General features: G+C 47.6%; 1 protein-coding gene across 2 annotated transcripts; it reads left to right on the plus strand.

The window, feature by feature from the left end:
* The first annotated feature begins 10,447 nt into the window (after positions 1-10,447).
* KCNC4 (potassium voltage-gated channel subfamily C member 4) lies at positions 10,448-59,637 on the plus strand. 2 transcript variants are annotated; one of them, XM_067531705.1, is made up of 4 exons: positions 10,448-12,009; positions 24,602-25,532; positions 29,491-29,676; positions 58,581-59,637. In XM_067531705.1, the coding sequence occupies exons 1-4, from the start codon at positions 11,359-11,361 to the stop codon at positions 58,640-58,642; spliced, it is 1,830 nt and encodes a 609-aa protein (XP_067387806.1). In that variant the 5' UTR covers positions 10,448-11,358; the 3' UTR covers positions 58,643-59,637. The 2 variants fall into 2 exon arrangements, with proteins under 2 accessions (XP_067387806.1, XP_067387807.1); XM_067531706.1 differs by having other exon boundaries at positions 58,779-59,637.
* The last annotated feature ends 11,974 nt before the right edge of the window (positions 59,638-71,611 follow it).

Genomic DNA, 71,611 nt, shown 5'->3' on the forward strand with positions numbered 1-71,611 from the left:
AGTAGTTGTGGGGCAGGACAAAGTCACAAAGTTCAGCTACCAGGTGTGACATATCATCATCAGGGGAAATGTTCCTGATGGCTTGTAGTCCATCTTTGTGTGGAATGTTGGTGTAGAGAACTTCTACATCCATAGGGGCTAGGATGGTGTTTTCTGGGAGATGACCGATGGATTGTAGTTTTCTCAGGACGTCAGTGGTATCACAAAGATAGCTAGGAGTGCTGGTGGCATAGGGCCTGAGGAGAGAGTCCACATAGTCTGATAGTCCTGCTGTGAGAGTGCCAATGCCTGAGATGATGGGACGTCCAGGATTCCCAGGTCTGTGGATCTTGGGTAGCAGATAGAATAACCCTGGTTGGGGCTAAGGGGGTGTGTCTGTGTAGATTTATTCCTGTTTTTCTTTAGGGAGTTTCTTAAGTAGATGTTGTAGTTTCTTTTGGTGTTCTTCAGTGGGATCGGACAGTAGTGGCTTGTAGAATGTGGTGTTGGAGAGTTGTCTGGCAGCCTCCTGTTCGTAATCCAACCTATTCATGATGACTACGGCACCTCCTTTGTCTGCCTCTTTGATTACAATGTCAGAGTTGTTATTGAGGCTGTGGATGGCGTTGTGTTCTGCATGGCTGAGGTTATGGGGCAAGCGATGTTGCTTGTCTACAATCTCAGCTTGTGCACCTCGGCGGAAACACTCGATGTGAAAGTCTAGTCTGTTGTTTCGACCGTCAGGGGGAGTCCATGCAGAATGCTTCTTCTTGTAGCATTGGTTGGAAAGTATCTGTGGGTTAGTGTGTTGTTCGGTGGTGTGGTGGAAATATTCCTTGAGTCGGAAATGACGAAAGTAGGATTCCAGATCACCGCAGAATTGTATCGTGTGTTGTGGGGCAGAAGGAGAGTCCCCGAGATAAGACAGACTCTTCTGCTGGGTTAAGTGTATAGCTGGATAGATTTACAATATTGTTAGATGAGTCAAAGGTATCACAGTTGTGGTCTCTTGTGGCCTGTAGGAGTTTAGATAGTTTAGAGTCCTTTTTCCTCTGTAGAGAAGCAAAGTGAGTGTTGTACATGGCCCGTCTTGTTTTTTTAAAGATCAACCACCTAAATACCTTATCAAATTCTAGACCTTCATTCCTACATGATACCAGAGCACTTTATCAAAGTATCTGCAAATTACAGGCCACATCCTCAGCGGGTGTAAATCACCACCACTTCATCCTTGGTGGGGCTATGCTGGTTTATGCCAATTGAGGCTATGGTCCTGTATACATACAGGCATCAAAATGCAGCCACTTCTAGGGTGAAGCATGGCTTCAGCTTTACAGCGCACAGCAACATGACAAAGGACAGGAAGACTATTGCATCCATTTGAAACTGCAGGCAGAATTTAGATCAACAATGTATTTCACATGGGTGGAATTTGGCCTGGACACCAGGTCTAGCACTAATATTTGCTCCTGGGACAAGCTCCATGGGCTGTTTAGTGCCCCAAAATACAACACCAGCAGTATAGTAGCCCTGGCAATAGGACATTGTAATAGAACCATGGATTTATTTGGAGTTGGAAAGGCCAACCAGTAAAACAGTGAGGGCCTGATTCCCTCTTTACTTACTCCTATGTAAAACTGGTGTAAAGCCTGCAGCTTCCCTAGAGTTACTCCTGATTTCCCCCATCATGCCAAAGAAGAGAATCACTCCCTATCTGTCATGGGAAGATGATTCAATGAGGAAGAAAGACTAGATACAAAGGGCCAGATCCACAAGGGGTTATACATTGGGTACATTGCAATGGAGCTTCAGTGAGCTACAGCAGTTCAGAATCTAGCCCAACATGCTTCAGGACAAGCACTGTATTTGAGCTGTAAGGATTTGGGGTAGAATCCCCAAAAGACCAACGAAACACAGCCACTTCTGGAGTGGAAGGCGGTCACCTGGTAGACAAGCAGCTCAGTGCAAACCGATGGGAAGTTTTGGACAAGGCCACTTGGATAAACTCCATCTTCTCACTCTTGAGTATAGGTGGACCAAATCCTCAGCTGGTGCCAATCAGCACAGCTCCACAAAATTCAGGGGAGTCAGTCCTGATTTATAGCAGCATACATAATGTCATTCAGACCCTAGTCCTCGGAGGTGCATAGAACCCACCCTAAGCTTGGTCAGTGGAGGCACAGACCCAATGGATGCTGCTAGCCCTGCCTGAAAAGAGGTCCAGAACAGGCCAAGCTGAAGAACAAACTACCATTTATTGAGACTTCTTAGCACCTGATTAGAGAAAACCCTCTATAAAAATGTCCCATGGAGCTATACATTTAATGGGCGGCACAGGCAGGAACACCCTAGAGCTGCACCACCCCACAATGCCACAGAGACACTCCCAGATGTACAGTTCGCTCCCTGGCTTCCTCTCTGCTCCAGGAAATGGTCATTGGTGCTGGTCTGCACCTGTAGCAAATTATCACTCACTAACTCAGCTGTGCTGTCTAGTGAGTGGGAGGGGGCTTGGTCCTTTTGTAAGCCAGCGGGGCCAACTCATTGGCCAGTGTGTTAAATAACTCCCAACAGCTGCAGTATCCACCTTCCTTCTGTTGGGGGGAGGTAAGATTTATTTCTCTAACACCAAAGAGTTCAACATGAGTCCCTGTCTCCTTTCTGTGTCCTGCAGCACCCTCGCTGCTCCCTGCAGCTCTTGCTCCCTGGGGGATTGCTTGTTGGCTTTTGTTCTTAGCACTTTGGTCTTTGAGTTGTCATCTGGCTGGTGGCCTCATCACGGGGGGGGGAGTGGGAGAGACTGATAATTAGTCACAAGTGGGGCCATCCCAGCTGGGGATTCTGCCCATTTCCAAGCCCTGCTCGAGACCCTGGAAGCACGAGTGACTCACTGAAATCTTCTGAGGCTGAGGATGGAGCAACCTTTCTCAACCACCACTGCGTTCCCCACGGCCCGTCTCCTCGCTGATTCAGGTTAGTCCAACCAGCAGTGGCAAGTGGCTTCTAAGGCTGTAATTGAGTGAGGCGATAAAAAGCTGCCCTGACCTCTGTGGCAGACATAGCTGAGAGAGGCTCTATTATCAGAGGCTTGAGTTCAAGGGGACTGGTAAAGGGAAGCAATTAAATTAGCAGCACAGGAATTGGAAATGGGGCTGCTGCAGTGTTTAACAGATGCCGCCGCCCTGCATGGCCAGCCATGGACTCTGCCAGCATAGGACCCTCATGATATTATTTGCATTAGAGGAGCACCACAGACAGGAATCTTATTGTGCTAGGTGCTGTACACACAGCAGTGAGAAACAGCCTCTGTCCCAAAGAGCTCCCAGTCTATCTAGAAAAGATGGGGGAGGAAGGATTATTCTCCCTATTGTACAGATAGGGGATTGAAATATGGAGAGAGGAAGTGACTTTCCCAAGGCCAGTCATACAAGGCCATCTTTGCACAATGCTGTTCTTGGGAAGCTGGGCCTTTTGGAAATGCACCTGCAGTATTTGCAGGGAGCTGGCATGCATCCTGTGCTGTTACATATGTTACATCCCTCCGGCCGGTTGGCTTTGCACTTGTAGCCTCCAGCACCAACAGCAGTGCCCTCTGCCCCTTGAACTACAGAAGCAGCTCCCCCAGCTGCAGTAGTGTCTGATTCTCTATATGGACCTGAAACATGCTGGGGATATGATGCACGTGGGCTGTGTGTTGCACACCCGGATCTCGTAGAGGGTATTTTCAGAAGCCCTTTGGGATGCTGGCCCTGGGCTGGCGCAATGATTTATTAGCCCTGCTGACTCAGAGGTGAGTGGACGATTCAGGAGCCCGATTAAGTCAAGCTTGAATTTGCTACTCTGAAACTGCAGGGCGAAGTGGTGCGTGTGTGTGAGAGAGAGAGATGGCATTGCTCCTGATGCCAGCCAAGAAGAGCCGTGCATTCCAGGGGCCCATTCCTCAGAGCAGGCAGCGCCTCAGCCCACGGAGCCCTGCTTCCACCAGCCCACCTGTCATGACATGACGATGCTCATGGCATGCTGGCATGATGCTGTGGCAACATAAGCACCCTTCTACTCTGTATAGGTTTATATTGCTCTGCAGCGTCTCTGCAGTATCTGCCATGAAGCCATTCTGGCTCAGAGGCAAGCTTCTCCAGTGGCCTGGGGTCCCTTTGTGGGGACGAAGGCAGGTGTGGGGAGAACGCTCACTGACTCCAAGGAGAAGAGGGCATAGAATTTGGTGATTCATGAGTGAGCAGCGAATATCTGAGTGCTGTCCTCTTCCTGAGCCCTGGAGTTATCCAGGAAGAGGAGGAAAGTGCTTTGGGCCCACTGCGTTCTGCTGTCTGTTGGCATAGCAAAGTGTGTTCTGTATTCCTCAATTGGCCAGTCCATACAGAGGATAACAGCCTACTACTTCTGCCAACTAATGGAATCACTGCTTTAGCTCAAGTTCTTTGGAGCAGGTCATGGTTTCTGTCCCTGCTGATACTACAATGCAAAGGTGCTAAGCAGCTTCTCCTGGAGAAGAAGAACTTTCAGATCCTCGCAAACCCACCAGAGGGCAGAGTGCTCCTATACAGCTCCTCACCTCTAATCCCCTGCTTCTGCTGTTTAACCCCTGCGTTTTCTGCCTCAGGCATGGTCTCCTCCTCCTCCCCACTGTCCTTCCTCAGCTCAGCCCTGCCTCTCTCGATTCCTCCCCACCCCATCTGTGCTTCTTTCACGTTCTTCTTTCTCGGCTTCTCTCACCTCCTGCACACGCACTGCTCCCTGCTCTGTCCATGCTGCAGCTCTGCTTTTCATCCTTCCACCGTCCACCCAGCCTTCCCTTCCTGCTCCTCTTCCTCACCCTATTCCACTCACTCCCTTTCCTATCTGTTCCTCATCTCCTTGCCCCTTCGTTCCTTCCTTTCCTTCTGCTCCAAATTCAGTCTTGTTTTATTCCCCTTCACCGCCCCATGCATAGGGCCTCTGGACAGCTGCGTTCTGTTCCCTTCGCTGTTTCTCTGACCTTGGATTTCCCATCCCATCCACTCTCTTCTATTTAGATTGCTCTTTGCGGTGGGCACTGTCTCTTAGTACGATACCTAGCACAATAATAATACTTAGCTCTTACATGGTGCTTTGCATCAGGTCTCAAACTGCTTTACAAAGGAGGACAGCATCACTAAAGATGGTACCGAAAGGAGACGTGACTTGCCCAATGGCACACAGTGACAAATCAAGGATTAAAACCAAGGTCTTCTGAAATCCCAGTTCAGTGCTCTATCCACTAGGAAATACTACCTCCTGGCTCTCAGGAGGTACTAGCTACTACCCTAATCCACATTCTTGGTTAATTCCATTATGGGGTTGTAATAAGGATGGAAACGCACAGAAGTGCTGATAAAAGATGAATCTTTCTTGCCGGACCCCAGCTTTCACAGGGGTTAGGGTTACATGCCAGGGGTCGGTGTCCCTCACTCCAGTGGTTTCTATTACAAAAACCATTTGCAAAAACTTGGCTCTGGATGCATGGTTGGCTTTTAAATACTTCAGAGGGATTGGATCTGGGGTTTCCAACCAGCCCCTTATAAAGATAAAGACTATTTGCAAACCTTAGATATGGAACTGAGCTTGGATTTCACAATGATCCCAAAGTTCAGATACTGGAACAAATTCCCAGCTGGTGTAGGTTGGTGTAGCTCCATTGCTGAGATGCTGACCCATAGCTTCATAGATATTCAGGGTTGAAGCCGGCAATGTGGCAAGCTCCCGCGATTTTATGGCAAGTCTCGTCATATTTGATGTGTTTATTTAAACCACAGCTCCCACGGACAAGTGATTTGTGTGAAAAATCTTGTCTTTCCTTAAAAGACACAAGTACATATCTAGCTCTCATGGTGATGGAAAACACCCTGAAAATATGATCTGAGTGTGATGTAAAGGCTCAGAACCCAGAAGGCAAAGAAAAAGGATCCAAAATGTATTATTTTTAAGCCAATCTCTTGATTTTTTTTTAAGACAATCTTGTGCTTTTTTAATACTTTGTGGTGACCTGGCATGCTTTTTGAATTTGTGGGGATGGTGATACTGGATATTTAACTCTCAGGGGTGTTAATTTATGGTAAAACACTAACTCTCAGGGACACATCCTTGTCAGGTGGGACAAATGCTCTGGACTTGTCAACAGGAACCTGTAGTAGCCACTTGTTGCAGAAGATGAAGGGCATTTCCAGCAGTCCTGAAGGCATTTCCTGGGTTTCTGCCGCTGTGCTGTGCAGTTTACCCTCCTCTAAAAGCAGACACTCAATTCACCCTCCTGGGGCACTCCTTTGGGTGGGAGCTTCCAGAATGCAGCTGAAATGTGTGGATTGAAGGAAGTGACAGAAGGGTCCACAGGGGGAAGTCATAAGCCAGTGGAAAGCTAAATTCAGGTGAAAGAGAGACAGCTCAGGATGAAATGTTCTCAACTCCAAAATGTCTAAATCCTGGCTGTTCCTTCAGTTTGGGAAGCACCCAGCTCATAATGGATGCAACTGCTACCACTAATTATACCTGGTTCTTACCTATAACTCCATTAGTAGAGCTCAAAGTACTTTACAAAGGAGATCAGTCTCGATATCCCCATTTTCCAGGTGGGGAACCTGAGGCAGAGTGAGGGAACACAACTTGCCCATGGTCACTCAGCAGAGCTGGGAATAGAACCCAGGTCTCTGCTTTCACAGTCTATTCTCAAAGAGACAGAGAGTCCTTGCTTTCTGTGAAATGCTATTATTTAACTTTTACATCCAGGCTATGAGGATGGAACCACATTCAGTGTCTTACTCTGAGAACCTCTAAATTGTCTGTCTCCATGATTCTCTCAGCCCTACTTCTTGTTAAATACCTGCAGGCTTCACAAGATAGTCCTGTCACAACAACATCAATGCCCTCTGCTGCGCCATAGCAGGTATCCGCACCCTCCAGTTCAAAGTTTCTCTCTTTGGAGGAGAAATCAATGATATGGAGACCAGATATTTCCTTTTGCAACTTGTTTATTTACACTAAATACACTAGTCCTGGAACAGAGGTGGTCACAAAGCAGCATTCAAGCAATCCCCTCTTTCAAGAAACTCAGCCCAAACATTGATCCCCAGTTCCCAGGGAGTAACTCAGCTCTGATAACTGACTCTAGTTAGAGAGATTCAGACAGCCAACTTTCCTGCAGCTTGCAACGACTGCCCTGAGGCAAAACTACATCACAAAAACTAATAGCAATAGAGCATGTCTTCAAAGACTGTACATTTGCTCCTACACTGAAGGGGGGGGGGAAACTTATAAGACGTATGTAACAAGGCCGCCGAGTTTCTCCTGCAATAACAGTTGTTTCTGAAAGGCAGAATAATCCACCCCGCTGCAACTGCAGGGGAAATTGAGGAGAGAAGAATGTAAATCCATCATCTTGAATTTAAACAGGACAGTGGGGTTAACACACCTCTCCTCCTTTATGGGATCTTTAATAACTAAGTGGTCCAGACCTCAGTTTTACTTCTCATCTGAAAGATGAATGAGTCTCCTTCCTTCATCCTTCTGAAGTAGATAAAGTGAATTCTATGCAGGTAGGGGCACCTCTTGGGGGAAATCATATATACTCACTGTCTTTCTGCATGCACATTAAAGATCTGATGGCATTTTTGGACAGACTACAGGTTGGCGCAGGTGTCCTTGGCCAAAAGTTCGCTTCCTCCCCCTGACGTGAGCCAGTTATCTGGCTGGCTGCTTCCCTGCACCCCAGAGGTGGCTGCAATCCAGTAGTGCTGCATGAGTTTGGATTTCTCAGTGCATTAAGATCTGTTGGGATGACAGGCACTGTATAAATGTAAAATATTGTCATTTTGGGACCTGTCCCACAGCTTTCAGTCCTACTTCTTTCTGGCCAAATGTCTATTAAGGATGGCAGGGTATAGCCTGTTATGACAGATTTATTGTGCATACAAAGGAGAGAGAGTTTGCTTTTTCCATAGCAGCATTCCCATTCAAAGCAGCTCACGGTCAAAGCCTCAGCTGGTGAAAATCAGAGTGGTTCCATTGACTGTTATGATGTTATGCTGATTTACACCAGCTGAGGATCTGGCCCCTAAAAATCAGTGGATAGTGTGTGTGTGGGGGGGAGAGGGGGGTGCTTTGGATCTAGTACTTCCATTGATTTTTATACCTGATCCATAATTGAACATCTTTCTCTCAAGCCTAAGGGCCAAATTATGCCTGTCCTTCTGTGGATGCGCAAAGAGGGACTCCAGGTGACTTCCACCCCACACAGAAGGTAGCTGTAATTGGGCTGCAGATGCTAAAAAGAGCAAAGGAGGGAGGGGCCAATGCTGCCTGCAGCAAAGAACTGGTAGGGAGCTGTATCCGGGACCATGGGCCATTCCCTCCCCCCCACACACACACCCCAGCCAGGGGCCTCCGGGGAACAGGAAGTGAGTGTAGTTTGCATTGTATCGCATGACACTCCCTTCCTCCTCAGCTCACATGCGATGACCCCTGGCTGGGTTCTCAGCAGGGATTGAACTGAGGAATTCTGGAGATAAAAGCACCACGCGTGGGGTTCATCATGTCCCTGCAGGGGTAGAAGAATCATGTGGACCTTCCTGGATCTCCCCTCTGGCTGGGCCGGATCCCAAAGCCCCATTACACTCCAGGGAAAGACTTCACTCCCTGAGCTCTGGTTGGGGCCTTTAGTGAGCAAGAGGATTACCCCTAGCCCTGCTCCAGGGAGCCTCCAGCAAGCCCCAGCCTCCCCAGCGTGTCAGCACCATATTGGGGTTTGAGCTCCGGCAGGCTGCAGTGGGCTTCCCACAGACATGGTTGCACATGCCCAGAGATGACAATGTAGGTAACCGGAGGACCAGTAAGACACTGATTTGTGGGGGCTGATTGCAGAGAGGCTGAGCAATTAGCCTCGAGAAATTGGGCACCGGCCTTGACGAGGGAGTTGTCCACTATTCGCTTTCCAAAAAAAGGCCTGGGATTTTTAGCTTCCACCTGGACAGTCACTAGAACCCAGCCCAAGGAAGGTTGGGAGGAGAGGTCCCACCTGAGCCCATCTAACAGCACAGCTTTCCACTAGGGGAACGTTTTCAGAGGGAAGTGCCTGGTGGTGGATTTCCCAACAGGGGGACCCCCACCACACAAACACCCCAATTCTGGCCGGTGGGCAGCTCAGACACCTTCTGAAACCTCCTTGAACTTTCCCTCGCAGGGCATGGACGCTTGAAAAAGACCCGGGGAGGGGGAAGCAGCCCTTTGCATAACAGGGTGCAGCTAGCTGGGAGGGAACGGAGTGCAAACAGACAGGGGTTGGCACGTCCCATGCCAGCTGTCCGTGGCAGCAGAGGGCATGGGGGAAAACGGGAGAAAATCTGCTACCTGCCTTCTGAGAAGGCCATGGGGGCTATGTAGATTTACACCCTGCTGAGGATTTAGCCCATTATATCTGCTGGTGGCATCTCTTTCTTGGTCTCTCTGGGGGTAGGGGTGGGGGGTGTGTGGGGCGGGGGGAAGTCATTAGGTCTGTGTTTTAGGCCAGCCTCTGGAAGTAACTGACTCGAATACGCCTGGCCACGCCGCCCCAGTGCCCAGTCGTGCAGGGGGCAGGGGGACCCTCCTGTTCCCACACCCTCCTGCCGTGGGGCGAGCTTTAATTCGTTGTTGGGAAAGTGCTTGGAGATCAACAGCGGGTGCTGGGGGCGAATACCTCGGCAGGTGGAGAGACGGGCGTCAGGAGGGTGGGGATGGGGAGGGATCAATGCAAACACATCAGCCGGCGAGCTGGAAGGCGGTGCGGGCAGGGTTAATCGGCTCGGAGGACAGGAGCGAGGGGCTGAGCCGCCGCTCGCTGCTGGGAAGGCAGGAGCCGCGTATAAAAGCAACAAGCAGCGGAGGCATTTCCTCCAAGCAGCCCCAAAATATGGCTGTGCCGCTGCCTTCCCCCTGGAGCAGCCCTGCGGGTCTCTGATCCCCCCCACCCCCCCTCGCCCAGCTGCCACCCGCAGCACCCCCTCGCCGGCTCCCTGCCTGGGAAGGTGAAGAGCAAAGAGGAGAAGCAACAGATTCCCCCGTGCCCCAGCCCCGGCCAGCCAGCGCCTGCTGGGTGATGCAAGAGGATACTTTGGGCGTCAGGAAGCTGCAGCTGCCACAGCCCCGACCAGCCCCCGGGCTCGCTTCTTTCTTCCCCTTCCTCTCTTCTGCCGAGACAAAAAAAGTGAGCGTGAGTTGGCAGCGAGCGATAAACAAGCGGCGCTTGGATTGGAAGCCACCCATCCCTGCCAGCGGAGAGCGCCTCGGCGCTGAAACCGAGCCCTGCGTCAGAGCGAGAGAGAGGACCAGCCTCGAACAAGTGTCTGCATCCCCTCCGCCTGCAACTGACCCGGCTCCCCCGTCCTAGGCGCTCCTCTCTCTCTCCGAGGCGCACCTGGAGGGGAAATCCATCCATCCACCCACCCGAGTTGTGGGACCGTCTGCTTCTTCCTTAACATCCAGCCAGGAGCCCGATGCAGCCGGTGCTCGCTGCTGGGAAGCGGACTGAAGGCAGGTGAAGGTGGACTAGAAGAAACCAAAGCCAGCCCCTCTTGATCCTGGTGGAATTTCGCTTCTCAGGTCGATGCGGTCAGCAAAGAGTCACTCTTCCAGGGGGGCTGGCGTTCAGCTGCCCTAAATCCTTGTTGTTTCTTAAGCCCGTCTCGGAGGGAAGTCTAACACCAAGAAGCAAACCTTCTAAATATAGACAGGACCAGGTACCTACTTATCCTGTGTCTGAGACAGAGACAGACAGATATTCCCGGAGCGCGGATCTGAATCGCTTTCCTTAGGGCTCGTCCAAAGTTTAAGATCTATTTGCAACCAGAGCAAAGATCTCCCACCTTCTCCGAAAGACTCTGGGGTTTGGATTGATTTCTTTTTGCCATCGCCAGAGAAGAGAGGGAGACGGACACTTTCTGCTGCTATCCACATCTTATTTTTTCGGTCCTCAGATTTATTTTTGTGGCTTGCCCTCCCAGATTCAATATCCACGTATATTTATTCCCCTAATCGAAGTGCCTTTGCCATTAGTTTCCAGCCTGCCTCACACGAGCTTCTGTGACTGTTCTTCTTCTCTTGCTAGTGGGGATTTACTTGTTGCTGCTTCCTGGTGTGTGGAGCAAGGCAGTCGGGCCTTTATATTGTCCTCTACCTTCCCTCCAGGGCAACCACCTGTGCCCAGTCCCCTCCTGCTGAGAGAGATCGATGAGGCAGCCAAAGGGCAGAGCTGTCTGAGGTTGGGGAGAGAGAAATCTGAGCTCCCCCACCCAGGTCTCCCCCTACAGCCCTTCCCTCCCAGCTCCTCGCCAGAGGAAGGGTGTTTAGAGGGCATTTTCCCATCCACCTAAATCTATGATCAGCTCGGTGTGTGTCTCATCCTACCGGGGGCGCAAGTCTGGGAACAAACCACCCTCCAAAACATGCCTGAAGGAAGAGATGGGCAAAGGGGAAGAGTCGGACAAGATCACCATCAATGTAGGGGGCACCAGACATGAGACCTACAAAAGCACCTTGCGGACTTTGCCTGGCACCCGTCTGGCTTGGCTGGCCGACCCCGATGCCCAGAGCAACTTTGACTTTGACGGCAAGAGCAATGAGTTCTTCTTTGACCGCCACCCGGGCATCTTCTCCTACGTGCTCAACTACTACCGCACGGGCAAGCTGCACTGCCCTGCTGACATCTGCGGGCCCCTCTTCGAGGAGGAGCTGACCTACTGGGGCATCGACGAGACCGACGTGGAGCCCTGCTGCTGGATGACCTACCGGCAGCACCGAGACGCCGAGGAAGCGCTGGACATCTTCGAGAACCCCGAGCCTGGCGGAGGGGCAGAGGGAGAGGAGGCCACGGAGGAAGGGGGCCGGGAGATGGCCCTTCAGCGCCTGGGCATGGACGACCGGCCGCCGGGGTCGGCCGGGGTCACAGGAGGGGGAGTATGCTGCCGCAACTGGCAGCCCAAGATGTGGGCACTCTTCGAGGATCCCTATTCGTCCAGGGCAGCGAGGGTGAGTTTGCAAGTGACAACCTGGGGGGCGGGGATTGGAACAGGTGCAGGGTCATTGACATGCATTGGTTCCCCCCCCCCCCCCTCATTCAACAGCTCCATGGGCGCATTGGTTCCCTCAGTGATTCTTCTGCCACACCCCCATGGGCATAGTGGTTCTCCCTCATTCATCGCCCCCATCCCAGCCCACCTGGGCTGCATTGCTGCCCTCTCCACGTTTCCCCCCATGAGAGGTGCTGAGTCTTACTCCTGCCCCCCACCCAGGCTCCCATCTAACTTCCTCTGTGCCAATACTCCTGCCATGCACCGGGGGGGGGGGGGGGGGGGGGGGGGTGGTTGGTTTCAGCCATAGATTGATCATCAGCCCTTCCTCTGCTAGCCCCTGACACCAGGGCCAGCCCACGTCCCCCGGCTGCCACCGCAGAGCCAGTGGGGACTGAGTGATTGTCAGGGAGAGTCCTCGCCAGCCCTGAGTCCCGGCAGAATTGCAGGAGGCTCCAGAGGGATCAGGATTACCCAGTTCCTCGTGTTGTTCTCTGCGTATCTACCTGCTGAGAACAGTGTCTAATGTCACAGGGTTACAGCAGGAAGTCCTGGACTGGAGTGCTCTCACACGCACACTCGCGCCCACCGATGTGGACAGACACACAACACACCCACACAAAGCCTGTCTCACACACAAACATCTGTGCACGTTAAGGGTACTCATGCAAACGCACCCACCCACACCCATCTGTACATATTAAAATACATAGAACATACCCATACAAACTCTCCTGCCTGTTCCCTCATTCGCACACACCCCCATCCGTACTCATCAACACACACATCCATCCACACTGACACAGACACCCCCCCGCAGGTGTTAACACGGACACACTCAATGGACACACATCCGTGTGCATTAACAGCAACATAGATACACACACACACACACTACTCTATACACATCAACATAGACACACACAGTATATCCCTACGCAATCCCACAGAAATTCATCCACACGCATCTTCACATTCACACACGTCAGCACCTGCCTGTTGTCACACACTCATCCCTTAGCCCACATACCACTAACTCACATAAACATGCACGCACGTGCCGCCACACACATCCGCATCTACCAGCGTCCCCTCATCCACCCCCCTGGTCGCGCATCTCTTCCCCGAGTCACACCCGGCTCGGAAATACCAACAGAATGGCACTCTTGGGATCTAAAAGAGTTTTTGACAGTTTGGAGGTGCAAAAAGAAACAACAAAAAATAGACTTTCATCTCAAGCCTGGTCCTGGCAGGAACCACGCTCAAATTCAGAGAGTGAGAACGGGAGATGCTAGTCAAGAGTGTTTCCTTTCAGCTAAAGAGAAACCCAACAAACATCTGAGTAAAATGCTTAGGCAGCGAAAGCCTTTCCAGAGAGACTCGCTCTAAAGATGGAACCGAACCCCTTTCTCATCTCTGGCTTTGAGTTCTGCCCTCAATGGGGTGAGGCTCCAAAATAGACTCGCCTGAAAACAATTGACTAGCTTGTTTTGTTTGCACTGCTTTTCCTTCACACTGAGCTCCTGTTTCCCCCCACCACCACCACCCGGGAGCCTCTGGGATATCTCATTGGAAGCAGAGGTTGATGTCATTGGTGTGGTGACTGGGAGGTTAAAGAGCAGCGAGTTAGACAAGTGGCTATAAAAATGGCTCCTTCTTACGCCTTACAATAGAAAGATCCTATTTAGTATATAGCTGCAATGATCTCAGGCCTATTTTTGTAATGCTTTCCAGCCTATTATCTGTAAGCATTTTGCAAAAGTTTGAGATGGCAAATGGTACTTTTGCAGGTGGGGAAACTGAGGCACAGAGCAGCGAAATCACTCCAGGTCACACTCCGTGGAGCCAGAAACAGAATGCGGGTCCCCTGATTCTTAAGTCAGTGATTAATTCCCTGGACCACAGTCTCATTGGGGCATAGTGAATAAAGTAGGTAGCAATGGTGGGTGGTTAAAGGACTGTAAGTAAAAAGGATTGGGGACATATGGCATAAATGGTGTAGTTCTAAAGGGCCACCCTGGAATTTGGGGGTGCTTGAACTTGGGCTTTGTTTCCAAGCCATCTTTAGCTCTCATAGTCACCTTTTCAGCTACTGAGGTAGGTCAGTGTAATGAAGTCCATGGAGCTCTGCTGGTTTACACAAGCTGAACTCTCTTTGTAACCTGACAGGCTGGGAGCTAGAAGAGCATTTAAACACTTGGGGAAATCTGAATGAGTTCTAAAGACTTCCTTGGGATATGCCTTAGTATTCCACCAGATGGATTATAAACAAATGCTTCTGACTAATGGATTCTGTGCTTGGGGGAGAAGGAATGAGAGAGTGTGACCATTGGGTCCCCTCTGCCATCGGTGTTGTCCTGGCAATGAGCTTTGCAATCCTATGCTCCTTGTTGTGGAAGGAATTGTCAGTGCTGGCCTGAGTCTCCTATCACTCACCCGAGTGGAAATCAGGAGTAAGTCAGCTGAAGTCAGTGGCATTATGCCATGATGGCACAAGTGTAGAGGAGAATTGGTTCTGTTAATTAATGCTCATCTCACTCCTGTGGGGAAGGTAAGTATTATTGCCATTGCAATGATGGGGGAAACTGAGGCACAGTGACTAGCTTGAGGCCATGTTGTGAATCACTGGAAGAGCTGAGAGAAGCAGTCAGCATCTCCTGGTTTCCCATTCTGTGCTCAGTCTGCAACTCCTCTCTATTTATGTAGCACCTTTCATTCTGAAGGATCCCAAAGAATCTCACAAACATTTTGATTGAATTCTGCTTTACTTACACCAGTGTAAATGCAAAATAATCACATTGAAACCACTGGAGTTGTTTCAGATTTCTAGTGGTGTACCTGAGAAGAATTTGGCCCTTTATAGAAAATGTCACCCACCACCAAAATGCAGCCACCTCTAAGGTAGAGCATGGCAGCTGCTTACCAGCATGTAGTAACGCTCCCTGAAAGATGGGAACAGGAAGCATCCAATATGAACATGAAGCATCAGGGAGAATTTCAGTGTTGCATTTGTCTTATGGTAGAGCCTGGAGGACTAATGGAGCAGGAAACTGTACAAATACAGTAAGACCATCCCTCCTGAAGAGTTTATAATCTAAGCAGACAAAACAAGTAAAGGAAGGATTGCTGTTGCCATTGTAAAGGAGCTGAGGTACAGGGAGATTAAGTGATTTGCCTAAGGTCACACAGGGAGTCAGTGGCAAAGCCAGTAAGCAAGCCCCGATGTTTTGAGTTGCAGGCTAGTGCCTTAGAGAGGAAGGATGATCCAATGGTTAGAGTGCCAGGTTGGCAGACCTGGGTTCAAGTCACTGCTCTGCCACAGATTTAGCTTCTCTCTGTCTCAATCCCTCTTCTGTACAAGGGGAATAATAGCCCGGCCCAACCTCTCAAAGGTATAAATACAGTAAACATTGTGAGCTGCTCAGACACTACGGTAACAGGGGCCATACATATAAATACGATAGATGGCTAATCATGTGGATGTCCTTCCCCGTGGGGATCTAATGACCCAGCCTGTACTGGGGCTGTCATTCCCCCTGTCGGGTAAAAGGGAATGGCACATTTCCGAAGTGACAGAGTGGGTACAAGAATGCTCTCATGTGAGCTGAACCCTGAGTAAATCTAGTGCATTTCGGGGGCTGGTGGGGAAGTGATAGACGCTTGGTCAGAGTAGCTTGAATAATGCATCCCAATGGCCTGTAGCCCTCCTCAGACAGCACCAGAGCATTCAGACACCCTGAATTTGAGAGCTAGATTGCTCTGACAGAAGCAAAGCAAAAAGTAAACAGGGTGGAGGGAGGGGGGGGGAATGGAGCTGATTAGAACTGCCTGTTGCCTAGTTACAGGGCCTGTCGCCTGCTTACTCAAGTCCTGTTGCACCAGTTTCACCAGAGGCACAAAGTTCAGGGTGGCTGTCCGGGTTTGTGAGCTAGTTGATGGCTTTAGTCTCCCACACTGTTTGTGGCACTGGTACCCTCTGTCAGCCTCTTGCAGAGCAGCACACTGCTATTGCCGCGCGGTGTCAGAGCTTTGCCTGGTTACCTCTGTGCACGGCACAGTTTCTCCATTGTTAGACTGTAGTTTAGGTCCCTCCGACTGTTGTTGTATTGCCTCCTGCTGTTGCATGGGCAGGCGTGTCTGCAGGCTGCTTTATTTCAGCCCGTGTCTAATAAATGTCAAATTTATTAGATTTCATTCGTCAATTTAACCAATAATTTAGGATCAGCTGGAAAAAATTATCCTTTGGATTTCTGTCAAAGCACACGAGTGAATGGAGAGCACATCTGCCCTTCTACCAGCTGCCTCTGCTGATGGCAGGGCAGAAACCAGTTATTTAATTCATCTGGGAGCTTGATCCTTTCTTTTCCAACAGCAGTTCTTTTCTGGATGTTTTCAATGGGTGAGAACAGCTGTGATATTTTCCCAGAGCAGTTCAAAGGAAGCAGAGCGAGGCTCCCTGATCATGGAAGCCATTGTTTTGGGAGACAAGGGTACTGCCCAGGTCCTGGTTGGAGGCATCTGTGCTGCTATTTGAAATGAGGATGCTGTTCCAGAGCCAATGTGGCTAGGAGGTGTCTGAGTCTTCTCTCTCTCACCTCAGTGTAAAACAGAAGTAACTCCACCGGGCCTGATTGCTCCCTCACTGACCCCAATGTGAGTCAATTGTTACTCCACTGACACAACAGAATCTCACCAGTGTAAAATTAGTGCAAGTGAGAGGAGACTCAGGGCCTGTCTACCCTACAAACTTGAGTCGACCTATGGCAGGTCGCCTTACAGCCATCGCAGTATTTACTGTGGTGCTTCATGTTCGCACCGCTCTCCTGTCGGTGGAGTGCATCCTGACCAGGAGCTCTTCCACCGACCGAAGAGGGGCAATATGTGTGTGTAGGGAGATGGGGGGGCTGAGAGCCCAGGCTGTCAGTTCTGCATGCAACTCCCCATCGACAGCTGCTCCCCCACCCACCCTGGGGCTCGCGGCTCCCCAAATTCTGGGCATGGAGTTCCCTGCCAGGAGCCCCAGAGGCTGCCGAGCTCCCAGCGGCGAGTGGATGGCCGGGAGCCTCCATGCAGCTGGGCTTCCCCATGGGGAGCTGGGACCCAGAGGAGCAGCCCGGCTTGGAGCGGGGAGCTGGGCAGGTACAGCCAGGCTCGAAGCAGGCAGCTGGGACCCAGGGGAGCAGCCAGGCTCTATCTGAAGTCCCTCACCCATTCAGGGATGACAGCCCGGCTTTCTTGTCAATGGCATGCCTCCAGCTTGGAGCCAACTACAGCGAGATAACTACACCTCTGGTGGAGGCAGAGTTATGCTGTTGGTGTAGCAGGGCACGTCCAGCGGCGGGAGCAAGGCTGTAGTGTGTACGCTGACGTAATTAGGTCGATGTGAGCTAATCTCCCTAACTCTGTAGTGTAGACCAGGTCTTAGGCCTAAGAGTGTTAACCCTTCCTAGCTGTGGAGTATAAAGTCCCCTTTGGACTTCAAGTGTAGTAGAAGGAGGGAATAGAAACTCTTCCAAGCACAGTCACAGCTGTTGTGAAGTACCATGACTGAAGTGTTAAGAGCAGATGGGCTCTCCCACTCCTTGTCCCAGGATCTCCCTCCTAACAAACCCTTTCACTGAGGGTTACTTTTGGAAACAAATAACACTCTTCAGGGGCTGGATGGCTCAGGGGACTGGCAGTGGCTTCAAGAGGCCTGATTAAAAGGTCACTGAAGTCAACAGAAAGCCCAGGGTGGGCTTCAGATCAGGCCCTAGAAGCCTTTTTTCCTCCTAGATCACCAGTTCAAGTCCAGCCCAAAGTGGCGGTGATCAGAAGCTGCTGCCAGGGGATGGTTGTTTGACGGCCAAGGAGAAATGAGTTGACAGTATGCTGGTGTCACACAGCCAATCACTGCTGTTAGCCCTCCCTGCGTCCCTGGGCAGCAGTAACTGAATGGCCCTTGGATCCTGAAATCCCCTCTTAGTTCTCTCCAGGATAGAATCCTCCTGCTGAGCTTGCCCATCTCTGTGGCTGAGTCCTCAGAGCTGCCCACCTGATGTCTTTCACGGACATTAAATCACTGAAGTGACTGAGGATTTAATCCGTTTTGTTGCTATCTGACTTGCGCTCGTGTGTCCTGCTCTAGAAGTCTCCGATCGGCTTGTCTCCAGATTCTTCACCGGCATGTACTATTTTCACAAGTGAAGCGAGGGAAAGAGAAGGGTAGCAAGACACAGAACTGACTGCTTCCTTAGAGATGGAGATTAGACGGCAGCCTAGCCTCTTGTTGTTTAACCTTCTGCTAGGTGCTCTGCATTATCTCTGCCGTTAGTCTGATAGCAAGAAAGGCTGATGGGAATGAACCTGGCTAAATTGCTGGAGCAGTCAAACAGCATGCAGCAATTTCCCCCCCAGCCTGGAGATTGAGAGAGACAATGGAGCCCCTTTTGGAGAAAGCAGACCTGTCTAGTCCAGCTAAATTGTAGCCCAGGGTCACTTTGCATGGAGCAGTGGCTGGTTTTGCTCTGCACATACTTGTGGGCTGGGTTTTTTTATTGGCATTTCATTCTCCCTGCACCCATGGAGCTTGGCAACTGGATCAGCATCTGCTGACAAGGTCCCCCTGTGCATTTAACCTCTCTCCCCTGTGGTACAATGGCAGCATCACTGCCACAGGCTCATAGACCCATAGCTCATTTAGTACAATTTCCCTGGCACTGGTGCAAGATTGGTCCCTAGTTTATTTTCTGACCTCCCTCTGCCCTCCCCACCCCCAGCCTGCCTTCTGTGGAGAGAGCTTGATCCTTAGCCGAGTATAACTTTAGCACAGCAGACACCTTGTTTCTAGTATTGTATTCTAGACTGCGGTCAGCTGGGGTGGGTTGGAGGGAGAAGTATTGGTACACTTCCAAGCTCCACTCACAAAATAAGCCTTGCCCACTTTAAAAGGACAAGATGCCACTCACAGTAAAGCATGTAGATGTTTTAAATACGATCTGATGTGTTCTGTCGGGGGGGGGGGGAGGAGCCCTACGGGGCTCTGCTAGGCTTCTTGCGCTTGATGCCTTCTTGAGTATGGGGGGAAATAAGTGGTGGAAATCTCTCCCAAGTGCCACCCACTTGTGGCACCAGAATGAGTGGTCATTGGCATCTAATATGTCCACTTCCTAATACACTCCTTCCCCCGCCTTTCCTCCCTGCTTCAGTCAGCAGTGAGGTGTTTTCACAATGTTGGCAGCTAAATGGTCATTGGTGGGCATCTGAGTCAACATCCCAGTGAGGGGAACATGGCAGATCACTCCACGTTGAGATAGCGTCCCAGGCTCTCTGCAGACAAAGAGCTTGTCTGGATTGTGAGAGTCAGTGGGAACCGGACACTTAGCTCCGACAGGCCCATTGAAGAAGTGCCAGCCTTACGCCTTGAAATCACAATGAGCTATTTTGCGGTCTGGAATTGTCCTGTGACGTGATCTCCCCTTGCTCACGCTAGGTCCTTCTAAACACAGGCTAAAAAAAGAAAACAAAACCAAAACATGCTTTGACTTGCTACTAGACAAAGGTCAGATCCAAGGTAAAGATTTTGGGCCAGATCCTCAGCTGCTGTAAAATTGGATTTCAGTAGAACTATGCCAGTTCACACCAGCTGAGGATCTGACCCTTCTATTTTTAGAGGATGGTTATACTCTGCAGTCCTGATTTTGATCTCCCTTGCGTTGGATCCAAAACTAATGTAGCTCCCTTGTCTTAAGTCGAGTCACTCCAGATTTACACTGGTGCAAGACAGAGCAAAATCAGGTTTGTTCTTTCTTTCCCATGGGTTGTTGGGCTTTATTCAGATCTGAATTACACTGGTGTAAATCTGGAATCAGTGCTTTTGAAGTCAGTAATCCTGGCCTGGATCCTGTGTAACACCTATTGACAACAATACATCTACATCAGTTTTCACCAGCTGAAGACTTACATTGGGGGCACGGTCAGATCAGAATGAGGTCCTTTGTCTTGCTACCTTCTCCATCTCTCTGTCTCATTCACTCTATCTTCTTCTCCTTCTGTGTGCTGTGGGTCAGGATCTTTCCCTTCAGTGGTTCTGTGCACTGAACACACAATATGATATGATGCCATTAAAAATGAATGACTCTTTTCCTTAGGGAGGCCAGGATGGGGCTCCCAAATACCGATCCTCTCAGCCTCCCCCAGCCCTTAGGTCTTGGTGTTCAGGACCAGACCCTCCGCCGGTATGAATTGACGTAACTCTATGGAAGTTGAGGCTGATTCATTCCAGCCGAGGATCTGACCTATAATTTTTAACTGTCTTGCAGTGCCATGGTCTGATGCAACAAGGGCCATCAAGTGAAGGTCTGATGCAACAAGAGTCCAGTTTCCCTTGAACAGAAGAGACTGGGCCCAATCCTGCTCCTGCTCCTGTTGCAGCCAATGGGAGTTTTGCTCTCAACTGCAATGGGAGCAGAATCGGGCTTGTGAGAAATGCTCTAGGATGCCGCCTGTCACTTCAGTGCAGATCAGGTCCATGCAAAGCTGAAAGCCTGTATGTGCTCTTAGCAGAGGAACTGAAGAAGATTCAGCAAGCGTCCCCGGCTGGGGCTTTTCTGCTCAGAGGCTTTTCAGGTGCTTTTGGAAACAGATGCTCTGGATAATGGACTCATCATGAGCACATCCTGTCAGGAAGGAGGTCTGAACATGGCTGATTGGGGAATAAAAACCATTTCTTCCGCAGAGCATTTCATTTCCATCTTATTATTTTGGGCCCATTTGCAGTTGCCTGTGTTTTAGATGAATGAGAAGCCTGACTGCTGTCTCTGTTAGCAGAGGTGCTTTGCTAAGCGCTTGAAGCCAGCAGCTGAAGGGTTAAAGGTCTGTGTCTAACCAGCACGGGGGTGAGAGGAAAGCCAGATTCCTCCTGTGGTCCGATTGTCTTCGGGTGCTTGCTGCACTGCCCCAAGACTCCAGATCACACCAGAGCTGGAATTGCTCTGGAACGATTGTAATTTGCAACTGTTCTATAGTAGTAGAAAATGAATACCCCAGTCCCAGTGCCAGCTCAGCTCTGCCAGCAGGTACATAGGAACCCCCCGACCTGCCCTTCCCCATCTCGCCCTATCTCCCAATTCAGAATGAGGTGGGATGGAGATGTTAATGGTGAGCAGCAGGCATGCTGCCTGGACACAAGGGCCAGGTAGTCTGCTCAGCTGGTCTAAACTGCTGTTGGAGCAACACCGATTTGCACCAGCTGAAAATCGGGGCCCTCCCACTTCAATTGGGTCTGACAAATTTCAGGAGATTCTTCACTAGAGTTACAACCCCGCCCGGGAGGGGGAAGTAAAACTAATTTCTCTATTCTAATGGAAAGCCAGACAGATCCTAAACTCTGGAGCTGTGAATAGCAACAGCAAGCTACAGCAAGAGATGTGGCATCTGCATGCATAGCAATAGAAGGCTTTTAATTGGTGCTGTTACACCAGCCTTTCATGTGAATTCATAATGGATACTTAAAACAAATCTGTTACTAGAGGAGTGTCATTTAGAATCTCCATCTATTAATTCCAGCAGCTGCTGCAGCTTGACACACCTCACGGTCACATTGGATTGTAGCTCTTGTAAACGGTTCTGGCCTGACAGCCCTGGAGACCAGCGTCCACAGCTTAATCACAGGACAGGTACCGTATGGGCACGGCAAGCTTCCCAGCGCACGATCCTCGGAGCTCACCCGGGACCCAGTTCTAGCAGTGGGAGAGGAGCAGGGTTTAAGGTTTAGCTGGAGCTGCACGAATTCAATGGAGCCATGCTGATTTTCATCGGCTAAGGAGCTGGCCTATGATCCCTTCTATACCTATTCAGCGCTACCTTTTTTAACTGAGGGTGTTACCCAAATAACAAATATTACAGGATCTTATTAGGGGATAAGGCAACAAGCCACGTTTATTGTGAACACAGAAACTTCTGTAGATAGTATCAAAGAAAAGAAAAGTATTAACACTGCAATAATATCAATATTGTGCTTTACCAATGAAATAGCATTACTAATAATGTAAACACTAGGAAAACAGTATTAACATTATATCAATACTACAAATTACAGAGACACATGTTTCAATTGATGCTTTCATTCACATTCACACACACTGACAGGCACACACAGACAGAGACAGACAAACATACATAGGGATCTTCCAGATGTCATAGTTACCAGCTTCTTGGTGCTCATGATAGTCACTGGCCAGGTGACTAGAGCATGAGGATGAGGAGCAAGGTTCTGCCGATGCGCATCAGTACTCCTGGCTGATGTGATGTTGTAGACCCGAACCTCCAGCCTTCATCTTCTTGTCCCATTTTATAGGGAAAGGACCCCATGTAACTCTATGGGTTTTGCTCTGTCATGCTGCAACTGCCCTTGGTGTGATTTTCAATCACCCACATTGTTGCAAGCCTGATTAGATTTTGTCCTTTGAAATGGGCTGGCTCCAAAGTCATTGGGGTGGGTTCCTCTTCGGCCATTTGATCATCTTTGCTTCTTTCTTCTTCCCTCAAGCGTTTTAGGTGAGGCTGGTGTTTTCTTCATGTCTGTTTCGATATCCCTTACTCAGACCAATTGTTCAATCACTCTTTTTGTCTACACCCAACTCAATTGCTCGGCCATTCACACTTCAGCCACTCAGGGCCAACTCCTAGCTGAAGAACTTACGTATTATTTTTAGAGCAAACCTTATTTCATTTTTGATAGTGTCTTTCACAATTAGATAGATACATTACATTGCACAGTGTGGCTTTTGTACTTAGGATAGGATTTTTACAAATATATTGGAAGCAGGTAAAATTAACAGATAAACTGGCCAGTGGACATGGTACAGACATTTACAAACCATCTTAAAATTATACAAAATGCAGACAGACTTGAATTAACATTTAAAAGGGTAGAACAGTAAGAGTCAGTTTGAGGTTTTAGCTTTTGATTCAGACTGATGTGCCTTTTGGTAGGAGGGGGTGTGTGTTGTGGCTCTGTTCTTACATATATTTCAAAAACAAGATTTTGGCCAACAAGGGTTCCAATTGTGGTGTGTACATACGCCTGCTAGGGCCGCTTTGTGTGCATGCAGGCTAGTGGATAATGCCCTTGCTAGTCAAGAGGGTTGCGTTCTAGTTTTGGCTCCGAGCTGATGGCGGATCTTTAGCAAGTTGCTTCCTCTCTTGGTGCCTCAGTTTTCCCATCTGTAAAATGTGGACAATGATACTGCTCTCCCTTGGTAGAGGGTTCTGATGTGTGGGTATTGTTATTACTAGTGGGAATGATACACTCATTTCACCTAGGCCACCACACAGCCCCCAGGGGACTTATATACCCGAGTCTCTTTGGGCTTGTGTCAAATTCATCCTTGGGATGCTCCCATAAGCTTCCATGGAGATTTGGCTCCAGGCTGGGTTTGAACAAGTGCCTAGAGATAGAGGCCAAATCCTCTGTGGGGCTAGAATTTCAAACATCCTCTGCTCAAGTCAGACACCTGGATGAAGTGGCCCGATTTTCAACTGAGTTCAGGACCCAGCACCTCCCATTGTTCTCAGTGGTGGGGAGAAGGAGTCGTTATCACATCACACCATCACCCATTGCAATTTGCGGGGGGGGGGGTAGTGGGGAGCCTAATGATCTAATAATGGCATCATTAATTTTAATTTCTCATGTGGAGCTGTGAGCTAAGGTGAAGGAGCACATGGACTGAGAGAGATACCTGGGCTATCTCAACTGAGGAACCCTAGGTGTGGGGTCAGGGTCTTGTTTTTTATTTGTAGTGCCAGGGGAAGGTGACAGGCTGACATTTTGAAAGCTCTTGAGGCGACATCACGTACCCAGCAGAAGTGCAAGCTCCCCATGGCCCATTCAGTCCATTACCTCTCCTCAATGAACAGGGTCCGGTAGTGGGGGCTTTGTGACGTATTGACCTGTTCCCTGGGAAATGGACTAAGAGGCACTGGGAGATGCCCGATCTGATATGAAGAGATGATCTAGAAGTGACTGGCTCTGTAGCTATATCATCTTCCTGGCCCTTGTAGTCTTGATCTTCGACACCATGGTCTGTTATGAAGAGTAGATCAGTGCCAACTCATTTGGCTCCAGCAGTGGTGACCACGCTGACTTTTTGAACATTGCCACCAGGTTCTGGAGGGCAGTGGTCGCAATGACAATGCTGGGCTCTGGTGACAGGCACCCAGTGCTAGTCTCCCGTGTGTCACTGGAGGGGTGGTGTCCTCTCCTTGTCTGTGAAGTCTAGCAGGGCAAGCCCCTGGGCTCTGCTTTGATGGGGAACTGAAGGAGATAAGAGCAAGGCTTGGGTCAGAGGGGGTGTCCAAAATACATATGACACCAGGAATGTCCTGTAGTTCAATCTCTCCCCTCAGATTTGGACACAGCGCGCATCTTTTCTCCTACCTTCCTTGTGGTGATTGATAAGAAGGGGAAGGAGGTCTATTTTAAAGTTGCTGTCTTCCCCTTTTCTGACCCCCAACCCTCCATGTCTTCCCTGGGTTGTTCCCCTAACCACTGAGTTCGTTTCCTCTCGCAGGTAGTTGCCTTCGCCTCTCTCTTCTTCATCCTGGTCTCCATCACAACGTTCTGCCTGGAGACACACGAGGCCTTTAATATAAACGTCAACGTGACGGAGACGCGGGTGGTTGGCAACGTCACGATGTTCCTGCTGACAAAGAAGTTGGAGACGGAGCCCGTCCTCACCTACATTGAAGGGGTGTGCGTCATGTGGTTCACTTTGGAGTTCCTGGTGCGCATCCTTTGCTGCCCAGATAAGCTGCTCTTCATCAAGAACATGCTCAACATCATCGACTTTGTGGCCATCTTGCCCTTCTACCTGGAGGTAGGCCTCAGTGGTCTGTCCTCCAAGGCTGCCCGGGATGTGCTTGGCTTCCTGAGGGTGGTCCGTTTCGTCCGGATCCTCCGGATCTTCAAGCTGACGCGGCATTTTGTGGGGCTTCGGGTGCTAGGCCACACGCTCCGGGCCAGCACCAATGAGTTCCTGCTCCTTATTATCTTCCTGGCCTTGGGGGTCTTGATCTTCGCCACCATGATCTACTATGCTGAGCGGTTTGGGGCCAAGCCGTCCGACCCCAACGGCCAAACTCACTTTAAGAACATCCCCATTGGGTTCTGGTGGGCGGTGGTCACCATGACGACGCTGGGCTATGGTGACATGTACCCCAAGACCTGGTCGGGCATGCTGGTGGGGGCACTGTGTGCCCTGGCCGGGGTGCTGACTATTGCCATGCCGGTGCCTGTTATCGTCAACAACTTTGGAATGTACTACTCACTGGCTATGGCGAAGCAGAAGCTGCCAAAGAAGAAGAAAAAGCATATACCCCGTCCAGCCCCGCTGGACTCCCCCACCTACTGCAAGTCCGAGGACAACTCACCCCGTAACAGCACGCAGAGCGACACCTGCCCCCTGGCAGCAGAGGAGGTGGTGGTGGAGAGAAAGCGATCAGGTGAGATGCAAAAGCCTAGGCTAAATAAGAGCTGGAGGGGGAGGAAAGAGTACCAGGTACGTAAATCCGTCCAACACCTAATGGAGACTCTAGGGCAGAGTCCGCTCCCACTGGTGTGTTTGGCTGACTGCTGTGGTTCATCAGGGTCACTCCAGATTCACACTGGAGTGAGAGCAGAATCTGGCCCGATGCCATCACCTCAAGGTGATGCTGTCACCAGAAAGGCTAGTGGCACTCAGGTGACTGGTTTGCCACGTGTGAATTGATTTTTTGGTTGAGGGATGCCAGAGGCAGCAGTCTCAGGTGAGCTCAACGTTATGGAAGCAGAGTCCCTGGAAAGCAACTAGGAACTGTGCCGAATGGACCTGATCTGCTCTCACACTGGCCTAGATCAGGAGTAAGTCAGTGGAGCCTAATTCCCCTCTCGCTCACCCTGGTGTAAACCAGGAGTAACTCCACTAAAGGAGTGACTGATTTAAAATCCCCCGTGAGATCAGAAGTAGCCACCATGTGTTAACCATTTTACTTAACCAGAAGGTGAAGATAGCAGTGATGAGTTTTATTCAGTGCTGCTTTCTGTCTGTGGCTGGCATTTTTGTCAGTGGCTAGCATGCACCATTGCTAATCCCGTTGCTAATGGCTAGCTAACAGAACTGCCGATGGTTTTCTGCAACGCCTCTAAGTGTGCCTCTGTGCTAGCATTAGCCTGAGAATGTCCACTACTAGCAAGCATTGGGTCTCAGTGTCTTTTTTGCTAGCCGGGCCGGTGTGTTGCCCTGACACCTAAGCTGGCCTGGCCTGTGTGGTATCTAGCAGCTACCTTGGCCCATGCAGAGCTCCTGTGTCCTGGTAGCTAGCCCAGCTCGCATTGTGCCAGATGATTTGCCTGAGCTGCTCCAATGACCTGGTGTTTTCATCTGGAACAGGACAGGAAATGGAATTTCCATGCCATGGGAAATTCTGACATTTCAAAATTTTGTTTTTGTTTCAAATTGGAACAAAAAGCAAAAATTTTGAAATCTCCCAAGAATGAAAATTCTGGAATCACAGAATTGGTTGGTTTCAATGAGATGAAAATGTTTCCTTTCAGTAATGTTACAACATCACAATATACAATCGCACCAATGCAGCGTGAGATTAACATTGGTATTGGCATACACAAATCGAAACACAGTTCATCAGAATGAGAACGTCAAAGCACAATGGTTTCACCTTATTGAAACAAAAGTCAAAATGATTCATTCTAACATTTTCCAGTTTAAAACTTTGCCGGATTTTTGACAGTGATCCATTTTGATTTTGCCAAAACTGCATTTTCTCATGGGAAAATTGTTGTGTCGAAAATTTTCCCACTTGCAGCTAGCTGAGCCATTTGACCCTCCGTGCTGCTTCCTCCAGGCTCGCTCATACTACATAAAGCTGCCAGCACTGAGTGTTCACGTGTCTCTGGTATGCCAAGGTCAGCAGCCAGCCCCGAATGGAATGGATTACAGAGTAATAGATGGAAATCACTGCTGGGATGTCTTCAGAGCATGGACTGTCATCTGAGCACAGGAGCTGCTGTGTACCCCTCATTTGTGCTGTAGCTCCTAGTGCCAGCGCTTGACAGTCGTTAAGCTCTATGCGGCTACTGCCTGGCATTTGTCTCTTTGGGGTTTTTTGCTACAGGCTCCTGGCTGGCAGAGAACGGCTCTCTGAGGCCTGCATGGAGAGCCTGACAGCGCAACTCTGCTCGTGACAGAGAAGCGATTCTGATTCCTTTTGTTTTTCCAGAAACAAAGCCAACCATTCTTCTTAAAGAGCCTCCTTTCCACCCTCCCAGCAATGGCTCCCACAGAGCCCCATGGGGCTTTGCTGCCAACAGGATGGGCCAGATCCTTAGCTGGTGCAAATCGGAGCAGCGCTATTGACTTCACTTCAGCTGCGACAAGCTACACCAGCTGAGCCCGGGCCCCTGATGTTTGTCTCCAGTTTTGAATCACAAACAAAAGATACATGTAAATTGCAGGAAAGGTTTGGCTTGTAGCCAAGGAATCCTGAGCCAAAGCTCAAAAGCCCTCCTTAACTTGGCCTGTTGGAGCCTTCAAGGTCACTGGCTCAAATCTATCCAGCTCAGTTCTGGCTGTGAGGGGCCTTAGGGACAGCAGATCAAAGCAGCAAATAGATACAATAGCAAGCTGATGATGATGACCAGCAGCTGGTGGCCTGGGTGACAGTGAGTTGGCTGGGTCTTAATCCAGTTCCCAGTGAAGAGAGGTTTTCATCACAAAGCTGATGTCTACACTGCCAAGTGAAGGAGTGATGGTAGCACAGGTATCAATAGCAGTGTAGACGTGGGTCGTATGGGCTCAGGGCCAGCCCTAGATCAAATGGCACCCCAGGCAAGAAGCATCTTTGGTGCCCCCCCCCCCCCCCATTTGTTAAACATTTGAATACCTTACTTTTTATTGCATTTCCAGCCCATTTCCCAGCTTAGATGCACGATTTGCATCATCCTGATTTATCCCTGTCATATAAGATGATAGATTTGCACACTAGGCTCTGTAAATCTGTTTTTATTCATGCACAATGCCCTGAGACTGGTGACCACCCCAAGTCTGGCACCCCAGGTGCTGGGTCGCTTGCCCCTAAATCCAGCCTGCATGGGCTTGCTCACAGACTAGCAACCAGTGTATGTACCCAGGATCTCCAGTGGGCTTGGGCTCTGGTTGCTAGGCAATGCCACCATGTCTCCCCAGCTATTGCTACCTAGGCCAGCTGGATCCAAGCTAACTTGGGTATGCGACCGATGCTACCATCACCCCTTTGCTTGCAGTGTAGACTTACAGTTTATGTGAACTGGAACCAAAAGGCCACCTTGTTGGCAGTCTCAGCCGAGAAAACAAGGACTGAATGGGCTCTGCAGACTGAACTGCCCTCTGGCCCCAGGAGTTGGTGCCTTCAGGTGGTATTTGAGACACGTTTGTGAGGGAACCTGGCCCTGCTACTGCCCACAATGTACTTCCCCTACCAGGGAGTCTCCACCCTCTGGGACTGTTAATCTCATGTCTTTCTCCAGCACTAAATTCACACCATGTACAGGGCCAGATCATCAGCTGGCGCCAACTGCAGTGGTGCCGCTGAAGTCGAAAGGGCTACGCTGAATTACACCGGCTGAGGATCTGGCCCTGCTCACATCCTCTCAAGGGTACATAGTAGGGCCTGCTACATTCCTGTGTTTTATATTCAATCAGCACAGGACCTGAGCACCTCAGTTCAAGTTGTGGGTGTTTTCCTTTATAACCGCTTGTTTCTACATGCTCATGAAACGTTTGCCTTCTGAACTGCAACTTTCCATCCATAGGACACAGCCCTCAGTCAAAATCCACTGGGTGCAGGTTGGGGCAGTTGTAAAGAAGCTGGGAAGCTCAAGCTTCCTTTCAATCCTGCAGATGGTTATTTGACCCCTGGCGTAATTTAGAGCAGCCTCAGGATTGATATGAGGATTGAGCCCAGAGAGCCAAATACTCAGCTGATATAAACTGGCACAACTCCATTGGAGTTAATAAATCCACTGGGATCCTCAACTGGGATAAACTGACATAGGTCCAATGAAATCAATAGAGCTTCTCCAGTTTACACCTGCTGGACTGTGGCCTCTGTCTCTGCCTAATGGTGGATTCTTGTCTCTTGGAAGGTCTGAACAAAACCCCTCTAGTTACTCTTGAGTTACGGGAGAGCGGAATTAAATTATTTGGGGAATGGGCCATCAACCCCACTGCAGTCTCAGTTCCACTCTTACCCCTAGGGGCGGTACCTACCATCAGGGTTGAGGCAGATCAACTTGGGTCACAGGTGGGGGAAGCTTATCCTACCATTTCCTGTGCCAGTAGCACGAGCAGACCAGTGTCTTGGCTTGTCAGTTTCTCTTGAAAATTGATATTTTTTTCATACCTTTTCCTCCCCGTCCTGCCCGAAGACTCCAAGCAGAATGGCGATGCCAACACAGTGCTGTCAGACGAGGAGCAGCCCCTCTCGTCATCGCACGAGGAGAAGAGGCCCATGAGGTGCTCCAGCACCAGGGACAAAACCAAGAAAGCGGCCACCTGCTTTCTGCTGAATGCTGGCGATTTCTCCTGCACGGCTGACGGCGGCATCCGGAAAGGTATGGGCGAGACCCAGAGGCATTTGGTGGACGGAGTGAAAGCGCAGGCAGGGGAGGTGGAGGACCGAGGGACAAGTACGGACACATGAGGCTGATTTCTCACAGGGGAACGTTTCCCAGTCACTTCCCCATTAGCCCTCCCCATAGCAGTCCCCTTGAGAAGCACAATGCTTCTTTTCTCAGGATGCTGTGTTTCTTGCCCTTCCCCTGCCTGCACTGTCCCGGAGCGCCCCGCACCCGTACCTGCACACATGCTGCGTCCCGTCAGGGAAACACCCCAACCATAGCCTGAGAACAGCTGTTTAGAAGCGAATGCCGGAGGTCACCCACCAAGTGCCATCTTGCCCTGAGCTTTGGCTCTGTCAGGCTCATCCCTTCACCCTGCCCCGCAGGCGTGCGCTGTCCTTACAAAGGGCTTGCCCAATGCACTGTGTGATCCCTTTCTCCGTTTCCATTGTCCTAGGTGACTTTTTTCCTTTTTCACTTCCTCCATCTACACCCTAGGATTATTTCCTTCATGTCTATTCCATCCCTCTCTATCTTTGTCTTTCTGTGCTATTTGGAATCCCCTTTGGGCTTCTCTTTCCTGTACATCCCCACCTATATTCTCAGGGTTCTCCTTCTCCATCCACTCAGCTGCTTCACTAGCCACAGCATTACCTAGAACCACTGGGTCTGGTTCTCCCCTGCGCCTTGTCTAATCATTTATGCCTGTGCAAAGTGTGTGAAATAAGCTGCCAGTTCAGCGTGGTAGTGCTTTACACTCATTTTGCACAGAGAATCAGGTCTGCTGTATCTACCTGCCTCCCATCCAGCTAGACTACCTGCCTGTAAATCTACCTTGCCACCAGTATCTTCTCTTCTCTTTGCAGCTGCTGACTTTTGTGCTAGCTTACTTGCCCTCCAACTCTGCTCGTCCACTTCCTGACAGGGCAGTCTAATGCCACTCACCTAGCTAGCTGCTCAGCTGGTGTAATTCAGAGAAACTCCACTGAAGTTCATTGGGTTTCAACTGGAGCAGGTTGAAATGTTTCCACTGAAATGTTTTCTAGCATAAAAAACAGGGTTTGTTTGGAATGTTCAGGTTTTGAGATTGAAACACCAGAAATCCAAAACAGAACAATTTTTGGTGAAAATATTTGGTTTTCTATATGCATTTCGAGATTATGAAACCTTTGAAATCTTTACCAAGAATGGCTTCTGGGAGCTGAAATTTCAATTTTTCAATGAAAAAACAAAAAGTTTTCATGAGAAATTTTGAAACTTTTAAATTTCCAGCAAAAAATAGTTGGCCTGTTCCAACTAGCTCCAATTACACTAATTTATACCAGCCAAGGATCTGGCCAGTGGAGTTGCTGGGAGATCTGACCGAGTAGCCCAAAAGGACTGATCCTGGTAGGTTCATGCAAGTCTGACGGTTTTGCTCCTCCAGTCCATCCAATGACCACTTTGTACATTGTTTCATAAACAAATTCTATGAAGACCTTAACTGCAAACTGGAAAAATAAATCAAATCAGGGTTTTTCTCTTTCCTATGTAACCTGTTCCAGTTTTCCTTGTAGTATTTGCAGTCTAACCTATGCAAAACTGAAGGCCCATCCCTTCAGATAAGGGGGAAGGCGGGGGGAGATGCTAAGCCCAAGCTCCAACTCAGTGTGTGGGACAGTGAAGGAAAGAACAGGAACGGGAGCGAGGTCAAAGGTTGAAAATCAAGGAACCAAAAGGAGACATTGAGTAGAGAACCCCAGACAGCACCCATTGCTCCTTAGAGGCCTCTAGGGAGTCAGTGGGCACTGCCAAAAAGATCTCTGCCCAGAGGGGTGATATTGAACTAGGGAACAGAAATAGGCTCCACTGTTGCAGAGCAGCTTCCTCCTCCTGCAGTGATAGATGGACATTTTGGCCAGCACCAGGAGGAGATTGATGAGGAGGTCCCATGACTTTGTGCATGGATCAGGAAGTGCAGGGAAAAGTGCAGCCAGAACTTCAGTACAAGTTTCTGGAAGAGTCGGAAGAGGGGCTGCAACCTGATGCACCCTATTCCAGTTTCCCTTGTAGTGTCAATGGCTGATCCAGTGTTGAGGAGCTTTCCCGTGGTCAATGCGGATCCAGTACTGTGTCGCTATGCCAGGTCCAGTCTCTCTCTGGCAACACAGAGAGCTCTGAGTAGCTTTGTCAATTCCATCCTCATTTTGCCATCATACCTACTGGTTAAATCCATCACTATCAGCCCGTTGCTGTGGTGTGGCAGGACGCAACATTTCTAAAACCAAAATTCTCTAGCTCCTGCAGCAGAGGCTTGAGCTGGAGACTTCTGTGTGACTCTGCTATGGAAGGGCCCTGATTTATTCTTCACTAAAGTAGAGATTAGGAGCCAGATCCAAAGGCCACTGAAGTCCACTGATTTCACTGGGCTTTGGATCAGGTTTCTGGTGTGCTAGGAAACTGGCACAACGTAGAGGAGATGGAATTTATAACAAAAGAAGCTTTTGGGCTTTATCAGATGAAAGAAGGAATTAGAAACTCTGAGATATTAGGATTTTCAGATTTTTGGCAGAGCTGGAAGAAAAATGTCAAGTATTTTTCATGGGAAACTTTGAAATGTTTTTATTATTTAAAAAAAAAGAACGTCCTGCTTTTATTTTTATGAAAAAGCAAAACCAAAAAGTGTTTGGTTTTTTTTTAGTGTTCAAAAATCATTTTTGGTTTTAAAAAAATTGACTTTTGTAAGCCAAAAATACCCAACAATTTTTATTAGGACCAAATAAAATTATGTTTTGATTAAAAAATAAAATTTGGGGAGTTTGGTAAAAATTTTCACACACAAATATTGTTTTTGAGGATTTTTGACCCAAATGAAAAATTTCTGCAAAATTTAATTTTGGACCTGAAGCCATACTTTTCCATTCAAACATATTTTGATGAGAAAATTTCAAACAGCTCAGATTCCTATGCTTCCAAAACAGATGGGGAAACAGGTTGGGGAAAACAAGGGAGAATTAACACTGGGATTTCCCCATTTCAAGAAAACCTCTTTAGATAGAGCCTCCTCTGGTGTAAACTGGAACTAGACCAGCTGATGATCTCACCTGTTCTCTTTAAAACTGCACCACTCAATTGTAGAGGGTGGAGTGGAATTTGGACAGGCAGTTTCAGTGCGTGTTAGAATGGGCTCTGGAGCTCTCTTTTATAAAGTTATGATTGGTGATTTGATTATCTGGTTCCTGTTGCAAACACAAAGGTCTTTACAAATGTATGAATTATATGCATGTGGGTAACTTGCCATCATCCCTCCTCCCCCCCCCCCCCGTTTGAAATGCCTCCACCTCTGGAGTGGGGTGTGGCATTATAATAGCCTGAGCAACACTCCAAGAGTGCTGTACAACAGAAAGATTATCATGGCTATATGGAGCAACCGGAAAATGTAGATAGACAGGATGCAATTACCCACATTAGCCAGGACACTGAGGTTGGCACAGCTTCTCTGATGAAAACTTCCATGGAATCTTTCATGATGACATGTGGTCAGGGCATCTGTTTTACATCTCATCCAGCACAGCACAGCAACTCCTAACACCATGCTGGGGCACTAGTTCACTAATAAATCCAAGCAAAGAGCACCCACTCTACTGGATTACCAGTACTATTTCCTATAGCATTTCTCGCCAGAGATCTCTTATCCAAGAGCTGACCCAGCCTGGCCCTGCTTAGCTCTGAGAATCGATGTAACCACACAGTAGTGGTGCATGAAAAGAAACATACCAGCATATTCCTTTAACGTCCCCCAAGTCATCTAGACTTCCTGGTTGAAGTTCAGTCAGAACTTGGTATCAGATGACTTGGGTTGGGAACTGCAGAAGACACTCATTTGGAGATGCTACTTCTATTTACTGCATGATGTGATAAATGACAGGTCTCTGAGGGGTGAGATGGACGGTTCTCAGCATGCTTCATGAAACACATTTAGCCTGGAGACTAGTGATTGCTTCTATTAACTGCAGCCTTTGTTTCATGCATTCTTATTTAAAGTGGTTTCTTCAGATGGCAGGAGAGAAAGAAAGGCTTAGATATGCTTAGGAGGATCCTTTATATCCAAATATTACAACCTTCCAGCTCAATTGTCAGTGGTGTTGGGCACTTTTAGTCCTAGATGAAGTTAATGGGAGTTGTGAAGGCTCAGTCCCTAATTAATCTCCCACTGAGGCTATTTGTGCTGGTACTGGACATGCTGGCGATGCTTCAAATTCAGAGTACTTTGGTTCCAAGCCTAGTTCACTGAAAGATTTCTGTGAAATTCAGTGACAGGTACTGTTTTTAGTACTGTTATTAATGTTGTTACAAGGTGTGGGAGTTGGGACATTGGATTTTGGCTGGAAGTATAATGCAGATACCAGCCCCAGACATGATTTGATCCTGGTTCCAGTAGAAATGTTGCAGACTGAATATGGTTTATTTCCGGAAGTTGGAAGAATAGAAGTCTCCTTCCCATAATAGCCTTCTTCCATGCAAGAGTGTTCTTCAGCCCTGAGAAGGGCAAGCCCATCCTATCATAGATGAAACATTTTTCACTCTTTGCTCCTCAGAGGTCATGATCCCAATCCCTTGTCTATATAGATGAGGTGATTGAAACCTCAGCTGCAGAAGTGGGGGAATCTCTCATCACTATCCTGAAACATGACTTCCCATCTCAGTTTTGGCATGTCTGTGTGCACATTTTCCTTTGTGTGTACCCTGTGTGTGTAGATATATCCTGCCCTTTTGTCGAGCTATATGCAGAGGGCTTTGGTAGGTGGGTCCTGGCAGCAGGTCCAGACTTGATCCTGCTGGCACTGGGCAGGATGGTGCAGGGCAGCCTTGGGAAACTTGTGGCATGGCTCTTAGATTCTAAGGCCCAAAGGGATCAGTGTGATCATGTAGTCCGACCTCCTCTATAGCACAGGCCACAGAACGTCCCCAAAACAATTCTTAGAGCAGATCTTCTAAAAAAACATCCATTCTTGATTTAAACATTGCCAGTGATGGATAATCCCCCATGATCCTTGGTAAATTGTTCCAGTGGTTAATTACTCTCACCATTTAAAAATGTACATCTTATTTCTGTCTGAATTTGTCCAGCTTCAACTTCCAGCCATTGGATCACGTTAGACCTTTCTGTGCTAGATTGAAGAGCACATTATTAAATATTTGGTCCCCATGTAGGTGCTTATATAGACTGTAATCAAGTCACCCCTTAACCTTCTCTTTGTTAAACTAAATAGATTGAGCTCCTTGAGTCTATCACTATAAGGCAGGTTTTCTAATCCTTTAATCTCATGGCTCTTCTCTGACCCCTTTTCATTTTATCAACATCCTTCTTGAGTTGTGGGTACCAGAACCGGACACAGTATTCTAGCAGTGGTCTCACCAGTATTAAATACAGAGGTGAAATAACCTCTCTGCTCCTATTTGAGATTCCCTTGTTTATGCATCCCAGGATTGCATTAGCCATTTTGTCCACAGCATCACGCTGGGTGCTCATATTCAGCTGATTATCCACCATGATACCCAAATCTTTTTCAGAGTCTCTGCTTTCCAGGATAGAGTCCCCCATCCTGTCCATATGGCCAACATTCTTTATTCCTAGATGAACGCATTTACATTTAGCCACGTTAAAATGTGTACTATTTGCTTGTGGCCAGTGTGCCAAGCGACCCATACCACTCTGTGTCAGTAATCTGTCCTCTTCGTTATTACCACTCCCCCATTTTTTGTCATCTACACATTTTGTCAGTGATGATCTTATGATTGATAAACTGTGAAATAGCATAGGATCAAAACCAAATCCCTGTGGGATCCCACTGGAAACACACCCGCTCAATGATGATTCCCCATTTACACTTACATTTTGAGACCTATCAGTTAGCAAATATTTAATCCATTTAATGTGTGCCTTGTTAATTTTATAGAGTTGTAGTTTTTTTAATCAAAATGTCATGCGATACCAAGTCAAAGTTAACCATGTTAACAACACTACTATCTTTATCAACCAAGCATGTAATCCCATCCTAAATATTTATCATTAGTTAGATAAGATCCATTTTCCATAAACACGTGTTGATCTGCGTTAACGACATTACCCTCTTTTAATTCTGTATTAATCGATTCCCATCTCAGCTGCTCCATTATCATGCCCAGGATTGTGTTGGCTGCAACATTCTGAGTGAGGAAATTGCCATCTATAATGTTTAGAAATTCCAAGGACGTGTTGGTCCTGGCAGCGTGAGACCTCCAATATATGTCACTCAAATTGAAGTCCCTCATGATCAAACAGGTTTTTTCCCCCTACACATTATGGATAGGTATGTAAGAAGTCAGTCATCCTATTCCCTAGTGTGATTTAGTGGTCTGTAGCAGACACTAACTAGAACCCATCTTGTGCTTTATCTGTTAGGACATTGATTCATAAGCACTTTAGTGCTTCTGCAAGAGAAGCAGCCAACAACCCCACCAGCCAACCAGATCATGGGTAAAATTTACCACTGGTGCGGGCCCTCTGCATTAGGATAAATTTTGCCCCCTGTGCATGGAGGGTTTGGGGGAGCCTGGTAATGCCATGAGATGTGCAAACCACATCCCCTTGAGGCTCTAGTTGGGCAGCAGGCACAGCAGTCAGATCACTAACCTAGCACTTGTGTGTTACTTTGCAATCCTGCCCTGTCGTCTAACTCCCACACAGGAGATGTCTATACTACACAATTAACCTGGGCGAGAGATAGTCTAGCCTGTCAACCTCGCTGCTAAGTCCTGCCCGCAGTTCTGTGTCCTCGCTGTTTCTCCATTCACCCATATCTGTCCGAGGACATATCCCCTGATTTTTTGTGCTGAGATGCTCTAGGATTCTTTCCCAGTCGACACTGCCAATTTTGAGAGAATTTGTCTGTCCTTCAGGGGGAATTGTGGAAAGGCATTTGAGGACTATTGGAACTCAAGTGATTTAGCCTGTGTCTTCATTGCAAAGCGGGCAGGTTTCAGCTCGAGTTAAAGCTGAGTCTGGGCTCTAACCCGCACTCCCAGCTGGGTAACTTGTCCCAGGCTTAAACACCTCCAAACCCAAGTTAGAGGTTTTTCCATGTGGTAAGCAGGGATGTTAAGGTTAAAACTGGGGTAAGAGCCTGGACAGTGTTCACATACTCTAAGTCCCACTATCTTCCTTCGTCAGCCTAGTGGACCAAGCAAGCTGAGGGTTTTGCCTTCTATGTACATACAAGTTAATGTCTGTGTGTTTGCATGCGCACATGTGATGCAGGAGTGCAGTGGTGTATACCTACATGTGTCGGTGTGGATCTGAGTGCTATGCATGTGGGAGAATGTGTATATAATTCATTTTGGAGTGTGTGCGTGTGAGTTAATGGACTGTGTCATGGATGTGCAAGCATCTCTGTCTCTCATAAGTGAGTGCACAGCATGTGTGCATGAGTTAATATCTGTGAGTGTGTTTGTGGTGCACATGCGTGGATGAGTGTACAAGGGCATGTGTGTGAGTAGATATGTTTCCTGTGTATTTGTGCATGTGTGTTGCATGAACGTGAGTAATTGACCACAAGTATATGAGTGTGAGAGTTAATGCAGATCCCCACCCATGTGCATTGTCCAGCACACGTTCATGTCTGTGATGATGCATTTCTGTTCACCACTCAGTGCACATGTGTGATCATGCATCTGCATCTGCATCTGTGAGCAGTGACTATTTGCATGTGGATAAGGTGGGAACCTCTGATGCCATTTTGCATGGAAAGAGACCATCAAGGTGCCCACTGTCATTAGCCACTCTGTTTATAAAATGCCTCCATGCAGCTCCTTGGCAACAAACCCTATTTTAAACCAATTAGGGTGACCTCAGTTAGCACCTATATGTGTTGCTGGGAAACCAGCCTTACTAACTAACAGCACTGATGGCAATTAGCATAGCAAAACCCTCCGATGCTTTGCAACTTTCCTTGGACGGTTTGCCCAAGCAGTAGCTTGTCATCGGGTGCTCCCGTAGCCCTATTAGAAAAAAAATTATACCCTCTGGGGCTAGGCGAATACAACCAAGACAGCTTCATGAACATTCTTGATAAAGGAGCCTGCTGATGGGCCCTTTATTCACAAACACTCATGAGCCAGCTGTCATCCAAACTGGGCACAGGCGGCATGTTTTTAACAGGGGGTGGGGTGTAATTAACCACTGGAACAGTTTATTATGTGGTGGGGTGTGTGCTCCAGCTGTTGGGCCCTACCATGGGGTGGCCAGCCCCTTAAGGGCATCAGCCCCACCTGTAGTGAGATCTGTTTACCTCCCCAGCTGGGACAAATGATTTGGGTCATGTGGCAGGAAGGTCATGTGACTAAGTCAGGGCTATAAGGGAGAAAGCAGGAGGACTGGTGGAGAAGTTTAAGCCAGTAATATGCTAGCTAGCCCTGAGAATGCCAGAAGCCCGGGAAGCAGCTGTAGGTGAGTGCTGTAAGGAGCGGGGCTGGCTTCTGCAGAGACTAAAGGGACTGTTTGGATTATAATCTAGCCCCAGGAAGGTGATTTGGGGGCTCCTGATTCAGGGAGAGAACTAGTGACTGAAGGGGCCAGCTGGTATGAAGTACTGCAGCACTCTGGGGAGATGGCTATGGGCTCCCTGGGTTAGGGGGAAGGGCTGGGGCCTGGAGGGCCAATGTGTGAATGGACTACATAAACTGAACTCCCTTCCAGAAGGGGAATGTTTTAAAATGATATAGAATAGGGGGAATTTTGGGGGAGTCCTATCAGAGAGGGAAATTTAGACAGGGTGCTGCAGAGCCACTCCAAGCCACAAGGGGGTGCTCAGAGGTAGTGACCCATTTACAGCCCCCTATTCAAGAAAGCACTTACGCGTGCTCTTAACTTTAAACGTGCTTAAGCACTGCCGTGAATAATGATGTTTAGGTGTCTTTAGGTCAGGACTGGGTGCCTTTCTACAAGACCTGTAGCAGATCAACCACATTTTATTGAGGCAGGGGGTTTGGGGTGAGGTTCTCTGGCCTGTGTTCTCCAGGAGGTCAGATGAGATGATCATAATGGTCATTTCTGGTCTTAGAATCGATGAATTCATACGGTTGTTTGTGGAAGCCCAAGTGTAATGAACATTATCATGAAGGACTAGCTGTGAGATGGCAATGATTATACCTGCAATCATCAGTAAATAATCTTAAATATTGGGGGATAGTTTGCAAACGTCAACTTTATATTTGGGAAGAGTACTTTTTCCATCGTCCAGGCAGGGAACCAACGTGTGACCGAGTTGACCAATCAAGCAGCACAGCTAGCGAATAACAATTAGCAAGCAATCCACAGGCTGCCTGCACAAATTTCTGGTCGAATGATCGTGAAGAGCACTTGTGGCCTTGTTTTTCAAAAAGGAGTCACTAATTTTGGGTGCTTCCATTTGTGGGTGACAAGTTGTCTCAAGGTGAGCATCAAAAAATGGAGGCGCCTGAAATCAGTGGCCACTTCGCAGGTATTTTAGGCTCCGATCAGTCAAAGTGTGACCAGTTCACAGGCAACTTGTGGTCAGAGAAAGGGCTGGATTTGTTGAAAAAGCGGTTTGCTGTGATCATTCACCTGGCTGTAGTGAGCGCTCTCGCTGCAAATTCCGACTGAACTTTCTATAAAGCCAGAACCTCTTTTCTACTTTGGACCTGATTTTTGCTGTTGCTTACATCCCAGTAAACAAGGAATAGCACCACTGAAATTGGAATCTGGGTACATTAGATCAGAATCCAGCCCTTTGTGTCTAAATGTGTGTCAACCCTCACACTGAAGCATGACGGCTATACAGAGTGCTTCTCAGCATCATCAAACTGATACTCTATCGGTTGGGCTTTTGCTGTCAAAGGGTTGATTTCCCACCCTTTCCTGGAAGTTCTCAATGCAATGAGGAGGGAAACCTCATAGACATCTTCTGCTTTTGAGGGATCACCCCCAATGCAGTGCTTTTAAGAGTGATCTAGTGTCTGCATGACCATGGAGGATGAATGCAGAATGATTCAAAGAGCCTTGCATGTTCTCTATGGACATTTTGTCTGGTCATGGATGAGGATGCATTTAGTTTGAGCAGAAGGAAGCTTGCTCAATCTTGGGTTGTGTTAAGAGTGGCAAAATCTGGGCTTGTCATTAGTATTCATGGAGGATGCACTGTATGCATGGATATGCTCCATCCTCTGGTGATGCTGTAGTGGTGGTGAATTAGGCATCTGGATTTCCTTAGGAAAGATAAGGCCTTAAGTGAACTTAGGAGGGCTCTAAAACTGGAACTGATACTCAAGCTGAACAGAATTTTTTTTCATTGCAACCTACCTTCCTCTCCCCCACCCGCAAGAAAAAAATGGTGTTTGTTTGTTTTTTTGTCCCTAAAGAGAATTTTCACATTGGCTGGAATTTTGTAGTCTTTCAATGAATAACCAGAACTCTCTTGATTTCCACACATGAATTTTTTCTTTGCTGAAACATTTTGGCTTTCATTGAAAAATGTCTGAGAGAATCTTTTTTAATGAGTTTTTTAAAATTTCTCGTGGGAAAACTAGCATTTTTAAACCAGCCTTTCCTGATATGTAAAAGTAGCAGCAGTAGGTACCAATCCTACTAGAACAGATTTTAAAATGAGATGAGGGAATAATTAGTTACAAATAATCAGTTTGTTGAATTCTGCTTCTTTCTCTATTTGTTTGCAGCCCACAAAATCCCCTGATTCATTTGTTATTCATAGTTGTTTGTAAAACAATAGGAACAACTCATGAACAATTTGTTATCCAAACTTCCAAGGTGTCTGTTTGCTACGATGAGTCATAGGGCATAGTTTCTGTGCCCTGATTGGATGATGTCTGTAATTAATTAATCAAAGCAATGCATATTCACAACTGAAGGGTCTAGTCTATGTTCACCCTCCGTGAATGCTCGAATTTCAAATGAGCGTAAAATTCATGCTGTGATTCAGAAAAACCATCCTCAGAAAGTGACAGTGAGAAGGTTGAGAACGTGGTTGACTCAAGAGTGGTTTAGAATTCACTCACCTCTTGCTGAAAGCCCCTTCCACTACTGTCTCTCCAGCAGGGAAAGCTCTTTCCTGAGCTGACTTTTCTTTTTCCCTTCTAGGTGGATTAGGATTCTCATCGGCACAGACCTATTTTCGTGGCTTTTAGGTAAATGTGGGCTGTGGTCTCTAGGGGACCATGTTCAGGAATGAATCCTTTTAGATCCTTGTAGGATCTTGATGCCCTTCTAGAGGGTTCCTGCACATCTAGGCCACTGTCACCTCTGACTCTGCCCAATGTATCTTCTTTGGCTCTAACCTCACCTGTGTCCATTTTCTTCACAAAGGCTATGAAGAATCCAGGTGTCTAAACAACATAGTTGGTATGGCAGGCTCTACTCTGAGGCTCCGTCCACTCATGTCCCAATACAGCTCTCCTTATCCTCTGAGACACCCATGATCTCCTATACCTTTCATTCTCTATCCACATACGGACCTCTCTGTCACTCACTGGTCTCTGCTCTGCTCCCCTATCACACACTATGATGTTGCATCTCACCTCTGCCCTTCCCCTGAATGTTGACATTGACCACTGATAGCCAAGAGAGGAGAATCGAACAGGGAATTGGGATCCACTCTCATCCAGCTGAGTGCCCTGTCCTTTGTTAGCCACCTGTTTTGCTGGCTACATTAACTTCTCTGTAAGGGAAAATTTGTTCTCTCCTGCATGCATTTTGGGAAGATCCCTGATGCAGATTTGCCGTTTTGCTCAAATCCTTAAGTGCAACCTAAATAAAACAGGGCAAGGATGTCTCAGCTTCTCTGTTTAATTTCTCCCAGAACAGCCATGTGTGTAAATGAGTGGGTGGAACATAAAGGGTCATTGAATAGGGTGATGGAGTTGCATCTTTTTTTTTTTTTTTAAATACCACAACATAAGGGGGTGGGGGAGTGAACAAATCTCTATTTCCCAACTCCTTAGCTGCCTCCCCTTCTCCACCACCACCCCCAATGTTGGTGATTTGAGCTGTCTCCATCTGTGACCATTTGTCTAGCCAACAACTGGATCATCAGGGTCAAAGGTGGGCCTAGCCCTGTTCAAAGTCGGAGCACTGAGGCAGAAACCTGTAACCAGCAGAGGGGCAGGAGGCTTTGGCAGCTGATGGGCCAGGGAGCTTCTCATTAAGGAGGAATGGGGAAGGGAGATCCATTGGGGAGGGTGGGGGGGACAGGAAAGCAATTGTCCCTGTAACGTATGTCTACACTGCAGCTGGGATGAGTGTCCTACCCCAGGTGGACTTCAGCTGGTGCACTAAAAATAGCAGCCTTCCGGCTCAGGCTGGAGCTCGGCTCTGAAGCTTAGAGGGTCAGATGGGCTTGAAAGCTTGAGCTGGGATGTCCATGTTGCTCTTTTTAGTGCTTCTACCCCAGCTGAGAACCACTCCCACCTGCAGTGTAGACCTACTAAGCAGACCACTGAACTGGAAACCGTAGCTGTGTGCTCAGAGGGCCAGGTACCCTGCCCATGCGGTGTGTGGTGTGCTTGTTCTGAGACTGGCTATGGCTGAACACTTGCTCTGTGTCAGCTACTGTGGGTCTAGGCTAGGAGCCCTCACTCATGCTGGGTGGAACTTTACTCAGCGTGTACATGGTAGAACTGGTCGGGAATTCTCCGCCTAAACGTCTTTCAGTGGGGGAGTTGCTGATTAGTCAAAAATGAACCTGTTTGTAGGGAAGGATCAGTTTCAGCAAAACTCCACTTTGAAAAATTGGGGGGGAAGGAGAAAAAAAAATGGATGTTTTTGAAAGATTCCAGTTTTGACAATTTTTTGGTAGCCCGGCGGACCTATTGACTTCACGGGGGTAGCGGTGAAGCAAGGGACTACTCAGCATGAGGGAGTCAGATTCTAGCCCTCGGCTCCTTTGCTAAAGCCCTGGGACCCTTAAAGAGGCCATTGCAATCTCTGCTTTCACTAGCAAAGTTTAGTTGAGTGATTCTATTTCAGTGGGATTGCTTGAGGGGTCAAGCATTGCTCTGCGTCAGTAAGGGTAATAAAATCAGGCCCTCTGTTCCTGTTGTATTTTGGAGGTGCCATGATCCCATTAGATTGGCAGCCAGGAGACCTGGGTTCTAATCCCAGCTTTGCTGTGAACCTGTTCAGTAATCACTTCCCTTCTCTTTGCCTCAGTTTCCCCATCTGTACAATGGAGATAATGACACCAATCTCCCTCCATATTGAGATCTAGGTGTGAAAGGTTCTGCCGACAGGTGATGTGGCTGGCCTGATTTCCTTGCTGAGTTTAACAAGCTCATAGGAGGGTGTAGAAAAACCTCCCTCTTCTTTCAGAAGAAAGAAAACGTGGGTTTCTCCAAGCCCTAGTTAGCACAGGGCAGAGTAGAAAAGTCATGGTTTTTTTTTTTTTTCCTCTCTTCTCCCTCCTCCCTCCCCCCCCCCCCCCAACCCCTCCAGGCTTGTCTATGGATCATTAAAAGAACAAACAAATTAAAAGTGGAGATTTGTGTTGGACGCGCTCTGCGAACAGCTCAGCTGCTTCATCTAGGCTGCAGGTCACTGACAGATTTATGTCAGGGCTGCTAAGTGCTAAATAGCCATTTCTGACATGGTACCTTCATCTCCCCACACGTGACTGTTGCCAAATTTTGAGAGGCAGGGCAGGTCAAGGCTATGTCACTACAGCCTGCTGCCAGCATAGCTATGTCGACCAGGGGTGCGAAGAGGTGTGATCCCTGACTGACAGCTGTGCCCAGTGTGCATGTGGTCATACCAGCAAAGCTGTGCTTTTACTGTCCTCGCTTGTGTTGCGCGTGGGGAGCGGTTTCATTATGCCAGTCCCAAGCACAGCTTTGGCGGGATAGATGCCCAGGAGCACTGTGCGGGTGTAGCTACTCCAGGACACCATTCGGCACGCGGACGCGGCCAAAAGAACGGAGCCCTGTGTTTTCATCCGTTTCCGATATCGGTGCCGGGCTTGCCCTGAACTCTGTGCCATGCCTCTGACTCATCTGCCACTTACCTCAAACAAGCTTGTCATGGAGCTAGTCTATAACTGTGCACTCGTCTAATATCTGTAATTAAGTGTATTCATTTACCTAACAATTCTGGTAATTTAACAGATTTGTGAGTCACAAAAATTCATGTTTAGCACCTCTAATTTAACCAAGGGGAAAGAGAAAAAGGCCACGACTCATAGCACTAATAATGCCTTGTCCTCCACTGTCCTCTATCTCATCATGCTTTATAAACAGTGTTTGATTATTTGTTACCCTAGCAGATAGGAGCTCCTGTCACGGACCAAGACCCTGGTGTGCTAGGTGCTGTACCAACACAGAACAGAAAGATGGTCCCTGCCCCAAATTACAGCCTCCACGTAGGTCAATAGTGGTAGCCAGGTTTTGCAGATGGGGGGGGGGGGAAATGAGGCACCAAGGAAGAAAGCCTATTTAGGTTTTAATACCCAGTGCATCATTATAGTTAGCTGGGCATCTTACAGAGAGATTGAGTGGTGGATTCTCAATCACTTGAAATCTTTCAATCAAAATAAGATGTCTGTTTCTGAAAAATCTGGCTGCAGAAAGGGACAAGTGAAATCCTCTGGCCCATGCTATACAGAAGGTCAGGCATCAATGATCACCAATGATCAATGATTCTGGCCTCGGCCTCTGTGAATCCTAAATGATTTGTCCAAGGTCACGCAGCAAGTCTGAGAAGACTGAGGAATAGAATCCAGACGGTCTGACTCCCGTGCTGCACCCTTTCCCAGGAAAACCTTGGTTGTGAGGAACTTGAAAGCTGTAATCTGATTCTGAATTCAATGCATCTAGTAGTCCAAAGGGACCGTTCTTTGCCATCACTGCTGCTAACTACCCAGATCCTAAAAGTGACTCTTGCAAACACCCAGGAGCCTGTTGCTCTGTGAGGCATGGAAAACCCTCAGCAGCCCAAAAAATCCTAATGTTTCATCTAATGTGTATTAGATCTATCATGTAGCTGTGCTCTGCAATTTTTAGCATTGTCATTATGCAACTTGGTAAAAAGCATGACTAATCTGCAGCCGTTCCTGCTTCTACAACAACAGAAACCAGAATTAGAGTAAGACTCAGGGATTTTTTAGTGAGAGGCACCAAACTGTTGAGGAATCAATTGGATCTTTTCTCCCCTCCCAAATAAGTGTATATTCAGGGAACCTGCGTGCCCTAGGTTGGGTTGTTTTTGCAGCATAGTATAGCATTTAAAAAGGACCTTTCTTCTTCACTGTTTTCTACTGCCAGGGGACGTTCGAAGGAAGAAGTGTACATGGAAGAGCTCGGGGTAGTTTTATTCAGATCCTCCAAAAAATAAATAGCCATTTATCTGCCTTTGCCTGAGTCCTGAAATGGCATTTCCAGACCTTGTTTTTCAGTATTGTTTTTGCACTGAACTCAGGCTTGATGGCCTTGGGGACTGATTCCTCCGTTGAACTGCAGGCAGGTACAGCACAAGCAAAGGCAGTGGAAGCTTTTCTCTTGCTGCCTCATTAATGCACGTCTGCTCTGGGCTGGAGGTGTAATGGGCATTTGCCCATTCAGTCCTTGGTGCCTCTGCCGCTCACAAGAACTGAGGGGTGGGCGTGGCAGTGCCAGCTGTTGGTTGGACTGGAGGGAAACCTTAGACCGGTTGCTTCACATAGGCCACTGAATAGCCCTCCGAAGGTAATGTGCAGTTGCTGCTAACCCAAGCCGGATTTGAACCGGTGATCTAGGAATAAAAACCTCCACTGATCACCAGTCCCCTGAGCCACCAAGAGGCTGGCCAGCTACAACTCATCCAACTGCAATTACACGTTATGGAAGGGCTAGAAGACGCTAGAAGAATGACTGGGAGCTGTGTTAGGAAAAGGGACTATTTCCACAAAATTCAGACTGGGAACTCTAGCTGAAGTTGTTTATGTATCCAAGGTAATTTCTCAACCCCCCCATATTAACAGATGCATCATCAGGTCAGTGTTGCTGAAAATATAGTGCATGAGTATGTTAAACCCCAACCCCCCTGCACCAGGTGTGCCCTAGAAATGGCTGAGATCTGTAAATTCATGCTTGCACACTCATTGCATGCACACACACACACCCCCAAGGTGATTGCACACTCACTGCATGAACATCCCTCGTGAGTGTACATAGAGGTAGGCCCACGCATCATATGTATGAGCAGACTTAGACATACATTAACTACACACACTGCATGAGCACTGCGCACAAATTATACACATGCACTCAAATAATGTGCATGCACCCAAATTGTTACAGTACACTGTTTGTGCCATGGCCTATCTATGCGTATTCTGTTTGCACATGTCTCTGGCCATGCACACTCCCTCACATGGACACACAGGACACATCTGCTACTAGCATACAGCTGTGGATTCAAACTCACTCTTTTAAACTTGGAAAAACCATGCGAGGGCCTGGCCTGGGTGGGAGAAGAGAGATGGAGACCATCAAGCGGCGGGGTCGTATGAGAGGTCGGATGATCTAGTTATGAAGGCACTGGGCTGGCAGGCATGATACTTGGGGTCTCTTCCCAACTTAGTGGCTGATCTGCCTGTGGCCTAGGGCAAGTCTGCTTCCTTTCTTTGTCTGTCTTGTCTCTTTAGATCCCAAGGTTTTTGGGGAAGGGACTGTCTCTAGGTGTGTGCATAATGGGACTCTGGTCTTATCACTTGTGCTGTAACAGTGTATACAACCAGCAAACTCATCTTCTATGCCAGCCCAGTGCATTAGTCTCTATTGCTGCTCCAAAACACAGAGCAAGCGGGTGTCGTCTTGGTCGTCAAATGTAACAACCTCTCTAAATCCTTCTACGCTATTACTGATTTCCTAGCTAAATGGAGAATGGAAGCAAAATGAGCCCTCCCTCCTAGTGGTGTTGAATGCCTTAAGCCAAATACCCTGCTGGCCTGAAGTAAAAAGTCTCTGCCCAGTGCTTAACACACAGGGTTATGTTATTTCTGTCCCATCTCTACTTAGACTTGTATTAGTATTACTTTTTTATATTACTGCAGCACTTAGGAGCCCCAGTCATTGACCAGGACCCCACTGTGCTAGGTGATGTACAAACACAGGGGAGAGGGGGTGAGAAGTTGGTCCTTGCCACCAAAGAACTAACGTTCTCATCACTCTGGTGCCGGGTTGCCTGTCTGGTCGAAGCACTGGGAATTAGAAATTCTGGGTTCCTATCTCCCACCACCACCTCCAGGATGACCTTGAGGAAGTCACTTCATCTCTCCATGAATCCGTTTTCTCCTCTGTAAAATGGGCATAAACATGCCTGGATGTTGGGGATCTCCTTCAGCTAATGCATGTGAAGCACTTTGAGAGTCCCCGAAGAAAGATAGGTGCGAGCTATTGTTGCATTTCTCAGGAGAGCCTTGCAGCAGCAGCTGAGAAAATAGAAAGACCTAATGACCAGTTGGACAAGAAATAGAAATGGCATGGAAATAATTGCACTGCCTAGAAACAGTCTGTACGTGGCTTCCCCAGCGCTGCCAGTAAAAAGCCGCAGTGTCTATTTAATGACAATAAAAAAGTCAGTTAGCCAATGCCTATGACAGCAGAGTCTGATGAAGAATAAGATGCAGTCCTAGCATAAAAAGAGAGCTCTCTATTCAACTTTCAGCGGCTAGTGTATTATGTTGACCGCTCCCGCTCCCCATATCCTTATGTACAATAGCTCTTGTTATGCCATGCTTTTGTCTCCCAACCAAGACCCAATGGGAAGGAATGATTCCTCCAGAAGGACCACAAAGCACTTTGCAACACATTTATACAAGGGTTATTTTCTCTCGCTGTTGAAATGCAGCCACCTCTCAGGTGGAGCACAGCAGCTGCTTAACAGCACAGTGCAACAGTGTATGGCAGCTCAGGCCAGGAAGGAAAGAAGAATTACAGCACTGTATCAGTATATCAAACAGCAGCTGAAACTACAAGGGGAGTAATTCATCAATATACCCAGGACACAAGGTGCCATGGGAGCCTTAGCTAGCCAAATCCCAGGGAACACGGATGCTTTAAACTGACAGCATATGGGATGGGGAGAGAGGTGTTTTGCCCCCGCTACATATGTGTTAATGGGAACCCATTTTAAATCCCAGCTATAAACATTAGATGCTATTTACAAGGCAAGCCCAGAGGATGCAGCTGCAAAGTGACTGCAGAAATGAAACAGCTGAGAGAGCTTCTTTGGTATTTTAATTCCTGCAGGTTTAGTGGCTGTCATATTTTGCTAAAATAAAAGGGACGAATAAAAATGGTCCCAGAAAGTGTTGTGTTCCAGATCTAGAAAGGAAAAACCCCTTCAAAGCCATGTGTTTGAAAGATTCAAGTTAGATTCTAAGGGCTGGAAGCCTGAGAAATGATCTTCAGCAGAGGAAGGGAGAGAAGCTGCTTAAGTCATAGGTTCAATGTCCCTTGCTAAGGCTCTTTCTTCCACCCTGATGGCAAGCGGTGAGTCTCCAAGGGAGAAAGCATTCATGTGACCCACATGAACCCAGGCTGACTTTGTCGTCCTCTAGTGGCTGGCTCTCACAAGAGGGTAAGAGCCTACTATAGCTGCCAAGGAGCATTTGGCTCAAGTAACAGAGGCCTGTGCATTTTAGTGCTGAACTTCCAGCATTCAGTCCCCCCTTGAGGGCCCAGCACTTGTTGTTTTAACTTTGAAAACCTCTTGACAAGAAAACATCTCCATTCCTTTCAACCAGAAATATTGGCTTCCCTACATTCAAAAGGATTCTGTCAAGCTTTTCAGCCCTGTTTGTTTTGTGTTTTTTGTTTTGTTCAACTTCCCATGTTTCCTGAACTGCTTTGTCCTCAAACAGACCCTTTGGCAAAGAGAACCAATGAAAGCAGATGATCTACAGTAGGATGTTCACAATCAGAGCAGTGTGGTGTGGGGAGAGCTGTGTGAATAATTGTTTTATTTTTTCGCTTGAAGCCTGTACCCCTATGTCTAGTGCGAGTATGTTTACCCGAGCTCCAGTCTCACTTCTGATTACAGTGTAAACCTACCCACCGAGGATTCTATGCCCTGGCTGCAGGCAGCGCTCTAGGATAACACATGAGAGAAGTTATAGTAGCGAATAACACAAGGGCCCGACCCTGCTCCCATTATGGGTCACGCGATCCCTTCAGGCGGAGTTGGCCCTGCTGTTAAGGGGTCGGGAGAGACAGCACGCTCTGAGCACGTGGGGCTGCTTGCTACAGACTAGAATGCTGGCCTTGTGATCATGGCACTGAGTTAAAACTCAGGAGACTTGGGTGCCACTCCTGGGTCTGCCACAGACTGTCTATGGGACCTTGGGCCAGTCACAAAATATTTCTGTCTCCGTTCTCCATTTATAAAACAAGGAAGATCGTTCGGCTTTGTCTATTTAAATTGGGGCAGGGACTATGGGGGCAGCAGTGGGCCCCCTGATCTCGGTTGGGGCCCATGCAGGCCCCAGCCCAGTGTGGGGCCCTGATCTCAGATGGGGCCGCTACTGTCTCTGTCATAATACAAATAATTTTTATGAAAGCAGATTGCACTCTTGGCATCTTTGTCTGTCGATGGGACTAAGCAAAGTCCTTTGTTACTATTATTTCTTAACTGGGTTAATTTCTCAGATTGGGGAAGCTGTGTTCAAAGGCAAGGTCCTGGGGGAGCAAGACAATCGGGACTCGGCTGCAAAAACGGCTTTGAAGGTAAAGGAAGCTGTGGGAGCTAAAATCTTAGTGGTGTCCTGAGAAATCAATAGAGCTGGTCGTAATGTTCATAGCTGCACTGGAGAACAACGGAAAGCTTTTAAACATCACCCTTTCTCTTCAAACAAGCAGGGTGTTGCTTCCCATAGGTGAGAGGTGATGCTTTGAGCAGCAGCTTTGCTCACAGCTACTGTAGGCTTCTCCTGGGAGATCACTCCCAATCCAAGGTCCTGACTTAATCCTTTCACCATCGAGACAGGAATAGATGTTGCCAAGTGTAGCATCCTGCGGTAGCTTGGATTACCCCGCCTCTATGCTACTTTAAAACACTACTCTTTCAGCCCTGTCTAGGGCCCTGCCTCTCCACTACCTCCTTTGACTGGATACTTGATCTGGTATCCTATTCCCTGACTCATCCTCCCCTGAGATCTCTCCAAGGTACTCACCACAGACTATCCCTGGATAACAGACTCTGCATGCAGTGCCAACGGCATCTGCCCAGCCTACTGGCTCATAGGCTCACATAAAGCTGTCAACTTCTTTGGGGGAATGTGTTGGTCTCAGGCAAATGGTCAGAGCCCCCTAGCAAGGAGGCAAATTGCCTCAGTTTTGGAAGACCTGGGTTCAGGTTGCTGCTGTGCCATAGACTCCCCATGTGACCTTGAGCAAGTCACTTAGCCTCTGTGCCTCAGTTTCCCCCAGCTGTACAATGGGGATGCTCTACCTCAGTGTTTTGAGGATAAATACACTGAAGACTGTGAGGTGTTAGCACCTAAGATAGCTAGCCATGGGGCATGAATCCAGGACACCAAGGCCTTGATTCAGCAAAGCACTTGTCTCACTTTAAGCACGTTATTTATGGCCCTTGGAATCAATGGGCCTTAAGAGCACTGAGCTATACAGAGCAGGTACAGTTCATATCCGAGAGTCTGGGCCCTCTCCACTACTAGCCATATGGGAAAGTGCTAGAGAATCAAAAGAGCAGGACTTTACTATAGCTTCCTTGAACCAGTCTCTAGAACTGAATAAAGCATTCTATGGGATGGTTTAAAAAAAGATAGGAGTTTTCCATGGAAACATCTATAGTAGCCTGTTGGTTTTATCCATATGTAGTCTTGATTTAAAGATGGGATGTTCTTCTAAATGATCAGCTGTAGCTGAACCAGAAGCTGTAGGTTGGATGCGGGAATCATTGGGTGAAATGTTATACGGGAGGTCGGACTAGCTGGCCAGGATGGTTCTTTCTGCCCTTTAAAATTTACAAAGCTACGAATGATAAATTCTCTGGGGTTCTTCCATAAGGCACCACCACTCTGTCGCTTTTTTGTCTGATGCTCTCAAAGCGCTCCTCAAAGACAGGAGAAACAGGTGGCCGCCGAGCTTCCATGGACTCAGCTGGCCCAGAAAACGAAGCCAGCAAGGCAGTGGCCAAGTCGATTCTCAAATCCGAGTCTCGACTCCCTTGCCTTAGTCAATAGATCCCAGATGCCTCCCTTGCTGTCTGTCTGATGGCCCTTCATTTGGGAAGCCCAGAGCTGGCACTCAGCGCTCCAATCAATACTGATTAATTCAATGACCGAGCCAGAGCACTATAGGTTACTAATGCACTAGGCTTCGGCTTTGGGACCTCTGGGTTTCAGTGAAGCACAAAGGAGCAAAACAGCTCCTGTAAAAACCCACCTGAACATTTGCTGCGGATGGGAACGGCTCAGAACCGTAACACTGACCTATGGGGAAGTTTGGTTCTGAATCCCAACTCTGGGCTGGATCCTCTGCTGGGGTAAATCAATGGGCCTCTATTTACTTATTTATATCAGTAGAAAAACTGGGTGTCAGGCCCATCTCTGACCCAACCCTTTTTGGAGGCATGAAAGCTTCTGGGAATGTTTTTTTGCTTTCCTTTTCACTTACCTCTGAGCCTCCTAGTGTCCTCCAGGATGGAAGCAGAAATGCCTGGGATCCTGAGTGAAAGGCAGCTTCTGCAGGGCTGATCTTCTTGGGATGTTACTGACTGTCTCCAAACCGGTTTAGAAATTCTTCCCTCACTCATTTGAATCTCATGTGCAGCAGATGGCGAATGAAATTCAGCAAGGAAGGTCTAGTACCAGCTCCCTAGCGTGAAAATCACGCTGATTGGCATGAGTGCATCTTACCCAGGGCAAGGGTCTGGAGCAGGATAATGAGACTGTAGTAAATTAGGTATCGGATTTGGCTAAGGTGGGTGGTCATGTCTGGGCAGGACTGAGTGGCTGGGTGTTGGCAAGGCTGGGTGGTCAGATTTTCATGAGGTTTGCCTGTAGACAACTAAGCAATCTCTCTCTCTGTGCCCAAGTGGGGGATCCAGGACTGGGCTATCAGCGAGCCTTGGGAGATCAGGACTGAGATGAAGTAGCAGAGCTCAGCGAGGGCTGATGACAACTGGCTTAGCATTGGAAGTTGCAGTTCAGGGCTGATTGGCAGAGCTGTGTGGGCGATACGAGCTAGAAAAAGAGGAGATGCTGGTGGTCAAGAAGGAGGAGCATCGGCGGAGCTTTGTGTGGGAGCCCAGGACTAGAAAAGCAGGGAGTACTGCAGGTCAGGGCTGCAGTGTATTGATAGAGCTGTGTGGGTGGGAAGCTTACAAAGCTCATTCCCATATCGTGCCTTGTAATTGCTTATTGTATACAAGGCATCATAAATGTATGTGGTGTTCTTCCAAACAAAGATGGAGTCCCTGCCCTCAAGGACTTAATATCCAAAGAGCAGATTTTTAAAAATTTTTGTTACAATACTGCATGGATCAGGGCGCCATTTGCTAAGCATGTTCACAGCACAGAGACCGCCCCAGCCCAAAGGAGCTTACCATCTAAACAGACAAAGGAAACAGAAGGGAAGTGACTCGACCAAGGTCACACAGTGAGTCAGTGGCAGAGCCAGGAGCAGACCGCTGGTCTGTCTGATTCCCCATGCAATGCTTTCCACACTAAGCATCACTGCCTCTCAGTGGACTTTAATGGAGCTTCTTGTGTGAGTAAGTGTAAAACATGGTGAGAGAGGGCTCCACAACTGGTCCTAAATTAAGACACTAGCAGCAGGAAGACACAACAAATTGAGAAGGGGAGCAGGTAGGGCAGGATAGGACCAGGGTGAAGAAGCTTGATCATGTGCATCACTCACCCAACAAATGACAAAGGAGGGTCCCATTGGGTCTTGGTTTCATTGTAAGAGTGGCATGACTCCAGTGATAAACAGGAGTGAGATCAGAATCAAGCTCCTGGTATCTACTGTACTGCCAGGGATTAAGAACTCCCTCCTTTCTCTAGATCTAAGATCTTTCTCCAAAGCAAGGGTTATTTTATTCTCTGTTCAGCTTTGGAAGACACTTTTTTCTCTGTGACCAAGGAGACTATTAAAGCCTGTAAGTTCATCTCTTTTGCTGCAAATTGCACTTCTCCCCATGATCAGGCTCTGCAACATCACAGGGGAATTTGCCCCTGGGAGAGAGCATCAGCTTTGGGGCTTCACGTGGCAAGCACAGTTAGGTTACTTTTTAATTTTACCCAATTAGCCTGTGGAACTCCTTGCCACAAGATAATGTGACATTATGTATTGGTGGCCCCCTCTGTGCCTGATCCAGAGGATACGAGTTGTCATAGCTTCCAGCTACACAGCCTTGGCTCTTTATCTCATACTTTTAGCTTTGGAGGTCACTGATTCAATCCCAGTGTGTTGGCCAAGAGAGTAGCCATAACAATTGCACTAAAGCAGAAAACCACAGAAGTAACCAAAACCTTTTCCTCCCACATGTTCATCTGTAAACAATATGCAACTCATCAGTTAAGCATGTCCTGGCCCCTTCTAGTGGCTAATCTTATGCTTTATATAGAGCATACTGTTTCTACCAGGAAACACAGATTTGGCTCAAGGGATGAAGATCTGTGCTTTGAAGCTGGAGATACTATAGTTTATCTGATTCCCAGCCAAGACAGCTTTTGGGTTTGAGGATTGGTTATGTATAGGCTTGGCAGAATTCAATTTTTATTTTACTTTTTTATAATTTTGACAGATGATATTCATTTATTTTTAAGCTTTTTTTCCCCTATCTTTCTTTCAATTTTCACAGTTGCAGGAAATTATCGGGTGGGAGGGGGTCAGAAAATAATTATTTAATGACAGATATTGAGATTCAAAAGCTAATAGTTTATAACCATTAAAACACACATTATCAATGTCACATGTCAAAATATATGAAGTATGCAGCCTTAAATCAAACTCTAAATTCTCAAGCAGCCTTTTTCTTACTTTGCCTATCTGTGAACTTTGATGGAAATACTCTTTGTCAGTTTCTGTATGTGCAGTGAAATTGATTTTTACCAGCACTTACTGATTAAAAAATCTAATCCATCCAAACCCAGTTATGTATCATGTGAGCTAAGTCTCTTTGTCTCCTTCTAGTGGCCAGACCATAGAAGGAGATTTGAATGGGGCTGATTATTTATTATCTAGTAGCAGCACCTGCGATTAGATCCAGAGCTCCTGCGTTCAGTCCCTGAAGATGACCCATCCTGGGTCGTTGTTACAGTGGTAAATATTTTTGGAGAGGTTTCCCCCTCCTATTTTTTTTCTAATCTAACCCCTGATCCCTGTGTTGTTTCATTGCTGCCCTAATAGATCTGAGTTTTTTTCAAAGCTGAAGGATATTCTTTACTGAACTTGCTACTCCTTCCTGAATACTTTAACTTCCTACAGCTGGTATACAAGTAGTTCCCACCCTGACAAACAGCAGGAGAGATTTTAAAAAGGTAAATTTTAGATGTATAGTGCATGATGGCTGATCCTCCTGGTGACATTTATTTCCCTGCAGGAGAGGAGCCAGCGTAACTCACTCATGGCTTCGATGCATGTGAGCTAGCTTGTCTTTCCCCAGCAGGGGATGTAAAGTCATATCCGAGCATAGCCATCATGTATCTTCATGCTGTAGGCAAGGAAATCTGTTTATAGGGTCAGATTTCCAGCTGCTCAATGCCCAGATTTTTTACTGCCCCCTTGGTCTAGTGCTTGGCCAATACTCAAGGCCTTATAGGGTTGTGATCATTCCGTAAGAAGTAGTTGCTACTTAACTCATAGCATCAAACAAACAGCAGGCAGTTTTGTGCCACAGAAATCCCCACATCTTGGGCACAGCTCGCTGGAGTGGCAGAAGTTCTATGTTCTGCTTCCTCTCAGGGTTACACTCACAACTGCTTCTCCAGGCTTTCTGCCTCCAACACACACAGATTGTAAAACCAATCTGCTAGCTCCTTCATTGGCAGTCAGGAAAACTCTACGCACATAGCTGAGCTGTGACCTGTAATGTGCTTTGGGCAGTCACTCCATTGTTCATAGTTGTCTGCTACAAAAAGGGGCTTAATTGCTCCTTCCATTGAGTCTCATACCCACTGAGCTTAGAGGTCTCTGATTATCTATGGATCAAAGATTCTCCTGATGGGTAGCCATTAGCACCTTTCAACATTACAATTCCCTGAGAGCCCTCCAGACAGCAGAAAAGCTCAGCGAACTGTCTAATTGCTCCCTGGGTTGCAGAATGAAGCTCTGCTTCTGCACTGACCCGCTTGCAAGATGCAATCACCCCTAGTCCTGCCCTATCTCTTGGCACCTAGCAGTCTGTGTGCTGTGCCCACAAAGGTCACGCAATGTAGCGGGCACTTGGCAGACTGCTCCAGCTAATCTGCAAACTGATCTCAGCCACTGCAGTCTTTGAGACTAAAAGGATCCTTTTTTTTTTTTTTTTTAATGTTGGAAATATAGGTCATCCCTAACCTTAAAAAAGAAACCACACAAGGAAACAAAAAGCCTAAAGAAGTAAGCTGCAATCTCTGGTGTTTTGACGGAGGCTCGGCTCAAATAGCCCACGTGGAGGGGACTCTAGTCAAAGGAACGGAGATGTATTTGAGTGAAGGACCTTACGATTCATTGTGTCAGACCAGACCCTCTGCATTAATGTCGTGTTAACAAGCCACCCCAGCACCAAGGAACCTGAGGCTAGAATTTCTGTGTGTGTTTTAGCTTCACACTGCTGCTATCCAGAGAAAGCAGCCCTTGATGGACAGACTCAGGCCACAGTCACATGGGCTCCTATCTACCTATCTAAGGTACTATCGATTGATTGATTCAAAGGCCAGAAGGGATCATTGAGATAATCTAGCCCGACCTCCTGTATAACAGAGGCCATAGAACTTCCCTCAAATAATTCCTAGAGAAGATCTTTTAGAAAAACATCCAATTTTGACAGAGAATCTACCACAACTCTTGGTAAATTGTTCCAGTGGTTAATTAGTCTCACTGTTAAATATGTACGCCTTATTTCCAGTCTAAATTTGTCTAGCTTCAAATTCCAGCCATTGGATCGTGTTAGATCTTCCTCTGCTAGATTGAAGAGCCTATTATTCAATATTTGTAGGTACTTTACAGATTGCAATCAAGTCTCCCCTTAACCTTCTCTTTGTAAAGCTAAATAGATTGAGATCCTTGAATCTCACTCTAAGGCAGGTTTTTTAATCCTTTCATCATTCTCGTGGCTGTTTTCTGCACCCTCTCCAATTTATCAGGTCCTGAGTCACCTGCCCACTGGGCCTTCCTTCCCTTCTGGAAAGCTTCCTGCGGAAATGGATGTACCATTCATTTCTGTGGTTGAACGTTACCTCCTCACCCACACAAGCAGGGCCAGCTTTGCTGCCCTCCCAAGATGTGAATGAACAGGGGTCATAATCATTTTCCAGTGCAGCTACCTCTCCTGCAGTGACAATCAGAGTGAAGACCACTTTGTACATTCCTGTCATGCGCCCTGGGGTGAGCAATAGTGTAATCAGATGGACAGTGATTAATATGGGAAAGGTGGCTGCTCAACCGTGCTACACCTGCCATTCTGCACGGCAGCTGGGCCGCTGCCGCTGAGGTAGGATCCGTGGTCTGTTTTCCTTTCATTGCACTGCCATCCCGGGAGATCGCATCCGTGCCTTTGTCACCAGTACCCAGCCGGGGGGGCTGGCTGCTTGGCAACGATTCTGAAGCTGTTTTATAATGCGCAGAACTCATTCATGCTGCTTTCAATGCATTGTTCGCAAACGTAGTGCCTGGTTCATTCATAGCGTGATACATACTTGAGCTGCATCCCCGAGATCCAAAACTGGAGTTTGCCCACAGTCCTTTCTCTGTATTCAGCCTAATCCAAATCTGCCCCCTCCTCCCCCCCCCACACATACACACACTTCCAGATCGGAGAATGCCATGAACGTCTGGAGAACTTGTATCCCACCTCTGACAAATTAAAGACTTTTCTGAATAGCTGGAGCTTCTTTGGAAGCCTGGACCCCTGGTCCCAGGTTTTTTTTTTTTTTTTTTTTTTTACCCCTGGGAGTCCAAGCAGTCCTTTCAGGTCCCAGTTCAGTAAGGCCCAAACCCTCAATGGTATTCAAGCTCCTAACTTCATTGAAATAATAGAAATTAGGAGCCAAAGTACTTTTAAGGATCTGATCTTAAAGCACTTATGTCATAATTGTGAGCACTCCCCTTGATTCCAATAGGACCGTTACATGCTTAAAAATGAGCCTCCACTTCAATGTGCTGCTGAATTGGGGCTTCAATCTTTCAGTGTTTAAGTACCCAAGAAGGCAGGGTACTTAAAAGGAGGCCTCCTCACCTGAATTAATATCCCCTCCTGTGCTATTCCAAGCAGGCAATGGGACAAGTGATGGGGCTTCCTTTAATTCTCTTCAGGACAAATTCTGATCTGGTGTAATTCTGTGGAAGTCAATTGACTCTGGATTTGCATGGGTGTAACAGATCAGGATCTGACCCATCTGTGGATAATCCCACCACCACCTTTCCACTGGCAATAACAATAGCTGTAGAGGAAATGCATTTTCAGCCCTCAAAGATCATGGGGCTGGATTCTGATCTTATTTGCGTTCGTGTCAATGTGACTCTGCTGATTTCAGTGGCGTTACTCTAGCTTACACCAGCATAGGTGAGGACAGAATCTATCCCATAGCGGGTTCCCTGGGCATCAGGTCCCAACTGTGCATGGAGTGTCAGGTGTCTTTTATGGCAATGAGGTGTCGGGGGTGATTTCAGAGTCTCCTGTATTGATGACCTAGGAAGGGCTGTGCAGGAAATATACAAGCTTTATGTTAAGGTGAAGGCCCTTTTCTGTAAGAATCGTACTTGCATAATGCTGTTAATTATTGTGTTCAGCTGGATGATGTGAGCAGGGGCCTTGATAGCCTTGGTTTCCTGCAGGATCTTTTCCCTTGTTGCATTTCCTGACTACAATCAATAGCAACTTCTTTTCTCAAACCTGACATGGGCACCTAACTAGCTAGGTAGTGGCCCCAGGGGATTGCCAGCTATTTACCAACTCCATTCAACCTTATGTGAACTCACAGGCAGCTGGGATCTGATCCCAACAGGTGGGATGATGCAGGGAGTTATCAGTACAAACATAGCCCTAGGCTAGAGGATGTGCCATTCCAATTCTCCGGCCCATGCAGGCTCATGGCGGGAGTGGTACCCTATCTGGTGCCAGGCACTCTTACCAAGGTAAGGGTGCTGCCAGCCCCCAGGGAGTTCAGCAAGGGGTGATGGCACTCTACAGCACAGGATCGCAGCCTGGAGGCTACAAACGGCTTTCAGCTACCTCCTCTTTCTTTATGGCTTGTTGGGAGTGAGCTCCCCAAACGAGTTATAGTAATATTGGGGTCACAGCATGGAAAGGGTTAAGAATCACTGCTCCTCCGAATCCCAGCCAAGATCAGGACAGTCCATTTACCCAGGGATTTATCGGCTATGGGGTTGTACACTCCATAGCTGCAGAGCCAGGTACCCCAGGGTGTCTGTCCAGGGTGACGTCAGCCCTTCATTTAGCCCTATTCTTTTCTCTCCGACTCACCCCAACTACCATCTACTCTGTCTGGGTGGCTTCAGTGTTATCCAGGCGTTAGACAGCTGAATGAGTCATTGTCACTTCTTTCCATTTTGAAGCATCTTGGTCTCTGTCTGGATCCACTGGCGCACAGATCTTTTTCTTTTCTTGTTTTCAATCCATGAGCAGGAAATGATGATGAGAGGAGAAAGTGTACAATGGTGTGTTTAATGCCTGTATCCTTTAAATGCAGAGAGCTGCAAAGATGTCCTCTCTTCTAATTATCCCCAAGCTGAGGTCGTCACCTTCTCTTAACGCTTTGGTCATGTGCTGGCAGGCAGAGAGACAGACGGAGGAAAAAAAGCATTAGTTGGGCCAAGTTTGCCTGCTCTCAGCCCACTGGCAAAGATCTTTTTGCTGTGAAAGACTCTGAAAATCCTTGTTTTTGCAGGACTGTCGAATCCCCTGTGACTCCCTTGGAAGCTGGGATTTGCTCAGACAATTTGCCTGGTATAAATGTACACAGGGAGGGCAGGTGAGGGAAGAGGGGGAAGACACCAGATTCTCCCTCCGTGCTGTAACCTTGCTTGTTGTGCATGTGTTGTATAATCGTCTGTCTGACGTATACCATGATCTCAGCCCTCCCCACCCCACCCCACACACACTGAGGATGCCATTAAAGACTCCGGTGCTGTATGACTGTTCCAGTTAACCCCTCACTTCCCTTCACTTGTTGACTGACCCGTTGGCCGGCGTGATTGCTGTTGTTCTGCTGTAGTAACTTAGACGGCGCCCGGATCTCGCCGCAGATGATCATCGCTGGGCGTCGGCTGCTCATCACAGACACCCTACTGCAGGCTCCATCTGTGCTCTGACCTTGCCCATTCACCGAGCAGTAGCTGTGGACTCAATTTTTTTTTAAAAAAAAAAAGATTTTATTTTTAGACTTTGTGACGTTTGCTCCAGCCTCCTCCGATACACAGATTCCTTCTCTAAAGGAAGCTGCTGCTGGGATTGGTGTGGGGGGAAGGGGGGGTCAAACCTATTGGATGATGGCTCCTGAGGTGTGAGGGGGTGGGAAGGTGAGGAAAGGAAGCCTCCAAGAGGTCCAAGTTGCAATACTAGAGTAGCCAATGGCTGAGTGCAATAGCAGAGACCAGGTGGACCAGCTGGCCTGTTATGGTCAGCTTCTTACTAATGCTGTTACATATCTCTGTGACCAAGGCAATACTAATCCCATTACCTTATATGCTGTACACATGCCTCTTGCTGTTAAACAGTACTAGAGTTCCAATAAAGAGATCTGGGAACTGAAATTTGGCTCTTGTGTGTGTCACTGACTCTGCCTTTCCTTTGTGTGAGTTCACGGCATCCCATTGGATTATCAGCCAAACCCACTGCACCTAGTAAGTGCTGCCAACACCCTGTATAACACTGCACCACCCTGGACTTCCATTCTACAGGAGGGTCTCCTAGGTTCTTTGTCCAGGTCCCTGGACTCTGTGTGTGACAGGGTCATTGGTTTCTGCCTCAGGAAATCTGGGTTCCACCGTGCTCTTGGTGCAGCACACTAGAAATTCCATGGCAGCTTCATTTAAATGTTTCCCTTTTGAGGTGGTTTTTAATGTGAATTTCCCTACTTGGCAGTATAGAATTACAGAATAAGCACACAGGCTGGCTACTTCTGTAATGATGATTAGCGGGGAAATAGTTAGCAATGTTGACAGTTTGAATGCCATCTTTAGGTTTCAGAGTTAACTGCCTCTTGCAATGACTGGAACAGTTCAGACCTCTCCCAGCTGTTGTGTCAGGCTGCCTGCAGATTCAGTATATTGTTTTACGTTAGGTTAACGTTTGCAATGTGGGTTTTTTTGGCATTTATAAGGCCTAGAAATATAGAATCACATCCTCAGCTGATGTTAACTGATGTAGCTCCGTTTGAGTCAAAGGCCTTGTGCTGATTTGCACCAGGTAAGCATCTGGCTCCCAATAGTTTGGCTCCCCAGCACAGAAGGGGGATTCAGCAGCAGTTGGCATAGAACGGCAGTCTACATGGGTGCCCTGATTGCATTGCCTATTGTTCCAGGTCACTGTTTGTGGGCTGTTCATTTAAACTTATAGAAAACATGCTGGGTATCACTATCGACAGAATGTACACGGGGGGGAAAGAGGCGGATGACTTTTGTGAATGATGGTGAAATGCAATGATCAGAAACAGAACTAGAGGTTTTCAGCCCCTGGGTATCTACCACTGGGAAGGGCCTTCAATAACATGGGAAAGAAAGCCATGTAAAATACTGAGTGATCAGTGGTTTTGTGGCTGATGGCCAAGTATCAATTAAAGCTAAAACCTTTCTCGGAGACATTGAGAGAAACTATATATTTCCCACTCGGATGACATAAAGCCATTTGCAAGCCAGGTTGGCTGAAAGCTGCACCACTGGCTTCATAATTATATTAAACTCCATGGCGCAGTTCCAAAATTGCCGCTGTTTCACTCTCAGATCAATGCTGAGTCGCTTCGTTGTCTGGGTCTGAAAGCAGATCAGAGTCGCTGTGTAAATGAGCAGAGCACCTGGTTCTCTGGTGATGCAGGACCACTGTGGCACTTGCTAATTGATCTTGCTGCAGGATGCGTCCAGAGTTCAGGTTCTCAAGTCATGGTGACCCTCTTGCAGCAGCCTCAGGGTGGTAGAATTGAAATCACAGAAAAGCCCTGGGAGGCAGGCACTGGGGGGAGATGTCAAAGATCGCTGAGTGTTTGCTGCAAACTATCTAGGCCAATGCAAGGCTGGGTCATGAGGAGCAGGCACTCAGCAGGCAATATTAGCAACTCCGAGTGCAAGGGCCTTGGCAAGCATGGAACAGACAGAAGAAATTGGGGCAATGTTACAAGTAGAAGGATAACTGCAGGCTGCAACCGGAGAGGATTTCCCTACTGGCAGCTGCAGAAGATCTCCTGTAGAGGGCAGTGGTACTAGGTCCCTTATCCAATTTGGCACCACGAGGGGGCAATGTTATTAGCTCAAAGCCAGGCCGTTACACTCTGACAAACCGACTATTGGAAAGTTTTGATGGCAATGAATCTTCCTGTTGAAATTTCAACAAGAAAACGAGATGAAACTTATGGGAAAATGTCCTGTTCTTTCTCATTGAAATGCCAATGTTTTGATTAAAACGTTTTTGTCCCAAAAAAATTAATTTGGGAGGAAACATTACCCAGCTCTAATTGCCAGCTTGTAAACACTCACAGCTCTAGATCGGCCATACAAATGCGCAGGTTTATTTTCAAATTCCCATTTTTAACTAGAGATGGGCCAGAAACGTAACCTCAGTATTTGGGGTGTGTGCAGTCCTGGGGAAGTTCTGATGCAGATCAGGAATTCCCTGCTGGTTCCTGGGTCTGCCAATGGCTAGATCCAAACCCTTCTCTTTCCTTGTCAGCTTGTGGCTAAAGCCACCCTGTTTTTTGTGACACAATCATGCCTCATAGCCTGTGGCTGAGTTCTGCTGGATCTTGCAGCTTCCTCCAGTACTGTTAACTAATTACACAATCATTTGGGGCCTGATCCAACTCCTAATGGAATCAGTGCCATCGACTCCAATGGATAATGATAGATCTGCCCCTTGCAACACCTGCAGGGAGGAGGATAGGTAGTCACGGAAGGCCTGGAGCTTGGGGAAGCAGCTGTTACACTACAGCAAGGTGGAGTTCCACTCTCATGCAATGTAGGAACCATATGGCTGAGGAACACCTTCATGTGCTGTTCCTAAGTCCTGCAGAGTGGATAATGTCTCCTGAGCATCTTAGGAGCTCCTAATTGCAACCATCTCCTTTTGGAGCCATGCTGTCCCTCCAAAAAGTCCTATCCCTGCTGCAGCATGCATCCTGCTCCCATTCTCTCTTACAGTAGATATCTTTAAGGTGCCAATCGTCTTATGTTCTTAACTAGCCACATAGTAGAGCTGTTAAAGTGGCAGGCAGACATGCCAGAGCTCTCAGTTGGCAGGAGAATGGCCCTTTGTGGCATGGCTGAAGAGAACAGATTTTTGCAGCTTCTTGGCCAAAATGGGAAGTGATGTGGCCACTTGTGTGGGTTCAGAACCTCCCTGTACATAGTGTGACACCATTGCATGCACAAACACACACTTGCACACATGCAGATGCTCAAGCGCGCGCACGCACACACACACACACCATGGATACGCACACAAGGCATGCAATTGTTGCTATTTGGGAAACATGGCGGCTGAAATACCCAAGCCCCTAAATGACTGAAATAGCCATATAGAAGGTAGCCTAGCAGACATCCCTGTGAGTTGTTCAAGCTGAGAGACAGACCAAAGCACTCCACATTAAACGGCGGAAGAGGGGAGGGGGCAGCCTATATAAGGGAGACCAAAGGGTTTGATTTCCTCAGTAAAATGACATCCTGAAAATGCGGAGCAGAGCAACAAAGACACAGCATAGCTGATGATAGAGAGAGAGATTGAATTAGAAGAGATGGGTTAAGGGTGTGTGCCAGAGAGCAGCTGTTAACATAGCTCGGGGAGAGAGAGAGAGAGAGAGGAAATATGATTTCCAGTTTTCTTTTCCTTTTCTTCCCCCCATCTCCCCTCTCTTTTTGTGGCTTCACATTTCTGGAAAGTAAATCTACTGAAGGGAAAGCACCTCTCGTTTATCCTTTCTGCTTCCTCTTAGAAGTGCTGTCATCTCAATCCAAAGGAGATTATGGCTGGGAGTTACCAAAATGCTTAAGGGAATTAGGCACCCAACTTTGTGTTTGAGTGCCTAACACCATTGGGACTGTTCTGAAAATCCCAGGCTGCACTGAGAGTGGATGGGAACTAAGATTTGAATTGCCACAGAGCCTCTAAGATGTGCTCATCTAAGGTTCCTACCAGAGACAGGACATGCATGCTGCATCAAATGGCTTCTTTGATTCAAAGCCAGATGAGCCATGTCTTTTTCCAGTGGCGGTTCCCAGGGAGTTGTGTATTCGGCAGTTGCAGCAGCAGACTCCAGGTAAGACACCGGCTGTAGTTCAGACAGAAGAAGAGTCCACAAATGGAAACCTGCTGGCATTTCCAACCTGGGTCCTTGCTGTGATGCCTCTTGTAAATTCATCCTCTTTAACAGATGCACTGCTTGCACTGAGCAGAGGAGCATGGACCGGAGATGTGCAGTGGAGTTAGAAATGGGATCCATCCCAGGTAAAACTTCTTGGTCCTGAGACAGCAATGTGGATCTCCGACTTCGGTAAGGTGGGATCTACTGGAGGTAGATTTGCTTTTTCCTAGGGCTTTACACATGCTTATCCATCTGAACAAGAAGCAAATAAACCCCACTGAAGTGATTAGCTATGTCTGTGTCTTAACAATGAAGGGCTGCAATGCTGGTGTAAAATAATCCACCACAGCCTTTGAGAGAACAAAGTCAGGTTGGGACAGATACCTGGATTAGTGTTAGAGGGGGGAGCCCTCAGAGCATCCAGGCGAGGCAATGCCAACCATTCCTGGGACTGTCAAAGGAGTCCAGGGGAATTAGGTGCCCAAATCCCATTGAAACTCAATGGAAATTGAGTGCCTAACTCTCAACCAGCTCCTTTTAAAATCCCAGCCCCCCTGGCTACAAATAGCTTCTTCGATGCCATCTAGTCAGAGATAACACCTAGCTCTTATCATCTTAGATCTCCAAGTGCTTTGCAAAGGAGGGTTAGTATCACCATCATCAGTTTATGGATGGGGAAACTGAGGCACAGGGAGAGGAAGTGGCTTGTTCCAAAGTCAGCCAGCAGAGCTGAGAATAGAGCCCTGATCTCCTGAGTGCTCTATCCCCTAGGCAACACTGCCTGCCCTTATAGTACTTGGCCCATTCCTAGCTCCATCTGACTGAGGAGATCAAAGCACTTTAGAAAGGTGGGGGTCCTTATCACTGTCCCCAGTTTAAAGATGGGGAAAGTCAGCCACAGAGGGATGTAATGGGTGTAAATCAGAAGCCACTGGCTCTACACTGATTTGCACCAGCTGAGGATTGGGCCCAGCGAGCCCAGTCCCACCTGTGCAAATATGGGGGTAACTCCACAGCTGTCAGTGGAGCTACTCCCAAGTGACAGTTGTGTACCAGTGTGGAACTGGGCCCTAAGTCACTTGCCCTACTCCCCCCTGCAGGTCACACGAGTCACAATGAAGCAGAGAATCCAGGCCCCCCATTCTATGGTCCCCTTCTCCAACTGTGACATCGCGCTGTCTCCTGTGCTGATCTACCTGGTGCCTTCATGCCATAGGGGGTCTAGAGCTATATGACCAGCCTGCTGTTCATCAGCACAGCACCTCTGTATCTGATGATGGCACCTGTGGTGTGAACACGACAGACCAGCGGGGCACTAGGGGAAAAAACAAGCCAGAGAGCAGAGATGAGGTATGCCAGCTGGTGCAACAGAATCCCTCTCCCGCACCGGGGAGCTGCTGTTTACTAACAAGACTCGGATGCCTTGCATGAGTCCAGCCAAGAGTTGTGTTAATCCCAAAGTAGCTGTTTAAAGCTGCCAGTTGCTATAGAGTTACTGCTACAGCGGCATAGAGTTGCTAGAGAGTCTGGAACACTCAAGAGGCAGTATCCCCTCCCATAGGAATTTACCCTGTCTGATCTGGCCTGTAGGGGATAGAGATGTGTGCTCTGGATACAGTAGCAGTGGTTGATGGTGGTGAAAAGATGGGTTATTTAACTAAGTCCAAAGGGAGGTGGGAATTCCTGGCAAACAAAAGAAAAACCCATGCTGGGGTAAGAATGGCTTGTTAATTATGCACACATTCCCCACTGGGAAGGATGCAGCTAGCTACCTGCCCTCCTCGGTAATAATTATCACAATAGTTTGCATTTCTATTGAACCTTATACCCATGGGTCTCAAGGCACTTTGAAAATATAAAATAACCAGTCCTCACCATAACCCCTGGAATGCAGGACATTATGCCCATTTTACAGAAGGGGAAACTGAGGAACAGAGAGGTTAAGGACGACCTTTTCCAAAGAAGGCAGCATGCATGTTGGGTGCTGAGCTTGTCTGAAAACCTGACCAGCAGTATCACAATGAGAGTTGCTGGGTGCTGAGATACTTTAAACATTTGGGCCGGCTAAGCACTGGCAAATCTGACCCTGAGCTCTTGTGAAAATCTGGCCTCAGGTGACTTTCCCAAATGGCATGCTGAGGCAGTGACAGAGCTGGGAATAGAACCCAGGAGTCCTGCCACCCAGTGTCCTCCTTTAACTATCAGACAATATTCCCTTCCACAGCAGGAAGAGAACCCAGGAAGCCTGGCTCCCAATTTGAAGTAGTAATGCTGAATGGGGCGTTTCCTGTTTAGTTTTGGTTTGTTTGTTATTTGTCGCTTACCATGCTACCATCGTTTGCGGGGATCATCAGGGAGAATGTAATCATGATTTCTGATATTGGAATATGAGGGAATTAAAATAGCACAGTCGCGAAAGGACACAGAGAACAGAAGACACACTTGTGCAGCAGCAACCTGGACTCCAGCTGATCAAGGGGTTTTTGTAAGAGACTCTGCTGTTTATTTAAGGGTGTGTGGGTGGGTGTGGTTTTTTTCTAGACTTCACTCTCATTCTTGCCAGCTAGCCCTTGGAATAAGTCTTTTTTGGAAGGACTTTTGCTGTTGAACTGTATTACTCAGCTCAACAGTGCCTCTAGGTATTAAACCATCACAGGCAATGAGAGAGAGGAGGGAATAGGAAATGAGTCTGCAACGTACTCACAAACCCTGTTTCCTTCCCCAAAACAAAGAGACAACCCCCCACCGTCCCTCACGTCACACGCAACGCACACACACACAAATTGGATTTAAAGCCCCCAAAGCACTTTGCAATGTTTTATCTTATTTCCAAGAGCACACCAGAGAGAAAGCAAGATGAGAGAAAATACAGGTGGAATGACGGGAAAAACTGAAAGGCAGGCAAGAGGAGAAAAAAAGAACAAAACAGACAATGAGAGAATAGAGCAGACAGAAAGAGAAAACGGGATGAAGGCACTAATCTAAAAATAGACACTGGGCACAACATGCCTGAAGGTGGGTCTGTGATGAGCTGGAGAATGTAATAGAAGGGATTTAATAAGCAAAAAAAAAAAAAAACCATAGAAGAGGGAGCTGCCCTGATGTGTCCTGTGATGCTGAGCCAAACTGTTGATTGCATTACTTTTAATCTAGGAAAGTAGCCCTAAGTGACTGAGCAGGCAGAAACAAAACCCAGCAGGAATGTCAGCTTTTGGGTTGCCTCCCATTCATCAGTATTTTTCAGGGAAAGAGATGCCCAGGACTAAATGCATTATTACGGGGACAATTGCACTGGAGAAGGATAGAGAAGGACTGTCTCTTCCATGCTTCGTTGGAATGACAGAATATGCAGACCAGCACTAGCCTATATAGGTGAGATATTGCATTGCAACCCCACTTTTCAGATGCTGTCACCCCTATGTATCATTCAGCACTGCAGTGAAAACCACAGAAAGCCAGACTGCAGAAACAAAGTAAAGAGAAAAGCTCAAATGAAAAATAAATTGTGTATATATATTTAGCCCTAGAGAAGGGCTTCTCCCACGTATTTCAGATTTAGCTCTAAATGTCCATTTCCCAAGTTTCACTTTGATGCTTTCGGACTGGCATAGATTAGAGCTATTGTCACAACCACTCCCAAATGCTGTAGAGGACAGGAAGATGGCGATGCGGTCTAAGGGTTAGATCAGGGGATTGGGCATCAGGAGGCTTGGGTTTTCTGCAGCTGGTTTGCTCTGTGCCCTGGTCAAGTCTGTTGCTCTGTGTCTCAGTTTCCCCACCTGTAAAATGAAGATAATTATATTTACTGACCTTGATGAAGTATGTTGAACTTCGTGCCTGGCACAAGCTAACTCAAGGCATGGGATTATTAGTGTTTAAATCAAAGCAGGGAGACTGAGCTAGCTAGCCAAGGCAATGACTGTCTTTTTGTACAGCGCCTAGCACATTGGGGCCCTGCTCTATAACTGAGGCCCTAGGCATTATTGCAATGCAAATTAATAGTAATTAGAGAGATCACAACATTTTTACTACCCAGGTTTAGGGCTAATGAGGAATCCTAAACTCACTGGGAGAAGGCTGATGGATGCTGTGAGTAAGAAACATTGAAACCCTTTGGGCCAAATTCTGCCCCTGAGACACAGCCCCTTCTGGTTGCAATGGGAATCAGTGATGCATCTGTGAGCAGAATTTTGCCTCTTCACATGGAGCTGAGCTGTGGCATCCAAAAGGGGCAGCCTGTCTCCTGACAACAGCCAGTCAACTGATCACCTGGGGTGGCTACATTGTCTCTGGCAGGTAGAATGCATAGTTCTCCCCCTTTGCTGGAGCTGCACTTCTGCAGGAGGGTCAAACAAGCCCCGGGTGCACTTGATTCTCCCCACTGCATCTTAGATGCTCAGCCACCAACCCCTCCTTCAAAGGCGCCTGACACATCAGTCACTTCTGATTCTGTGGCTAACTGGTCAAATGAAAGGCAAGTGGCTGGGGCCTGAGACAAGCTGTTTTCCTGCCCACGCTGGCATATAGAGATCTGCCGGCGGCCCCTGTCAGACACATTTTAACGAGGCTGTTGCTCAATCCCTGCAATTGAAAGGGCTGATTGACACAGCAGACCTTCTTGTAAGGTAGATTCAAGGTAGAAAGTGAGAGAGAGAGCCCAACAATGCAGACTTCCCCACTGGTGCGGAGCTGATCAAATATTTGCCGGATGAAACTGATGGTATGTATCATACCGAGACCTTTGACCCACGCTGGGCAGCCAGAATGCTGGAGATCTTCTGGTAGTGGTCCTTCCTCTATCTCTTACTCAGTAATGCTCACTTGTTCTACTATTCTGTGCATAACAGTAGCACCAAGAGGGCCCCATTGTGCTAGGTGCTGTACACATAGCAAGAGTCAGACCCTGCCCTAACGAGCTTACATCTAGTAACACCCTTGCTCAGGAAGCAGGGTCTGAAGGAGAGCCCGTCTCTGGGCAACCTAAGAAGCACAGCCAGCCTTAATAAACAGCCTGATTGGTTCCCCCACCTGATTGTCCGAAGACTCAGCAGACCTGCTCATGAGCCCTGCAGCAGCGGCTGTGCAAAACATTCACCCATGGCTGTGACAGCTCGTGTTCTTAGCCTTGCCTCACTCCAGGTAAGCTGGTCCAGTCCCTTGGCTCTGATTCCTGACGTGTGACTTTAGCTCTGACCCTTGGCTCCAGTGCATGGCCACTGACTCTGGCCCTGTGTGCCTGTTCCTGACTACTGACTCCTGCTGTAACCACTAGACATGACTGTCCACAGCTCAGTCACAGGAATAGGACAGCATCCCTTTCAGTAGCTTGTGAGCCCTCTAGGGATGCTCACTGTGTTTGGTGTCTTAGAAGTTGACAGCTGCCAGCCAGCACAGTAGAGCATGTGTAGGTAGGCCTGGCATGTTGCGTATATTTGGTAGGCATCGTTATTTGAGATCTGATTGTGCCCATGTGGTGGTGGTTTTTCAGATTATTTTAGTTGTGTAAAAGACACAGCACCTCCAAAGGGTATGTCTGCATTAGAGATTGATTGCCAAATAACTTAACACATTGGTAAAGGCAAGTCTGGACACTCCCCAAATGTTTATTCACTCCAAACATTTGTGGTTTACCCGTGGGCTTCTCAGTTAACTCAATTAATCTGGTAAGCAACTCAAGGTAAAACATTCTAGGCTTGGTCTACCCTAGAAAGTTTTGCCAGCATAGCTATATTGGATAGGAGTGTGAAAAAATCACTGACGTAACTATGCCAGCAAAAGCCCTAATGTAGATGCATTTGTTGTTATAACTTATTCCATTTGGGGAACTGGTTGAAGCCATACCACCAAAAAGAACTCTTGTTGGTTTAAGTTGCATCTCCATTGGGGTGGAAGAGGGGTTTGCCACTGTAGCTATAGCAGTAAACCCTTTTAAGTGTAGACAAGGCCCTAGCGTAGACATACCCCAACAGGGTTAACCGGGACTAGCTAACAAAACATCACTAAAGCCCAGTCTACACTTGAAAAAACTTTCTGCTAAAGCTATTTGGACAGGAGTGTGATTGACTTTTTTTTTTTTTTTTTTTAAGTGAAATAGCTATACTGGTAAAAGCCTAGTGTAAACACAGTTATACTGGTGTTAAGGTGATTTATACTAGCATAGTTTATTCCCCTTCCCATATGGGACTAACTATGCCAGTATAAGGACCTTTATACTATATAACTGTATCGAGGTGGGGCATGGATCAGAGTTCCAATCGCACTCCCTGTCAGTACCTGGCCCAAGCCGGGGAAGCTAATCATTCAACCGGTAGATCAAATTAGGCGATGAATCCTGGTCACGTTGCACCTGAGACATGTTGTGCATTTGCTAAGAAGACTGCATCCACAGTAGGGAGGTTGTATACACCACTGGTATAGTTAAAGTGCTACAACTTACTAGTGTAGACAAGTCCTTAGTGCTAAGTGGTGTTTAAACATGTTAAAAAATGCTAGCTGATATGTTTTAAAACACCGCTCATTCTCCAAGCCTAGATGAGCCCTGAGTGCCCAGCCTAGTGGGGGTAGCTAGACTGTCTATAAAAATCATAAAATAACCATGAACAGGCACAATACCATGTTACTTGGGTGACCAATCACACAGCATGAATACAGGGACCAATTGCAGTGACTGGCCCAAAAATGACTTGTGGAATGCTTTGGTGAATAACAAATACATTTGAAAACACCCAGGACCAGTTCACTACCTGCAAAAGAGTCATAGACTGGGATTTTGTCCCCAGTAACAGCCATCTTGGCTGGCCACCAATGTATACAGCTAATGTAAACTATTTACAGTGCTTTAAACTAGGACTTGTCCCAGTGCAGATTATCCCAGCTCCATCAATGCAACTAGTGATTTTGCCTTCTCTGCACTGGGGTTCCCACCCATGTAACTACACCAGCTGCTGAAATCAGGGCAAAGTCCCAATGGAGACAAGACCTGGATTTCTAGCAAATATACTTAGCCATGAGGAACTCAGCCAGCCCCTAAATGCTCAAAGCCGTCCTGCCATTGATATTTACCATCCCCATCACAGATCCATCTTGTCTTGTCCGGGCTCTTGGCAGTTTAATTCAGCAGCAGTCTATAGCTCTCCTGGCTGTGCCTTCTCTGCACGTCCATTCCCGCTCTGACACTTCAGGCTTTTATTTTAATGGGGTTGGGATTGAGACTTTGGCAGAGGAGTCAGAGGACAGCTTGTTGATTATGTCCAGTTCCTGGTAATTTAATGTGATGCAAGCTAATAAATAAATCAGACCCTGAATGGCTTTTCTTTACAGGTAAAAAGTGGAACTTTCAACCTATTTTTAGCTAGAGAGAGAGAGCCTCCTGCAGGTTTATTTTACTTTCCTCCTTAAACAGAATTGATGGAACATTTTGCCTTAATCTTCTTGTCATCAGGATGAAGCTGTTTGAAGAACAGACAAAAACGACCTAAAATGTCCTTTTCCCTTCCTAATTTCTCTGATTCAATGAAATGGAAAAGTATGACAAATCAGCTGCAATGATAGTCGCTAAGAGCAATGTAGGGGAAAGAAAGAGAAATTTTTTGGGGGTGGAACATTAGGCCCCCTAAAAGATCCTCATCTGTACAATGGGGATAAACATCTTGTCTGAACAGACACAGGTAGGTGGGATCGATCCATTAAAGGTTGTGAGGTGCTCAGATACTGCGATGGGGGCCTTCTAAGTGGCCAAGTCAAGACAACTGATAGACAATGAATTCTGATCAACAGGACCAAGCACCCCACGCCCTGACTCTTTGTTACAGTTCCTTCGTCTAGCTAAAGCAATGTTTCTGTGATTAATGCTGCTGAAGCACTTTTCGCTCCTCAGTTGAAGGACAATGTATGATTATTTCACGTAGGCCACCTCAAAGCCTCCAGAGGGGAATGAATTTCGTTCCCATGTTTGAGCTGCTGAATAAACTATGAAAGTTCCCATCTCTCGTCAGCAGCCCTGTGAGCCATCCAGGCCCTGCCTCACTTAGATTTTAAGTGTCATTCTCCTAATGGACCCTATCTTCAAGAAGCAGAGTAGCATCAATCAGGTTGGTGCATCACCCCAGTCAATGGTGAGTAGCTATGCAGCCCAACAGAGGTGCGACAATCCTAGAAGAACTGGAATTACTAATATTTCTCTGGTGAGGCACCTCAGGTTGAAGGGAATTCTT

This window comes from Emydura macquarii, unplaced genomic scaffold (assembly GCF_026122565.2).
Source record: "Emydura macquarii macquarii isolate MOO-44397 ecotype Brisbane River unplaced genomic scaffold, CSIRO-AGI_Emac_v2 contig_3220, whole genome shotgun sequence".
Lineage (NCBI taxonomy): Eukaryota > Metazoa > Chordata > Testudines > Chelidae > Emydura > Emydura macquarii.

Bases quoted from the DNA above. Each gene is read 5' to 3' on its own strand.
- KCNC4 (XM_067531705.1), top strand. From the start codon at position 11,359: ATGATCAGCTCGGTGTGTGTCTCATCCTACCGGGGGCGCAAGTCTGGG. The intron at 12,010-24,601 runs GTGAGTTTGCAA...TTCCTCTCGCAG, and splicing joins ATTCGTCCAGGGCAGCGAGG to GTAGTTGCCTTCGCCTCTCT. The intron at 29,677-58,580 runs GTATGGGCGAGA...CTTTAAATGCAG, and splicing joins TGACGGCGGCATCCGGAAAG to AGAGCTGCAAAGATGTCCTC.